At 44.4% G+C, this 71,549-nt stretch overlaps 3 protein-coding genes across 5 annotated transcripts in view; all 3 read left to right on the top strand.

The window, feature by feature from the left end:
* The window catches only part of LOC139368732 (voltage-dependent L-type calcium channel subunit alpha-1D-like), a 119,241-nt gene extending 105,162 nt beyond the window's left edge, over window positions 1–14,079 (top strand). The window contains exons 37-49 of the mRNA XM_071108028.1: window positions 2,505–2,601; window positions 2,724–2,826; window positions 3,257–3,358; window positions 6,577–6,713; window positions 7,498–7,614; window positions 8,168–8,529; window positions 9,291–9,317; window positions 9,456–9,596; window positions 12,145–12,305; window positions 12,503–12,627; window positions 12,823–12,957; window positions 13,033–13,218; window positions 13,309–14,079. Of these exons, the coding sequence (XP_070964129.1) occupies window positions 2,505–2,601; window positions 2,724–2,826; window positions 3,257–3,358; window positions 6,577–6,713; window positions 7,498–7,614; window positions 8,168–8,529; window positions 9,291–9,317; window positions 9,456–9,596; window positions 12,145–12,305; window positions 12,503–12,627; window positions 12,823–12,957; window positions 13,033–13,218; window positions 13,309–13,605 (1,990 nt within the window). The 3' untranslated portion in view covers window positions 13,606–14,079. The remainder of the gene's footprint in view (window positions 1–2,504; window positions 2,602–2,723; window positions 2,827–3,256; window positions 3,359–6,576; window positions 6,714–7,497; window positions 7,615–8,167; window positions 8,530–9,290; window positions 9,318–9,455; window positions 9,597–12,144; window positions 12,306–12,502; window positions 12,628–12,822; window positions 12,958–13,032; window positions 13,219–13,308) is intronic.
* A 15,365-nt stretch (window positions 14,080–29,444) lies between these two features.
* LOC139368731 (interleukin-17 receptor B) lies at window positions 29,445–36,537 on the top strand. Of its 3 annotated transcripts, XM_071108024.1 has the most exons (9): window positions 29,453–29,616; window positions 29,694–29,721; window positions 30,045–30,173; window positions 30,273–30,379; window positions 30,532–30,649; window positions 34,196–34,216; window positions 34,308–34,355; window positions 35,251–35,355; window positions 35,449–36,537. In XM_071108024.1, the coding sequence occupies exons 1-9, from the start codon at window positions 29,527–29,529 to the stop codon at window positions 36,123–36,125; spliced, it is 1,323 nt and encodes a 440-aa protein (XP_070964125.1). In that variant the 5' UTR covers window positions 29,453–29,526; the 3' UTR covers window positions 36,126–36,537. The 3 variants fall into 3 exon arrangements, with proteins under 3 accessions (XP_070964128.1, XP_070964125.1, XP_070964126.1); XM_071108027.1 differs by lacking the exon at window positions 29,694–29,721 and having other exon boundaries at window positions 29,445–29,616; window positions 35,449–36,406; XM_071108025.1 differs by lacking the exon at window positions 34,196–34,216 and having other exon boundaries at window positions 29,462–29,616; window positions 35,449–36,259.
* Window positions 36,538–43,451: 6,914 nt separating this feature from the next.
* LOC139368730 (actin related protein 8) lies at window positions 43,452–64,520 on the top strand. The gene is made up of 13 exons (XM_071108023.1): window positions 43,452–43,700; window positions 44,050–44,220; window positions 50,714–50,824; window positions 51,827–51,931; window positions 52,091–52,264; window positions 56,792–56,885; window positions 58,024–58,156; window positions 59,805–59,958; window positions 62,695–62,790; window positions 62,923–63,063; window positions 63,191–63,464; window positions 63,707–63,870; window positions 64,039–64,520. Exons 1-13 carry the CDS (start codon window positions 43,557–43,559, stop codon window positions 64,180–64,182), a joined length of 1,905 nt encoding a protein of 634 aa, XP_070964124.1. The 5' UTR covers window positions 43,452–43,556; the 3' UTR covers window positions 64,183–64,520.
* The last annotated feature ends 7,029 nt before the right edge of the window (window positions 64,521–71,549 follow it).

Below are 71,549 nucleotides of genomic sequence, written 5' to 3'. Positions count from 1 at the left end.
GTGTCTCTTTCAGTAGTGTGTTGGTTTCAGTGTCTGTGTGACTGTGTCTCTTTCAGTAGTGTTTTGGTTTCAGTGTCTGTGTGACTGTGTCTCTTTCAGTAGTGTGTTGGTTTCAGTGTCTGTGTGACTGTGTCTCTTTCAGTAGTGTTTTGGTTTCAGTGTCTGTGTGACTGTGTCTCTTTCAGTAGTGTGTTGGTTTCAGTGTCTGTGTGACTGTCTCTTTCAGTAGTGTGTTGGTTTCAGTGTCTGTGTGACTGTGTTGCTTTCAGTAGTGTGTTGGTTTCAGTGTCTGTGTGACTGTGTCTCTTTCAGTAGTGTGTTGGTTTCAGTGTCTGTGTGACTGTGTCTCTTTCAGTAGTGTGTTGCTTTCAGTGTCTGTGTGACTGTGTTGCTTTCAGTGTCTGTGTGACTGTGTTGCTTTAAGTGTCTGTGTGACTGTGTTGCTTTCAGTGTCTGTGTGACTGTGTCTCTTTCAGTAGTGTGTTGCTTTCAGTAGTGTGTTGCTTTCAGTGTCTGTGTGACTGTGTTGCTTTCAGTAGTGTGTTGGTTTCAGTGTCTGTGTGACTGTGTCTCTTTCAGTAGTGTGTTGCTTTCAGTGTCTATGTGACTGTGTCTCTTTCAGTAGTGTGTTGGTTTCAGTGTCTGTGTGACTGTGTTGCTTTCAGTAGTGTGTTGGTTTCAGTGTTTGTGTGACTGTGTTGCTTTCAGTAGTGTGTTGGTTTCAGTGTCTGTGTGACGGTGTCTCTTTCAGTAGTGTGTTGGTTTCAGTGTCTGTGTGACGGTGTCTCTTTCAGTAGTGTGTTGGTTTCAGTGTCTGTGTGACGGTGTCTCTTTCAGTAGTGTGTTGGTTTCAGTGTCTGTGTGACGGTGTCTCTTTCAGTAGTGTGTTGGTTTCAGTGTCTGTGTGACTGTGTCTCTTTCAGTAGTGTGTTGGTTTCAGTGTCTGTGTGACTGTGTCTCTTTCAGTAGTGTGTTGGTTTCAGTGTCTGTGTGACTGTGTCTCTTTCAGTAGTGTTTTGGTTTCAGTGTCTGTGTGACTGTGTCTCTTTCAGTAGTGTGTTGGTTTCAGTGTCTGTGTGACTGTCTCTTTCAGTAGTGTGTTGGTTTCAGTGTCTGTGTGACTGTGTCTCTTTCAGTAGTGTGTTGGTTTCAGTGCCTGTGTGACTGTGTCTCTTTCAGTAGTGTGTTGGTTTCAGTGTCTGTGTGACTGTGTCTCTTTCAGTAGTGTGTTGGTTTCAGTGTCTGTGTGACTGTGTTGCTTTCAGTAGTGTGTTGGTTTCAGTGTCTGTGTGACTGTGTCTCTTTCAGTAGTGTGTTGGTTTCAGTGTCTGTGTGACTGTGTCTCTTTCAGTAGTGTGTTGCTTTCAGTGTCTGTGTGACTGTGTTGCTTTCAGTGTCTGTGTGACTGTGTTGCTTTCAGTGTCTGTGTGACTGTGTCTCTTTCAGTAGTGTGTTGCTTTCAGTAGTGTGTTGCTTTCAGTGTCTGTGTGACTGTGTTGCTTTCAGTAGTGTGTTGGTTTCAGTGTCTGTGTGACTGTGTCTCTTTCAGTAGTGTGTTGCTTTCAGTGTCTATGTGACTGTGTCTCTTTCAGTAGTGTGTTGGTTTCAGTGTCTGTGTGACTGTGTTGCTTTCAGTAGTGTGTTGGTTTCAGTGTTTGTGTGACTGTGTTGCTTTCAGTAGTGTGTTGGTTTCAGTGTCTGTGTGACTGTGTCTCTTTCAGTAGTGTGTTGGTTTCAGTGTCTGTGTGACTGTGTCTCTTTCAGTAGTGTGTTTGTTTCAGTGTCTGTGTGACTGTGTTGCTTTCAGTAGTGTGTTGGTTTCAGTGTCTGTGTGACTGTGTCTCTTTTAGTAGTGTGTTGGTTTCAGTGTCTGTGTGACTGTGTCTCTTTCAGTAGTGTGTTGCTTTCAGTGTCTGTGTGACTGTGTTGCTTTCAGTGTCTGTGTGACTGTGTTGCTTTAAGTGTCTGTGTGACTGTGTTGCTTTCAGTGTCTGTGTGACTGTGTCTCTTTCAGTAGTGTGTTGCTTTCAGTAGTGTGTTGCTTTCAGTGTCTGTGTGACTGTGTTGCTTTCAGTAGTGTGTTGGTTTCAGTGTCTGTGTGACTGTGTCTCTTTCAGTAGTGTGTTGCTTTCAGTGTCTATGTGACTGTGTCTCTTTCAGTAGTGTGTTGGTTTCAGTGTCTGTGTGACTGTGTTGCTTTCAGTAGTGTGTTGGTTTCAGTGTTTGTGTGACTGTGTTGCTTTCAGTAGTGTGTTGGTTTCAGTGTCTGTGTGACGGTGTCTCTTTCAGTAGTGTGTTGGTTTCAGTGTCTGTGTGACGGTGTCTCTTTCAGTAGTGTGTTGGTTTCAGTGTCTGTGTGACGGTGTCTCTTTCAGTAGTGTGTTGGTTTCAGTGTCTGTGTGACTGTGTCTCTTTCAGTAGTGTGTTGGTTTCAGTGTCTGTGTGACGGTGTCTCTTTCAGTAGTGTGTTGGTTTCAGTGTCTGTGTGACTGTGTCTCTTTCAGGGGCAGGATAAAGCATCTGGATGTGGTGACCTTGCTGAGACGTATCCAGCCCCCTCTAGGCTTCGGCAAGCTGTGTCCACACAGAGTGGCCTGCAAGGTGTGTCTGAACACGCAAACAGCATGAACACACATCACACACATATTACATAACGTGTTCATATTGTGAGCTCAATCTTGCCCTGGTTAACTCATATGTTGCATGACCGTAACTCCTTTTAGAGACTGGTTGCAATGAACATGCCCCTGAACAGTGATGGCACGGTCATGTTCAATGCCACTCTGTTTGCCTTGGTGAGGACCGCTCTGAAGATCAAAACTGAAGGTGAGCACTGGGAGAAAACACAGTGATGTCTGAATGAGGACATACTATGAAGTCCATCGGACAGAATCATCCCACAGTATTTCTGATGGCGTATTTCCACTAAGGACTTACCCCAGTGTTTTACCCAAACCGCTCAGATTTTTGTGTTTCCACCGCCACGGCCCGGCTCCAGTTTCTCACTGGCCCATGTCCTCAGTAGACCTGCTCTGACTTAAAGCCAAGCTTCACAAGTCCTCAGTGTCAGACTTAGCTATGTGGAAACACAGTTCCCAAAGAATAACATTAGAGCCCATATTACCATAATCACTGTCGACATACTGGTGCTGTAATGGAAACACCCAATGAATGTACTCAAAATACTCTTATACAGTGGCCTGCTCGATAGCTGTCTTGATTGGTCCAAATCATTTACCAAGTGTTGGTTTCCTAGGCAACTTGGAACAGGCCAATGAGGAGTTGCGAGCGGTCATCAAGAAGATCTGGAAGAGGACCAGCATGAAGCTGCTGGACCAAGTGGTGCCCCCTGCAGGCGGTCAGTAGAATGGCTCCCGCCTCCATGTGTCTGTGGTGTCTGTCAACAGTAACTGTACAGTAGATTCTATGTCATGGCTAGCGCGGCTAAAGAGAGACTTCCTCATGTCAGACTGCCCTCTATACCCGCACATGCTCAATTGTTATGTACACTTTAAACATACAAATGCGCTGTGCAAAACTACATAGCTAAGCAGTGTTATTACTTATGTACTGTGTGTGTAATCACATTGGCAATCCTACACTCCAGGCTAACCTTCAACAAAGTTTTCCCTCAGCAGGTGTACACAGGATATATACATGGAACTCAAAGCATATACTCAGCAGTCACCCCTTGAAAATAAACAAATCCATTGACATTAGTGATCCATGGCCTTACTAACCTTGTGAAACAGATTGCTTCGACAAGTTATTGACAGACAGTTGAGTCTTCACTTCCTGTTTTGTGTGTGAATAGCTGTAAAAGTCCCAGTTGTTATTTCAGTTAGAGCAGGATCAGATAGCGGATGAGACAGAAAGTACAGACTGTCACTTAAGTTCGGCGAAACTCACCTTATCTCACTCTCTATTTCCCTCCACAGTGTGGTCACATGCTCATTACAGCCCGACTCTGGGGCATCCTAGTGATACTCAGGCCAGGCTCAATCTTATATGGCTCCCTATTCACTTCATTGTGCACCAAGCAGTGTACTCTATAGGAAGGGGATATCGCAGCACCCATGTGTTTCTGTCAAATGTCATGCTGAACTGTTGTTTTGTATACTGTTTGGTTGACCTGAGCCATGCTGACCTATACAGTCTGTGGTGCTGTGCTGTGTTGTACTATGCTGATGATGACCAACCTGTGGTGTTCTTCACTGTGCCATAGTTTGCTGAAACCATTATTTGTGGTATTTTATTTTCATTGTTATCCTTTGCTGCACAATATTTTCTGATTTAACTCCGATGCTTGGCTTGTTCTAGCATTGCATGCTCTGCTATAGTTGACTAACTCCTCTTGATCTCTCTCGCTCTCTCTCTTTCTGGCCAAGCTTCTCTCCTCCACAGCTTTCCCTCCTCTTTCCCCTCTTCCATAGTCTCTTCTGCTCTCTCCCTCTCTCTGCCGTCCGGAATTTCCTGCAGCAGTTCTGTTTTTGGCCGGTGGCATGGAACTAGAGTTGCCTCTCTCCTGTGCCCTAGTTGTCCCCAGTCTGCTTACTAACTAGCTGAGTGACACAGATCTCTGCTTCCCTGTTCTGCACTGCTTCCCTGGCCTGCACGTCTCTTGACAGTTTAGATATTCTTCTCTTTCTGCTGTAGTCTTCTTGCTAGGTGCTTCTAACTGTGGCAGTATCCCTGTACTGTAGCTAAGCCTTAGATACTGTAGGTGGATGTGTAGCTGTTTGATAGACTCGTATGTTTAGTAAGATGTGGTTGTGTTGGTTTGAAAGAAAACAAGCGTTGCGCCGCATCATATCATGATTTTGTGGTATGATGACAGTATTGAGTTGAGGTTAGTGTCTGTTTGGCTGTTTACAGTTCTATGTTTCAGAACTGTTCATATTTTGATAATACCAGATACTCTAGTGCAAGGATGGGCAACTTTGATCGGGTGGGGTCCACAAAAATCTGAACTCATCATGAGGAGCCGCAGTGGCTGGTCAGCTTACATCCATCCATACATACATACATACATACATACATACATACATACATACATACATACATACATATAGTGTATACAGTACCAGTCAAACGTTTGGACACACCTACTCATTCAAGGGTTTTTCTTAAATTGTTTTACTATTTTCTACATTGTAGCATAATAGTGAAGACGTCACAACTATGAAATAACACATCATGTAGTAACCAAAAATATTTGTATATTTGAGATTCTTCAAAGTAGCCACCCTTTGCCTTGCTGACAGCTTTGCACACTCTTGGCATTCTCTCAAACAGCTTCACCTGAAATGCTTTTCCAACAGTCTTGAAGGAGTTCCCACATATGCTGAGCACTTGTTGGCTGCTTTTTCTTCACTCTGCGGTCCAACTCATCCCAAACCATCTCAATTGTGTTGAGGTCCGGTGGTTGTGGAGGCCAGGTCATCTGATGCAGCACTCCATCATACTCCTACTTGGTCAAATAGCTCTTACACAACCTGGAGGTGTGTTGCGTCATTGTCCTGTTGAAAAACAAATGATAGTCCCACTAAGAGCAAACCAGATGGGATGGCGTATCGCTGCAGAATGCTGTGGTAGCCATGCTGGTTACTGCCTTGAACAGACAGTGTCACCAGCAAAGCACCCCTACACCATCACCCCCCCCCCCCCCCCCTCCATGTTTCACGTTGGGAACCACACATGCAGAAATCATCCGTTCACCTACTCTGCATTTCACAAAGACACGGCGGTTGGAACCAAAAATCTCAAACTTGGACTCATCAGACCAAACGACAGATTTCTACCGGTCTAATGTCCATTGCTCATGTTTCTTAGCTCAAGCAAGTCTCTTCTTCTTATTGGTGTCCTTTGGTAGTGGTTTCTTTCCAGCAGTTCGACCATGAAGAAACTTTCAAAGTTTTTGACTGGCATTCATGTCTTAAAATAATGATGGACTGTCGTTTCTCTTTGCTTATTTGAGCTGGTCTTGCCATAATATGGACTTGGTCTTTTACCAAATAGGGCTATCTTCTGTATACCACTCCTACCTTGTCACAACACAACTGATTGGCTCAAATCCAGGTGACTACCTCATGAAGCTGGTTGAGAGAATGCCAAGAGTGTGCAAAGCTGTCATGAAGGCAAAGGGTGGCTACTTTGAAGAATCTCAAATGTAAAATATATTTAGATTTTTTTAACACTTTTTTGGTTACTACATGATTCCATATGTGTTATTTCATAGTTTTGATGTCTTCTCTATTATTTTACAATGTAGAAAATAGTAAAAAATTAAGAAAGACCCTTGAATGAGTAGGTGTGTACAAACTTCTGACTAGTCCTGTATACTGTATATGACATTTTTTGGGGGGTTTCTGCGGAATATCAGTTATTCAAAATAGACTCATGATAAAGACAGCACACATGTATATGATATTCAGCCAATTGTTGGAGTGCTCTGAAGAGTTCCTATAGGAGAGGTAGAGGACCATTGTGTCTTCGGGCCTAGTGTTATTTCCCAGGATGCTGTGCGGCGTGGTGAGGTGCTGACAGTGGAGGCGTTTGTGTGGTCTGTTCACTCAGATGACGAGGTAACCGTGGGGAAGTTCTATGCTACCTTCCTGATACAGGACTACTTCAGGAAATTCAAGAAACGCAAAGAGCAAGGCCTGGTGGGAAGACACTCATTCTCCAGCCTGAACTCCACCATCGCCCTCCAGGTGAGTCTCAACTGCTGTACTGTTCTGTATTGGACTGTACCATTCCACCTCCTCTAGAGTTGTCAATAGTTACCAAACTGGGCCTCCCGGTGGTGCAGTGGTCTAAGGCAGCTGTGCCACCAGAGATTCTGGGTTCGAGCCCAGGCTCTGTCGCAGCCGGCCGCGACCGGGAGGTCCATGGGGCGACGCACAATTTAAAAAAAAAATAGTTACCAAACTCAAACTATTATGGCCAATCTGTGTACACTCTACACAACAAGTCAATGTATTTGAACTGCAGATACCTGTACAATTTAAAATATAATAATCTTTGAAACTAACTGATAGGACTTACTAACCAAAATATGTGGCTAATTTAGTAAGATAATAATACATTAATATGGGTAAACAATATGTAACTGCTAGTTAGCGATTGGTTGAATCACACTAGTGCTGCTTTGTCCAATCACCTCTGGACATCTGCAAAGCAGCAGGCCACTACACCTGAACACAATGTTGCTTCCCTGGCCTGCACTGTGCTATGTCACCTCTAGCCACGCTTACATCTGCAGACTATATCCTTTCTTACCTGCTTCTGGAAACAATCAGAGATAAAGAGAATGTTGTTCCTCAGAAATGATTTAGTCTTGTATCAACTCTGGATTAGCAGTGCTGTGCACACTCACCCTGATTAACAAAGCACCTCCTCAGTCTGATTTGTCTGTGTGTACTGTATGTGTCTGACCTTATGCTTCAGTTCATGTGTTCCTGCCAGCTCTCAGCTGCTCTCTTGTCGTCGTTGCAGGCTGGCCTCCGCACACTGCATGATATTGGGCCCGAAATTCGCCGAGTCATATCATGTGACCTGCAAGACGAGGGCCTTGTAGACATGAATGCAGAAGAAGATGACGAGGTGTCTAGGGTAAATCACTGTCCCAGTTAATTCAATAGATGCGCTTGATTTAACTCACCCGACACTTAGAATTTGTCTTTTACAGCCAATGGAATGGTCCCAAACTCAGTTCACGTGGTTGCTAGCTGAGCTAAATCAAGTGCCGCAATGAAAACAGTTACTTTGTTGGCCCACTCTTTGGCCAGTGGAAGAGCTTGCCTATTGACTCAGTCACAACATCACTCTGAGATGTTGACAATAATGTCATTTCCATTGTCGTTGAGACTAGTTTAAAGATGATAACACTCATATTGCCTGATAACCCAGAACACACAGTAGATGATACTTATTCAACCCAGTGGTTTTAAAGTTACTCCACTTACATAAAATGTTTCACACAAACCTTCACTAAATGCACTGTTCATTTAATACCCTCATTACCTGTTGAACATCATTTAGTGAAGATCGTAATTAAAACCTCAATGGCCGTTCCTTACCACCAGGACAGACCCAAAGCCAGTGGTTAAGTTTGGTCACTGTGTTTTTATGGTCGCCTGTACTGACCCGAGTGTTGTCTCTACAGAGGAACGGCGTGCTGTTCGCCAACCACACCAATCACGTTAACGGGGACCACCGGGGTTCTGTCACCCAGCGGCCCCTCCAGGTCCCGCCTCCTTCCTGCCACGCATTCGTGGAGCCCTCTCAGGTTGGCTCTGAGGAAGGGGCTGGTGACCCCCACCCCTACAACCACTACTACCCCAAATCCCCCATGTCCTCCAACGCCAACCTCAACAACGCCAACATCCCCACCCTGCCCTCCCTGCCCAAAGAGGGGCAGCGGTGCTGTCTCCGCCGCGAGCACTCGTCCGCTAATGGGGCACCCTCCTCCAGCTCGCACCGCAAGAGTGTTGACTTCGACACCCTCACCACGGTCCAGTCTGCAAGGTAACTTAGGATGCTGCTTTCTTGGCTAGGTCTCCCTAGTAAATGAGCTCTCTTAAACTCAAAGGGACTTCCTGGTTAAAGGTTACATAATATTATGGTTCTCTTCATTTTTAATGCAGTAGTCAATGAATGTATGCACTGTCAAAAAAAAGATGTTGAATCAATGTACAATTGTAAGGCAACAAGGTGCAAGAAGATAGTGAGTTCACTCAACATTTTCACACAAAAATAGTGTTTTCTCAACCAATATTTTTGGAGTAAGTTACCAATCCTATTGCAGCTGGTTGCCTTACAATTGTACGTTGAATCAACATCTTTTTTTTACATTGTGGTAATGAACTAGGGGATTATTGTAGGTTTGAATTCATGTGTGATGAGAACAGTGGTTTTTTGCTTGCGTAAGGTCTAGGAGCTGTGGAGCTCAATGAGATCAACCCCATGACAACAGATGTGGATCTGAATAGGGCGTTTGGGTTTTGAAGTTGTTGTCCCCATCACATCCTTACCACAGCTATGTCTTTCACATATCCTGGCCTTTCATAGAATGGATCTTTTCAGCACCGTTCATTCTTGCACCACTAAGAGCTCTTTATGTTGAAATCCTGGAATTGTGTGTATCTGTCAGTGACACACACACTCCAGACCCATTCATTTTATGACCAGGATTATTATTTATGTTTGTCTCACATTGTCTTTGTCATTGCATGCCCTGCCTGTCCCAAATCCACATTTCCTTCACCACAACGTGCTTGCTTGGACAGGAGGCTCTACTATGAGACCTACATTAGGTATGTGTGTGAAACTACTGTTTCACCCTTTAATGACCCCGATCTCGCATTGGTTTATATGATCTGCTTTACTGAGATACTATACCTCAATCACCCCTTAAAAAGGCGTCTGGTTGAACTTTGACCCTTTGACCCCAGGTCAGAATCAGGGGGTGTTCTGTACCCAACCATCCGTAGAGAGAAGCCAGGGGGAGCGGACAGTGATGATGACAAGGGCTCAGGGGAATACTTCAGTGGAGAGGAGTACCAGGAGGACGACCTCATGTTGCACAAGGACAGGTATCACCTGGAAACCACTTCTCCTCTGCTCTCTGTCCTCTACTGTCCTCTACTGTACTGTCCTCTATTGTCCTCTACTGTCCCCTACTGTACTGTCCTCTACTGTCCTCTACTGTACTCCACTGTCCTCCACTGTCCTCCACTGTCCTCTACTGTCCTCTACTCTACTATCCTCTACTGTCCTCTACTGTCCTCCACTGTCCTCTACTGTCCTCTACTCTACTATCCTCTACTGTCCTCTACTCCACTGTCCTCTACTGTCCTCCACTGTCTTCCACTGTCCTCTACTGTCCTCTACTCTACTGTCCTCTACTGTCCTCCACTGTCCTCTACTCTACTGTCCTCTACTGTCCTCTACTCTACTCTACTCTACTACACTGTCTTCCACTGTCCTCTACTGTCCTCTACTCTACTGTCCTCTACTGTCCTCCACTGTCCTCTACTCTACTGTCCTCTACTGTCCTCTACTCTACTCTACTACACTGTCCTCTCCTCTACTCTACTGTCCTCTACTCTACTCTCCTCCCCTCTACTGCACTGTCCTCTACTCTTCTCTACTGTCCTCTACTCTACTGTCCTCTACTCTACTCTCCTCTACTGCACTGTGCTCTACTTTGCTCTCCTCTACTCTGCTCTCCTCTACTCTACTGTCCTCTCCTCTACTGCACTCTACTCTGCGCTACTCTACTGTCCTCTACTCTACTGTCCTCTACTCTACTGTCCTCTCCTCTACTGCACTCTCCTCTGCGCTACTCTACTGTCCTCTACTCTACTGTCCTCTCCTCTACTGCACTCTCCTCTGCTCTACTCTACTGTCCTCTACTCTACTGTCCTCTACTCTGCTCTCTTCTACTCTGCTCTGCTCTCCTCTACTCTACTGTCCTTTACTCTACTGTCCTCTACTCTGCTCTCTTCTACTCTGCTCTGCTCTCCTCTACTCTACTGTCCTCTCCTCTACTGCACTCTCCTCTGCTCTACTCTACTGTCCTTTACTCTACTGTCCTCTACTCTACTGCACTCTACTCTGCGCTACTCTACTGTCCTCTACTCTACTGTCCTCTACTCTACTGTCCTCTCCTCTACTGCACTATCCTCTACTCTGCTCTACTGTCCTCTACTCTACTGTCCTCTACTCTGCTCTCTTCTACTCTGCTCTGCTCTCCTCTACTCTACTGTCCTCTCCTCTACTGCACTCTCCTCTGCTCTCTTCTCCTCTACTGTACTCTCCTCTACTCTACTGTCCTCTACTCTACTGTCCTCTACTCTACTCTACTGTCCTCTCCTCTACTCTACGTTCCTCTTCTCTACTCTAATCTACTCTCCTCTCCGGTCCTCTCCTCTGCTCTCCTCTACTCTACTGTATTCTCCTCTACTCTACTCTCCTCTACTCTACTCTCTTCTCCTCTCCTCTTCTCTACTCTCCTCTACTGTACTCTCCTCTACTGTCCTCTACTCTACTGTCCTCTACTCTACTGTCCTCTACTCTACTGTCCTCTAGTCTATTCTACTGTCCTCTTCTCTACTCTAATCTACTCTCCTCTCCTCTACGGTCCTCTCCTCTGCTCTCCTCTACTCTATTGTATTCTCCTCTACTCTATTCTCCTCTACTCTACTCTACTCTACTCTACTCTCTTCTCCTCTCCTCTTCTCTCCTCTGCTGTACTCTCCTCTACTCTACTGTCCTCTACTATACTGTCCTCTACTCTCTTCTCCTATCCTCTACTGTCCTCTACTGTCCTCTACTCTACTGTCCTCTCCTCTACTCTGCGCTCCTTTAATCTGCTCTCCTCTACTCTCCTCTACTGCACTGTCCTCTACTCTACTCTCCTCTCCTCTCCTCTCCTCTCCTCTACTGCACTGTCCTCTCCTCTCCTCTCCTCTCCTCTCCTCTCCTCTCCTCTCCTCTCCTCTACTGCACTGTCCTCTACTCTCCTCTACTCTCCTGCACTGTCCTCTACTCTCTTCTCCTCTCCTCTACTATCCTCTACTGTACTCTACTCTACTCTCCTCTACTGTCCTCTACTCTACTCTCCTCTATTCTCCTCTTCTGTTCTCTCCTCTCCTCTACTGTACTCTCATCTACTGTTCTCTTCTCTCTTCTATTCTCCTTTCCTGTTCTCTCCTCTATTCTACTGTACTCTCCTCTATTCTCCTCTCCTCTATTCACCTTTCCTTTCCTCTATTCTCCTCTCTTGTACTCTCCTCTACTGTACTATCCTATATTCTCCCCTATTCTCCTCTACTGTGCTCTCCTCTATTCTCCTCTGTTCTCCTCTACTGTGCTCTCCTCTGTTCTCCTCTACCGTGCTCTCCTCTATTCTCCTCTGTTCTCCTCTACTGTGCTCTCCTCTATTCTCCTCTCCTGTACTCTCCTCTTTTCTACTGTAACTCTCCTTTATTCTCTTATATTCTCCTCTCCTCTCCTCTATCTGTGCTCTCCTCTCTTCTCTTCTACTCTACTGTACTCTACTCTATCAGTACCTGTCCAGATTTTGCTGCTGTTGACAAGGTGGTTGTTTACTGATGTTGTTGTCTGGTTGTTGCTCAGGATGCCCCATAGGGAGTTTCAAGACCTTCAAACTGACTTGGACACAAATGCATCGAGGGGTTACCATCAACCGGATAGTCTCTATGACGACGACCAACAACCCATTTACCAAGATGGTGGGCGGTCGCCAAAGCGACGGTTGTTCCCCTCCACACCCCAGGGTGAGGTCCCTTGGTTACCATAGTGATTCAATCAGGGGTGTCACTGATTGGCTGATAAAGATGATGATGGAACACTCAAAGGGCTTTACATTGTAATGAGATCCATAAATGTAAATGATAGGTGTCTCTCCTGTGTTTAAACCTCCAGCACCCCACAGACCCTCCTTCAACTGTCTCTCCTGTGTTTAAACCTCCAGCACCCCACAGACCCTCCTTCAACTTTGAGTGTCTGCGGAGACATAGCAGTCAGGATGATGACATCCCCTTGACCACTTCCATTCCCCATCGAACAGCTCTACCCCTGCATCTGATGCAGCAACAGGTGGGTACCACTGAACCAAACTGATGGCTACCATATGCACTGAAAGACTTACTCTCACACAATTAGCTTACAAAATATTGACACAACTCACTGCACATACACACAAACATGTGTGAGTCTTAATTTAGGCAATGAATTAAAGGTATGTCTATGTGGTTTGACCTCCATGACCCCTCCTCTTCTCCTGTTCCCTAGGTGATGGCAGTGGCTGGCCTGGACTCCAGCAGAGTCCAGCGTCTCTCTCCATCACGCTCTCTACGTTCCTGGGCCACACCCCCCACCTCCCCCATTAGCAGGGACCACTCCCCATACTACACCCCCCTCATCCAGGTACGTGTGTGTGTGTGCATTTCTGAATGTAAATGTGTTGATACATTTTGTGTGTGTGCGTTTGTGTGTATCCAGGTGGACTGGCGTGGTCCCGGCAGTGTGAGCAGCACCCCCGGCTCTGTGAGAAGAAGCTCCTGGTACACTGACGCCCCGGAAGCCCCTTTGAGCCTCACCTACTCCCCCTCTCAGCTCCAGATCCCCCCAGAGTACCGCAGGCAGTACCACCAGAAGATAGGCAGTGCCAACAGCCTAGTAGAGGCCGTGAGTAGCCCTGACACACACACACACACACACAACGCACGCACACACACTATGAATGATTTAATGATTTCCCCCTTTTTCCTGTTTCAGGTGTTGATTTCAGAAGGACTGGGGAAATACGCCAAGGACCCCAAATTTGTGGCGGCGACAAAGCATGAGATCGCGGACGCCTGCGAGATGACCATCGATGAGATGGAGAGTGCCGCCAGCAACCTGCTGAATGGCAGTATGGGTAATGGAGCGGGGGCAACCGGGGCCACGGACAAAGTGACGGCCACGAGCCTCAGGGACCGTAATCTCCATGACTACAGTGATGAGGAGCCGGACACGACTGTGAAATGTGAAGAAGATCTGACTGATGAGATGATATGCATCAGCACCCTATAGCAGTCAGTCACATAGGCTGACATGGCACGCTATAGCATTCAGTCACATAGGCTGACATGGCACCCTATAGCATTCAGTCACATAGGCTGACATGGCACCCTATAGCATTCAGTTACATAGGCTGACATGGCACCCTATAGCATTCAGTCACATAGGCTGACATGGCACCCTATAGCATTCAGTCACATAGGCTGCATTTGACATGGCTATACCATATGAAGTGCACTATATAGGGAGAGATGTGCCTTTTGGAGTGCCTTTCTTTCTGTGGAATGAATAGGTAGATGGAAACACTGCCAGCTGGAGAGAACTGTAGGGATGGAGGGACATGCTAAGGCTCCAACTATAGAGGAGTGGAGGGATACGCTAAGGATCCAACTACAGAGGAGTGGAGGGATGGAGGGACACGCTAAGGATCCAACTACAGAGGAGTGGAGGGATGGAGGGACACGCTAAGGCTCCAACTACAGAGGAGTGGAGGGATGGAGGGACACGCTAAGGATGCAACTACAGTGGAGTGGAGGGATGGAGGGACACGCTAAGGCTCCAACTACAGAGGAGTGGAGGGATGGAGGGACACGCTAAGGCTCCAACTACAGAGGAGTGGAGGGACACGCTAAGGCTCCAACTACAGTGGAGTGGAGGGATGGAGGGACACGCTAAGGATCCAACTACAGTGGGATGGAGTGACACGCTAAGGATCCAACTACAGTGGAGTGGAGGGATGGAGGGACACGCTAAGGATCCAACTACAGTGGGATGGAGTGACACGCTAAGGATCCAACTACAGTGGAGTGGAGGGATGGAGGGACACGCTAAGGCTCCAACTACAGTGGAGTGGAGGGATGGAGGGACATGCTAAGGATCCAACTACAGTGGAGTGGAGGGATGGAGGGACACGCTAAGGAATCAACTACAGAATGGAGAGATGGAGGGACACGCTAAGGATCCAACTACAGAGGATTGGAGGGATGGAGGGACACGCTAAGGATCCAACTACAGAGGAGTGGAGGGATAGAGGGACACGCTAAGGATCCAACTACAGAGGAGTGGAGGGATGGAGGGACACGCTAAGGATCCAACTACAGAGGAGTGGAGGGATGGAGGGACAGGCTAAGTATCCAACTACAGTGGAGTGGAGGGATGGAGGGACACGCTAAGGATCCAACTACAGAGGAGTGGAGGGATGGAGGGACACGCTAAGTATCCAACTACAGTGGAGTGGAGGGATGGAGGAACACGCTAAGAATCCAACTACAGAATGGAGAGATGGAGGGACACGCTAAGGATCCAACTACAGAGGAGTGGAGGGATAGAGGGACACGCTAAGGATCCAACTACAGAGGAGTGGAGGGATGGAGGGACACGCTAAGGATCCAACTACAGAGGAGTGGAGGGATGGAGGGACACGCTAAGTATCCAACTACAGAGGAGTGGAGGGATAGAGGGACACGCTAAGGATCCAACTACAGAGGAGTGGAGGGATGGAGGGACACGCTAAGGATCCAACTACAGAGGAGTGGAGGGATGGAGGGACACGCTAAGTATCCAACTACAGTGGAGTGGAGGGATGGGGGGACACGCTAAGGATCCAACTACAGAGGAGTGGAGGGATGGAGGGACACGCTAAGGATCCAACTACAGAGGAGTGGAGGGATGGGGGGACACGCTAAGGATCCAACTACAGTGGAGTGGAGGGATGGAGGGACATGCTAAGGATCCAACTACAGAGGAGTTTCACCCAACTTTCTTTCTCTCTGTCTGGCAACACCCAGTGAATGGAGAGATATAGGTAGGGGTTGTCCCTTAGGGGATGCAGTAATGCTAGGTTTGCAGTGCACTCAGGATGAGTAGGATTAGTGTCACCGCCTCAATGACTTCATACAGAAATCACATATCAGTGACATCACGTTCCAATCCTCAGGCATATCCCCCCTGCCTCCCATTTGCCTTACCCTCTGCACAGAGATACTGAGAATAGTGAGTCATAGGTGTAGTGGTGGCCATTTTACAGACCACTTTTTGAAACTGTGAACAACCAACACACAAGAAAACAGTGTACTCAAATATCACACACTCATTCCTGCCCAACCAATCAATCTTCAGGGATGACAGGGTTCCGATCGATAGACACATGTACAGGTACAGACACTAGAAGCCATGTTGTTTTAGTGAAAGGAAAAAGCTATTAAGTTGTAGATATTTTTTAAACCCTGTAAGAAAAATAAACTATAGAAAAGAGATGCTTTATATTTGGTTAATTATGAATCGTTACAGGTACAGCAATATCGTCCCCATGCCTATGTTTTATTTGTGAATTAATATGAAATTATATTTTATAATCTTGTCGCCTTTTTTTCCGCTAGAATGCATTATGTTTAAGCATAGCAGTTTAAGGAGGATAATATTGATGTAGAATGACTATGATGTCAAAAAGAGCTGCTTTCACTGAAGTGTACGTACAGTATGGCTGTACAGAAGGAGGGTTTACCATTTACCATTTACCAGCTTAGCTCACTGCCAACAGAAATAAATAGTTTCAGGTTACATTGAGGACAACTGTTTTTCATTGTGTATTGTACAGCACTGGAGCAGTTTAACTGTTTACTGTGTTACTGTGCTTCTTCTTCAACTGGTTACTGTCATGGAAATGGGTTCATTTCCTGTCAACCTTTACAGTATTTGCAATGAAAGGGCTCCTTAAAAAAAAACACCAAAAGGGAAAATCTATGCTTTGAAGACACATAGCTGTGGCCAATAAGGCTGTATGACTAATATGCATTTTCCAAACGCGTAAAGTCAAGTTCAATATAACTGCATGTCATGTCAGGGATCTTTGTGAAATGGCGTCACGAAATGTAAATTCCTTAACAATGGAATATAGTGTAGTAGTGAATAAACTACTAGGTTTTCCTCAGCATAACTACCATCTTTCTCTCGGCACCAAACAATGCTCTCAGTTCAACACATGAATGATGGCATGGTGATGGCATAGTGATGGCATAGTGATGGCATGGTGATGGCATGGTGATGGCATGGTGATGGCATAGTGATGGCATGGTGATGGCATAGTGATGGCATAGTGATGGCATGGTGATGGCATGGTGATGGCATGGTGATGGCATAGTGATGGCATGGTGATGGCATGGTGATGGCATAGTGATGGCATGGTGATGGCATGGTGATTGCATAGTGATGGCATGGTGATGGCATGGTGATGGCATAGTGATGGCATGGTGATGGCATGGTGATGGCATGGTGATGGCATACTGATGGCATAGTGATGGCATGGTGATGGCATGGTGATGGCATAGTGATGGCATGGTGATGGCATGGTGATGGCATGGTGATGGCATGGTGATGGCATAGTGATGGCATGGTGATGGCATGGTGATGGCATAGTGATGGCATGGTGATGGCATGGTGATGGCATAGTGATGGCCACTTAGTGGGGTTTTGTCTAGAAGGGATAATACAGCTTTGGTACTTTTCATATAGCAGGTTAGGAGAAATAGGTTAAGGTTAGGAAAAGCGTTAAGGTTAGCTAAAAATAATTTAAAAAATAACTTTTGACGTCAATTTGACAAAAGTTGTATCCCATCTAGAAATGACCACTCAGTGAGTGTTTCGAGAGTGGGGTTCAAATCCTGACATAATGGTATGCATGCATGCCTTCCAGGACTGGTAATGATAACTATTGCACCAGAGGTTATATCACTAGCTCAAATTGTCTTTGAGATGGTGAGACTATACTTTTCCTGGGGCTATCTATGTACAGTTGAACTCGGAAGTTTATATACACTTAGGTTGGAGTCATTAAAACTCATTTTTCAACCACTCCACAAATTTCTTGTTAACAAACTATAGTTTTGGCAAGTCGGTTATGCATGACACAAGTAATTTTTCCAAAAATTGTTTATAATTGTTTACAAACTTAATTCACTGTATCACAATTGCAGTGGGTCAGAAGTTTACAAACACTAAGTTGACTGTGCCTTTAAACAGCTTGAAAAATTCCAGAAAATGATGTCATGGCTTTAGAAGCTTCTGATAGGCTAATTGACATAATTTGAGTCAATTGGAGGTGTACTTGTGGATGTATTTCAAGGCCTACCTTCAAACTCAGTGCCTCTTTGCTTGACATCGTGGGAAAATCAAAAGAAATCAGCCAAGACCTCTGAAAAATAATTGTAGACCTCCACAATTCTGGTTCATTCTTGGGAGCAATTTCCAAATGCCTGAAGGTACCACGTTCATCTGTACAAACAATAGTACACAAGTATAAACACCATGGGACCAAGCAGCTGTCATACCGCTCAAGAAGGAGACACGTTCTGTCTCCTAGAGATTAACATGCTTTGGTGCGAAAAGTGCAAATCAATCCCAGAACAACAGCAAAGGACTTTGTGAAGATGCAGGTACAAAAGTATCTATATCCACAGTAAAACGAGTCCTATATCGACATAACCTGAAAGGCCGCTCAGCAAGGAAGAAGCCACTGCTCCAAAACCACCATAAAAAAGCCAGACTACGGTTTGCAACTGCACACGGGGACAAAGATCGTAATTTTTGGAGAAATGTCCTCTGGTCTGATGAAACAAAAATAGAACTGTTTGGCCATAATGACCATTGTTATGTTTGGAGGGAAAAGGGGGAGGTTTGCAAGCCGAAGATCACTATCCCAACCGTGAAGCACAGGGGTGGCAGCATCATGTTGTGGGGGTGCTTTGCTACAGGAGGGACTGGTGCACTTCACAATATAGATCAAATGAAGAAGGAAAAGTATGTGGATATATTGAAGCAACATCTCAAGACATCAGTCAGGAAGTTAAAGCTTGGTCGCAAATGGGTCTTCCATATGGACAATGACACCAAGCATACTTCCAAAGTTGTGGCAAAATGGCTTAAGGACAACAAAGTCAAGGTATTGGAGTGGCCATCATAAAGCCCTGATCTCAATCCTATAGAAAACATGTGGGCAGAACTGAATAAGTGTGTGCGAGCAAGGAAGCCTACAAACCTGACTCAGTTACACCAGCTCTGTCAGGAGAAATGGGCCAAAATTCACCCAATTTATTTGTGTGAAGCTTGTGGAAGGCTACCCGAAATGTTTGACCCAAGTTAAACAATTTAAAGGCAATGCTACCAAATACTAATTGAGTGTATGTAAACTTCTGACCCACTGGGAATGTAATGAAAGAAATAAATAAATATCTCTACTATTATTCTGGCATTTCACATTCTTAAAATAAAGTGCCGATCCTAACTGACCTAAGACAGGGAAATTTTACTCTGATTAAATGTCAGGAATTGTGAAAAACTAAGTTTAAATGTATTTGGCGAAGGTGTATGTAAACTTCCGACTTCAACTGTATGTGATTACAGAGACCTTTGAGTCAGAGATCTGCCAAGTGATATGTGAAGGTAACTCCCACTAATTGAATCATCTTTATTTATACTGTTTGTAAGTGATAAAAACAAAAACTACTTTGAGAAACAAAAGGTTTGATATGCAGCTTGTGCAATTCACAGCTTAATTGTTTGTACTGCTTCTGTTGTGTAAGAAACTGTACAGAATGTGAAGGTTAAAGTGATTCACTGTACTTGAAGAATCCTGCTTTCTACCCGCTAACATTACAGATGATTCCACTTTGTAGCAGATTAGTTTTACCTTCAGATTTTATACTGTTGAAACCCCTTTTTTTTGTACAGTTCCTTTATTCTTTTGAACATTTGCCTGGAATGCTGATGATTTTGTAACGATCACAACTGAATAAACTCTCTCCAAGTCACTCAATGACTCCAGATGACAGTATCTGTGTTATATGTACTCGGCGGCAGGAATTTGCCAAACAAAACATATGGACTCTACATATGATTAAAACAATTACCATCACAGCTGTTGGTGAGTGTGTAAAACGCAGGATGCAAAGTGATAATGTAATATTCTTAATTTAAAACGTAGTCAGAAGCACTAACATGGTGGTTAATAATGCTGTACACGTGACTGTGAACGTGTAGAAACTAGAGGGTACGTTTGTGTGGGATCATTATGTCTTATCTAGGCTCAGCTGTACAGCTACAGGGAATTTCTTTAGAAATGTCATAAATGTGACTGGAACATTGCCCATTGCGACGGTTGGCTAGCTGGCAGCTGTTGATTAAGTACCAACATTTCCATAGAAATCAAGGAGCTATAGATCCCGAGGAATTGAGATAGGCAAACAATGTGTTACCCCGATTCAAAACAATGGATTGGATTAGGAACAAAGACAGATAGAAAAGATTCAGTAAAATGTAAGTGCTGGTGATATGCAGTACCAGTCAAAAGTTTGGACACACCTACTCATTCAAGGGTTTTTCTTTATTTTTACTATTTTTACCCTAAAACACTTCTGCGAGCAGGCCTTTCTAATCGACCTGGCCCGGGTATCCTGGAAGGATATTGACCTCATCCCGTCAGGAGAGGATGCCTGGTCTTTCTTTAAAAGTGCCTTCCACACCATCTTAAATAAGCATGCCCCTTTCAAAAAATGGAGAACCAGGAATAGATATAGCCCTTGGTTCTCTCCAGACCTAACTGCCCTTGACCAGCACAAAAACATCCTGTGGCGTTCTGCATTAGCATCGAATAGCCCCCGTGATATGCAGCTTTTCAGGGAAGTTAGGAACCAATATACACAGGCACAGGCAGTAAGGAAAGCTAAGGCTAGCTTTTTCAAACAGAAATTTGCATCCTGTAGTACTAACTCAAAAAAGTTCTGGGACACTGTAAAGTCCATGGAGAATAAGAGCATCTCCTCCCAGCTGCCCACTGCACTGAGGCTAGGAAACATTGTCACCACCGATAAATCCACAATAATTGAGAATTTCAATAATAATTTTTCTGCGGCTGGCCATGCTTTCCACCTAGCTACCCCTACCCCGGTCAACAGCCCTGCACTCCCCACAACAACTCGCCCAACCCTCCCCCATTTCTCATTCACCCAAATCCAGATAGCTGATGTTCTGAAAGAGCTGCAAAATGTGGACCCCTACAAATCAGCCGGGCTAGACAATCTAGACCCTCTCTTTCTAAAATGATCTGCCGAAATTGTTGCAACCTCTATCACTCACTCGTCTGAGATTCCCAAAGATTGGAAAGTTGCCGCAATCATCCCCCTCTACAAGGGGGAGACACTCTAGACCCAAACTGCTACAGACCTATCTATCCTACCCTGCCTCTCTAAGGTCTTCGAAAGCCAAGTTAACAAACAGATTACTGACCATTTACAATCCCACCGTACCTTCTCCGATATGCAATCTGGTTTCCGAGCTGGTCATGGGTGCACCTCAGCCACTCTCAAGGTCCTAAATGATATCATAACCGCCATCGATAAGAGACATTACTGTGCAGCCGTATTCATCGACCTGGCCAAGGCTTTTGACTCTGTCAATCACCACATTCTTATTGGCAGCCTCAACGGCCTTGGTTTCTCAAATGATTGCCTCGCCTGGTTATCCAACTACTTCTATGATAGAGTTCAGTGTGTTAAATCGGAGGGCCTGTTGTCCGGACCTCTGGCAGTCTCTATGGGGGTGCCACAGGGTTCAATTCTCGGGCCGACTCTTCTCTGTATACACCAAGGATGTCGCTCTTGCTGCTGGGGATTCTCTGATCCACCTCTACGCAGACGACACCATTCTGTATACTTCTGACCCTTCTTTCGACACTGTGTTAACTAACTACAACTCTCCTTCCGTGGCCTCCAACTGCTCTTAAACGCAAGTAAAACTAAATGCATGCTCTTCAACCGATCACTGCCCGCACCTGCCCACCCGTCCAGCATCACTACTCTGGACGGTTCTGACTTAGAATACGTGGACAACTACAAATACCTAGGTGTCTGGTTAGACTGTAAACTCTCCTTCCAGACTCACATTAAGCATCTCCAATCCAAAATTAAATCTAGAATCGGTTTCCTATTTCGCAACAAAGCATCCTTCCCTCATGCTGCCAAACATACCCTCGTAAAACTGACCATCCTACCGATCCTCGACTTCTGCAGTCATTTATAAAATAGCCTCCAACACTCTACTCAACAAATTGGATGCAGTCTATCACAGTGCCATCCGTTTTGTCACCAAAGCCCCATATACTACCCACCGCTGTGACCTGCACGCTCTTGTTGGCTGGCCCTCGCTTCATACTTGTCGCCAAACCCACTGGCTCCAGGTAATCTACAAGTCTCTGCTAGGTAAAGCCCCACCTTATCTCAGCTCACTGGTCACCATAGCAGCACCCACTCGTAGAACGTGCTCCAGCAGGTATATTTCACTGGTTACCCCCAAAGCCAATTCCTCCTTTGGCCGCCTTTCCTTTCCTACCAATGACTGGAACGAACTGCAAAAATCACTGAAGCTGGAGACTCATATCTCCCTCACTACCTTTAAGCACCAGCTGTCTGAGCAGCTCACAGATCACTGCACCTGTACATAGCCCATCTGTAAACAGCCCATCCAACTACCTCATCCCCATACTGTATTTATTTATCTTGCTCCTTTGCACCCCAGTCTCTACTTGCACAATCATCTTCTGCACATCTACATTTCAATGTTTAATTGCTATATTGTAATTTACTTCGCCACCATGGCCTATTTATTGCCTAGACTTTTTGTTTTCTTTTTTTCTACTGTATTATTGACTGTATGTTGTGTTTATTCCATGTGTAACTCTGTGTTGTTGTATGTGTCGAAATGCTATGCTTTATCTTGGCCAGGTCGCAGTTGTAAATGATAACTTGTTCTCAGCTAGCCTCCCTGGTTAAATAAAGGTGAAATAAAAAATCTCTGCTTGAAGCGTCACTACAGCCACCCTGGTTCAAATCCAGGCTGTATCACAACCGGCCGTTGGAAGTCCCATAGTGTGGAGCACAATTGGCCCACCGTCGTCCAGTTTGGGCCGGTGTATGCCGTCATTGTAAATAAAAATGTGTTCTTAACTCAACTTGAACACTATATTTAATTATTAGTTTTGTGTGTCCTTGAGCTTTGCTACAGCTGCTTTAATTTGTTTCACTGGCTCACCTTTGTCGGCAGGTTTTATTTGTGAGCTTTTTTTATAGCTTGCCCTTTATATTCCTTTTCTACTGAATAGTAAACTAGTGTTTGGGTTAAACTCGTAGCCCTTTACACTCCAGCCCGTATACGGTTGCGAATAGCAGATTTTGACACTGATAAGCACCTAAATTTGAACGCAGTGGCTGTACAGTAAAATGCTATACATGACATCAGAGCGTAGGGTCTCTGCTTTACAGCGCTGTATGGGATGGGATTCAACTGACAGTAGTTCTAAATGTGAGGACCAACCGCCAAAGGAAGCCTTATGTTTGTCATATTGTGAAGAAAATGTGCTGCAGAACATGCACCTGAATGCACTAATGACTATGTTCTCTGCGCTCCAAAAGTACAGTACAATCTGTTTTTCTGAAGTGCCTTGTGAAACTCTAACACTGTAAGATTGTATTTCAAACTTAGCTAGTCATGTTGGCAATAGAATATGCTTTCAAATGATGCCTTTCTGACCCAGATTGCGATTTGTAATGGACCGTTTGGGGGTTTTGTAAACAGCAACAGTAATTGTGTGATGGTGGGGGCGGAGGGCTGTGTCCAAACAAAACAACTACAAGTGCGGGTGCTTCATTTCCTCAGCAGCACAGCTACAAGCTCAAACAAGCACCTAATAGTTGAAGGCTCTTTCCTTAAGTCCTCAAAGTGCATTAAAATGACATACGAACTGTGCACAATTTGGAGAGGTGTGTTGTCACTTGGAGACACCAGTTAGACCTCTCAGTCAAACACTTGTCATTGTTTGGTCTGTGCACCTACACCAAATGTTCCATTAATATTCTTATTATGACACTGAATGTATCCAGAGTATTTTCAGATATCGTTGTCAACACATGCTGTGAAAAGTACAGAAAATATAAAATGCACATAAAATCAATGTTGGGTTCAGTCTTGTGTTAGGTGAACTGTTGTGTCCTCACCTTTGGTCTAATAATTTCCTGACAATCTCCAAACTGTTCCCTTTCAATTGTTACCATGGTTATGCACGTCATCACATCATTCAAGTGCAAGTTTGCTTTTTTTTTGCTTTTTTTCAAGTAAAAGTGAATGTCACACAGTAAAATACTATTTGAGTAAAAGTCTAATAAAAGTATTTGGTTTTAAATATACTTATCAAAAGTAAATGTAATTGCAAAAATATACTTAAGTATCAAAAGTCAAATTAAAAGTGTAAATAATTTCAAATTGCTCATATTAAGCAAACCAGGTGGCATAATTTTCATGTTTTTTATTTATTTATGGTTAGCCAGGGGCACACTCCAACACTCAGACATCATTTACAAACAAAGCATGTGTGTTTCATGGATCCGAGGGAGTAGGGTTGACCAGGGATGTTCTGTTGTGTGAATTGGACCATTTTCCAGTCCTGCTCAGTATTCAAAATTGAACGAGTACTTTTGGGTGTCAGGGAAAATGTATGGAGTAAAAAGTACCTTATTTTCTTTAGGAATGTAGTGAAAAAATATAAATAGTAAAGTAAAGTAAAAAATTCCCAAACAACTACTTGAAAGTATTTTTTACTTAAGTACTTTACACCACTGGTCGTTGTCTTGTTGGAACCTTCACCCCAGTCTGAGGTCCTGAGTGCTCTGGAGCAGGTTTTGGAGCATGCTGGGCCAATTGTGCACCACCCTATGGGACTCCCAATCATGGCCAGTTGTGATACAGCCTGGAATCAAACCAGGGTCTGCAGTGACGCATCTAGCACTGAGATGCAGTGCCTTAGACCGCTGCGCCACTTGGGAGCCCAGGTTCCTTCCAGACATGACACTTGGCATTCAGGCCAAAGAATTCAAGTTTGGTTTCATCAGACCAGAGAATCTTGTTTCTCATGGTCTGAAAGTCCTTTAGGTGCCTTTTGGCAAACTATTATGTGCCTTTTACTGAGGGGTGGCTTCCATCTGGCCACTCTACCATAAAGGCCTGATTGGTGGAGTGCTGCAGAGATGATTGTTCTTCTTGAAGTTTCTCCCATCTACACAGAGGAACTCTGGAGCTCTGTCAGAGTGACCATTGGGTTCTTGGTCACCTCCCTGACCAAGGCCCTTCTCCTCCGATTGATCATTTTGGACGGGTGGCCAGCTGTAGAAAGAGTCTTGGTGGTTCCAAACGTCTTCAATATATTCATGATGGAGGCCACTGTGTTCTTGGCAACCTTCAATGCTACAGAAATGTTTTGGTACCCTTCCCCAAATCTGTGCCTCGACACAATCCTGTCTCGGAGCTCTACGGACAATTCCTTCGACCTCATGGCTTGGTTTTTGCTCTGACATCCACTATCAATTGTGGGAATTTTTTTATGCAGATTTTTGAATATCCACATGAAAATCTGTCCCCAATTGGATGGAAACCTAGCTATTGATGTATTTAATCATACTTTTATTTCAGCGGGTTATCTTTTTGAAAGAGCGTCTAATGACCGATGTCCACCAGATGCATATGTGTTTTGTTTTGCCGGATGTCTAGTCCGCATTTTCTGTACTTGACACACGTGCTTAGCTTTTCAACTAGCTAAAAGCTAGCTATTGGAGTCTGTGTGTACCTTCCTTTGTACCACAGCACGTTAAAGCAACTCACAAGTTGGAAATATTGAACACATGCAGTACACAGAACACACTGCAGCCTAGTGTGGCACCCCCAACGTAGCATTGCGGACATCTCCATTGACAATAAATGACTTTTGACGGAACGCAAAGAGTTTAATGCATCTACTATCTTTAAGAGTGGGCTAAACACTGATTCTGGAATTTTGGAGATTGACTCTGAAAATGTTAGTCAAGTTTTTGCATTTCGGCAATTCACCAAAAAATATGTCATTGATGTCTTACTTGCTATAGATACCAAGATATCTACAGGGGCTGACCAATTGTAACCGGGTACGCTTGTCTTCGATACCTGGAGGTGGTCTTGTGAAGAGCCGTCCGGGCTCTCTTCCAGGTACAATGACAGCAACGGACAAACATCTGGGCCGAGGGTATGCTGACCTCTTCCTCTTGCTCTGGGAAGAGCGGGGGCTGATAACCCAGGGAAAACTCAAAGGGCAAGAGACCCGTGGCAGAGCAAGGAAGGGTGTTGCGGGAAATATTCGACCCACGCTAGTTGCTGGCTCCAGGTGGTGGGGTTGGCGGAGACCAGGCATCGAAGAGTCATGTCCAGGTCTTGGTTGGCTTGCTCCGACTGGCCATTGGACTGGGGGTGGCTGGCCAACGACCCAATATGTGTGCAGAACGCCTTTCAGAATCGGGACGAGAATTGAGGACCCCGGTTGGAGACCATGTCCACTGGGAGTCCATGGATCCAGAAGACATGCTGCACCATGAGCTGGGCTGTCTCTTTTGCAGAGGGTAGCTTGAGGAGAAGAATGAAGTGGGTGGCTTTGGAAAACCGGTCCACTTCTGTCAGGATGGCAGTGTTGCCATCAGACGGGGGCCACCAAAAGCGTTGTTGCACAAAGGCCTGGGTCCGACGGGAGCCCAGGTGGCAGGCCAGCTTAGAGGAGTGGGCCCACTCCAGCACCGAGGAGCGGACAGCGTCAGGAACAAACATCCGGTTATTTGGCTCGTCCTATACTTCCCCCGATACTCCGTGCAGGAACATGTCGGAACAGCGCTTCCGGGTTCCAGGAACTCTTAGCTGCCAACGTGCAGAAATCCACCGCATAATCTGTCACACTGCGGGAGTGTGATTTCTTCACCTCCGCCAGGAGGTAAGCGGGGTTCCCAGGAAATTGAGGTGGCCAGGGAGGCGGCGTTCCTAACAGCCGGGTTACTGAGGGGCTGGGAAGTTATCGTCATGGTAGGCTGCCAAACAGACAACCTGTGGAATTGCTCCAGCAATGTGTTCAACGCTCTGTCATGGCATTCGGCCAAGGTCTGGAACCCTTCCATAAGACCACGAAGCAAGACCTCGTGCCTTCCAATGGTGGCTCTTTGGGAGGAGATGGCGTTGCGGAACTGGTCCGAGTCTGCTGGGTCAGTCAGGAGAAGACACAGATGCAGATAGTGTCGAAGTAACAAACTTTTATTACTAGAACAGAGGGCAGGCAAAACGACAGTTCAAGGGCAGGCAGAGGTCAGAAAATCCATATCAGAGTCAATCAATCAATCAAATGTATTTATAAAGCCCTTTTTACATCCGCTGATGTCACAAAGTGCTGTACAGAAACCCAGCCTAAAACACCAAACAGCAAGCAATGCAGATGTAGAAGCACAGGAGCCCATAAGGTATAGAACGGCAGGCAGTCTCGGTTCAGGGCAGGCAGAAGTCAATACTCCAGGGTGGTGTGATAAGGTACATAATGGCAGGCAGGCTCAGGGCAGACAGAATGGTTAAAACCGGGAAAACTAGTAAACAGGAACTAGAAAAAGACAGGAGCAAGGGGAAAAACTCTGGTAGTCTTGATGAACAAAACAAACTGGTAATAAACAAACAGAGAACACAGGTATAAATACACTGGGGATAATAGGGAATATGGGCAACACCTGGAGGGGGGTGGAGACAAGCACAAAGACAGGTAAAACAGATCAGGGTGTGACAGTAATAAGCAACTTTGCTCTTTTTGTGCATGGTATTTTGACATAAATCAATCTGGATTTAGGCCAGGGCAAAGCATTATCACAGCAACAACACTAGTTGTTAATTATGTTGTCAATGATTTAGATGCTATTTAGATGCTAAATGAATTGTGCTGCTTTGTTTGTGCATCTGTCAAAAGTGTTTGATACTGTTGATCATGCTATTTTTGTCACGTTCTGACCTCTATTTCCTTTGTTTTGTATGTAGTTAGTATGGTCAGGGCGTGAGTTGGGTGGGCAGTCTATGTTTGTTTTTCTATGATTTGGGTATTTCTATGTTTCGGCCTAGTATGGTTCTCAATCAGAGGCAGGTGTCATTAGTTGTCTCTGATTGAGAATCATACTTAGGTAGCCTGGGTTTCACTGTGTGTTTGTGGGTGATTGTTCCTGTCCCTGTGTTTGTTGTCACAGGATAGGCTGTATAGTTTTTTCACGTTCCGTTTGTTGTTTTGTAGATAAGTTATTTCATGTATCGTTCAGGTTTCCATTAAAGAACATGAGTAACCACCACGCTGCGCTTTGGTCCGCCTCTCGTACAGACGAACGTCGTGACAATTTTATTGAACAAGTTGTCCTCAATTGGCCTAGGTTCTGACGCCTGCTCATGGTTTCATGGTTATTTTAGTGACAGAACTCAGGCCATTGTGATTGAAGGGGTTAAGTACGAATTTCTTGAAGTACATAAAAGTGTTCCGCAGGGGTTGATACTAGGACCTGCTCTTTTCACTATTCATATAAATGCTATTGGTTAATCTGTTAACATTTTTTACAGTATGTACACAATTTCCCCTGGATGTGACAAGGCTACAGTCCGATTTTGCAGCTGTGCAGGAAGCTCTTAGTGATTTATAACTTGTGCGTAATACGGGCAAAACGAAATACATGTTATTTTCAAGTTCTCGTAAGATTGTCTCACATGGATTACATCTTCACTCATCGGATGGTTCTATAATTGAACGAATCCCTGCATACAAATGCCTTGGTATTTGGATTGACAATGATTTAACATTTAAAAAACATACGAATGAGCTTGTTAAGTAGCTAAGATTTAAAGCAGCCTTTTTTTTTTTTACATAAACAGATTGCCTCTTTCTAATTAGCATGTAGATCACATCATTACACTATTTTGTTTACAAAGCCCTGCTCCACAAGCTTCCAATTTACCTAACTCCACTGTTAAAATGACGAGGGTTGGTTAACTCTGGAAACCAGAGTTACTTGCACCCAATGTTGGAAATAATCTCCAAAAGATGCTTTGGTATCCCTAGGGCAATTCAGACAGAGGACAGGATTTTTATAATGAAGAATGTGTTTGTTTTAATTGACAGTGTTTGTATCTAAATGTGTATTTCATGTGTATATGTTGTGTATATTTTGTATTTAGTTTATTTAACCTTTATTTAACTAGGCAAGTTTATACTTGTGTTTGTTTTCGTATTGTGCAGGACTCATTTGCAAGAGACTAGCCTCAATATGACCTCTGTTTAAATTAAGGTAAATAAATATATTAGCCTATCATACATTTCTAGTCAAGGAGAATCATGTAGCCTATATGGACTATACTGGGAGGCGGCTATAAGGGGAGTCAACCGTCAACGCTTTCATTCTCGAGTTTCAGTTTCAACATATCAAACAATTTCAACTTTTTTTAAAAGTGAGAAATGTTTGCGACATCATCTATATTTTCTGTGATATTTAATTTTTTACTTTTAAATTCGCCTGTCTATGAAAACACAGATAATGTGTCTGTTATGATTTTTTTAAATGCAGGCATTAACACGATGTAAAACTGGAGTGGGGTCACAGCAGGCAATGCAGAAAATGGCATAGGTCTTCGAACTGTGGTTCAAATTTCGAAACAATCAACTTCGATCCGATTATGTGGTTTTAAATAGAAATGACATCTTAAAAAACGGGTTTGCTTATCGCTATTCTTGATCGCATTGACCGATCTTTGAATTCTGTCACACACTGCAGAGACGAGGATGGCTTGCCACCCGGCGCTGGATTTAGTTTGCAGTGCGCGCCGGGAGCAGCAGAGTGGGAGGAGTCCTACAATGATCTGTCCCACCATGACACCCTACAATCCAGCGCGCGGGGTGCCACGCGCACGTAGCCTATCCAACCTATATAACCAAGGGGTTCACAGAGTGATCGTCAGTAGGCGGACGGATTTGGTGTTCTCAATAGTTTATTATATAACCCTTTCACGGGATATTTAGCCATTTTGCAACTACAGATGAATATGTTATCATTGTTTTCAGTCATGAGGACCTTGCTGTTGATTATATTCTCTAAATTACTTACTGCTCAGCCGTCACCCACAATTGTAAGTTTTTATTTATCCTATAAAAATTGTTTAGTTGGGAGATGAATCCTTTTAATTGTTCATTATGTTATCCACAGAGTGTTACATGTGAGGAATCAGAAGATGGTGAGTTAGCCCAGGGATGGTTCACTCAGATTACAATATTATTTATTTGTGTTCTTACCTTGAATTATGGTGACAAGGATAGACTGTAATCCACAAGCTGTCAAATCAGTCTACTAATCCATAGACTGCTTTCAGGGTGAGGAAATAATATTTTAATGACCTGTGCAAAGGTATGCTCAATGCAATCTTCCTTAAGAGGGTTTACCTTATTCCTATTAAAGCAGTGGTTAGCAAGTCTGTGTTTTGTAGACCTGCTGCTGTTCGCTACATTGGTGTCAGGAGTGGGATGCTGTCATGTATTGATGGGGTATTTTTTCCCCAAGTGACACCACCGGAATGGATGGAGATTCCTCACGCCTGTCCTTCTTTTCTGGTCGCACTCAAAGTTGCTGTTCTGCCGGAAGACTTTGGGGCTATTCGGCTGAACATAAGTTGGGCCATCAACATCGACAGTAAGGGAAGCCTTATCGGAATTAATTGCATGTTAATAGAAATAGATTTGAAAAAATAACAGTGATGCATATAATACCAACACTTCATATATTTTGCAGAAAGCATTTACTATCTCACAGGAACTTGGATCGATATAGATAGTGATACATACCGCTGTCGGTATGAACCACCTTTCGAAGAAGTTGACCTCAGGGGTCTCGAACAGGTGGGCCTACTGTAGCCTATTCCTTTACAACAAACTTCAAATCCCAATCAGTGGCTATATTGCTGATAATTGCCATAGTTAAAAAAGGTAATGTATAACTCTTTTTGTATTATTCAGGTAAGGCTCATTGAGATAATGTCTTTTTCATACAGCTGTGGTTCTATTACCTTGCACCTGCAAAACCAGGTGATCTGATCATCTCTGCTTACAATCTTCCGAATCCGGCAGATGGCGACTATTCCAAGTTTACGACATGTTATGTACCGTATGGTAAGTACGTTTTTTTTAATGAATTGATATGTTTTTATAGGGATATTAGTTAAATAAAAAAGAAGAAGAATACTAATAATTAGCATATCTTACTGAAATTTATACTCTAGTATATAAGACTATACCTACAGTGGCGTAGCACAGATTTGTTGGGCCCCGCAAGGTCAGAGCAAGGCCCCCCAACCCTTGGGGCAGAGAGAGTTGTATAGCTAAAGTCATGCTATTTTACACATTTTGACATTAGGCTTAGAGAAAATGTTGCTGTTTTAGAGAACAGTCGTACCTTATTTTTCATAAATATTTATCTTAATATAAAAAATAATATATATTTTTTGATAGACCAAAGTATCAACTTTACCATGTAAAGAAACAACTTTTTTAGGTTTTGTTTTATAGCCCTATTCAATGCTCGTTTTTATCAATATTTAGCATATAAAATAACATTTATAAAGCAAACATTACCCCTTAGGTCCAGCAAATACTTCAATTGTTTCAGATTATTTTGCAAATATGATGCAAATATTTGTTCAGAATATTGACAAAACAAATCGATCATAAGGCGGCTAACATCAGTGACAGATATTACAAACCACTGACGGAGTTGACAACAGATACACAAAACACATATTTTAGCCTCTAAAAATAAAAGTTCAATACAAATATTTGGAAAATTTTGAAAATTATTCATTTGAAAATCCCCAATAAAAACATAACATTCTATCAGATCTGTCAGCACTCTTACGGAGTTGACGTTAGACACAAATCTGATGGAGTTAATGTTTAACGGAGTTGACAAAATTGGCATTTTTCTTCTTCATTCAAGTGGTATACATGGTAGCAATTGTGTTTTTCCTCATTTGCTATATGACTCTAAAATCTAATATAGCATATTCTATCTTAATTTATCAGGCTGGTGAAGTTGACAGTTTATGGTTTTGACAATTGTCTGTTCCTTCCTGCATGTTTCCGTACATCTAAGTTCCTGTAGATTGTGAAAACAGGATGTCACATACTGCAGTCGCACGGCTCTTATCTGTATGCCCAGACTTATGACTAAGTCACACAAGACAAGTCTGTACCAGCAAAATACTAACATATAATATCTAAGTAAAAACAACATAGTAGGTCTAATTAAACAGTATAGTATGTAATGAATATTACATTTCCACCACAGTGCTAATGGTCGTTGTCCTGTTGGAAGGTGAACCTTCACCCTAGTCTGATGCCCAGACTGCTCTGGAGCAGGTAATCATCAAGGATATCTCTGTACTTTGCTCCGTTCATCTTTCCCTCGATCCTGACTTGTCTCCCACTCCCTGCTGCTGAAAAAATCCCCACATCATGATGCTGCCACCACCATGCTTCACCATAGGGATGGTGCCAGGTTTCCTCCAGACGTGAACTTTGGCATTCAGGCCAAAGAGTTCAATCTTGGTTTCATCAGACCAGAAAATCTTGTTTGTCATGGTCTGAGATTTCTTTAGGTGCCTTTTGGCAAACTCAAAGTGGGATGTCACGTCCCTTTTACTGAGGAGTGGCTTCCGTCTGGCAACTCGACCATAAAGGCCTTATTGGAGTAGTGCTACAGAGATGGTCGTCCTTCTGGAAGGTTCTCTCATTTCCACAGAGGAACTCTGGAGCTCTGTCAGAGTGGGTTGGGTTCTTGGTCACCTCCCTGACCAAGGCCCTTCTCCCCCGATTGCTCAGTTTGGCCGGGCGGCCAACTCCAGGAAGAGTCTTGGTGGTTCCAAACTTCTTCCATTTAAGAATGGACAATCTTGTCTCGGAGCTCTACGGACAATTCCTTCAACCTCATGGCTTGGTTTTTGCTCTGAGATGCACTGTCAACTGTGGGACCCTATATAGACAGGTGCCTTTCCAAATCATGTTCAGTCAATTGAATTTACCACAGGTGGTCTCCAATCAAGTTGTAGAAACATCTCAAGGATGATTGATGGAAACAGGATGCACCTGAGCTCAATTTTTTCGAGTGTCATAGCAAAGTGTCTGAATACTTATTTAAGGTATTTCTGTTTTTTATTTATAATATATTTGCAAAAATAAATAAACCTGTTTTCACTTTGTCATTATGGGGTATTGATTAGGGGGAAAAAATATGAATACATTTTAGAATAAGGCTGTCACGTAACAAAATGTGGAAAAATGGAAGGGGTCTGAATACTTTCCAAATGCACTGTATAAGAAAAATAAATACATAATTTTTATAATGGAATTACTCGTATACCTTTTATGTGGAAATGGCCTATTCACTTCAATACATTTTTCAGCAGGCACCAGGTTACCTTCAGACGAGTCCCGTGAAACTTGAGGGAGTCATGGAGCAAAACAGAGAATCCCAACGTGTTCATGAGTCTAATCTTTCTGTCATATTAGTGTGTAGCAGAAACGGTTCGGACGCTACAGACTTTTTCGTGAGAACATCGATTTTCGGGATGTCTGATAAACACTGCTGTAGCTCTGCCACCTTCCACCGTTGTCACTAGTTAACACAGCCACAAAGTCATTTTTGTCTATGTCATAAAAAGTCATGAAGACTAAAATTAGCTTTTTGGTATTTTTGGTTAGGGTTAGGCATAAGGTTAGCAGTCTGGTTAAGGTTAGGGTTAAGGTCAGGGTTAGGCTTAAAATCAGATTTTAAGTAGATCAATTGTAAAAAATAAAAATACATTTTAAAAAGGCAGGGTTTAGCCATAATTATGATTTTGTGGCTGTGGTAACTATTGACGAGGGATGCAGTGGATTGAAAACTAACAAAAATAAACAGAGTGGAGCATGCAGGGGCCTCAAGCGGAGATGATTGTTTTTCATGCCCAGCTCATGAGGCCCCTTGATGATGTGAAGCCTGAGGCAATTGTCTCTCCTGCCTATTTGCCTCTTCTGCCAGTGTGTTCATGGCTTATGATGTGTGCATATGCTACATATCCAACCTCACTGAGCTCGAGCTGTTTTGCAAGGAGGAATGGGAAAAAATGTCAGTCTCTCGATGTGCAAAACTGATAGAGACATACCCCAAGCGACTTACAGCTGTAATCGCAGCAAAAGGTGGCGCTACAAAGTATTAACTTAAGGGGGCTGAATAATTTTGCACGCCCAATTTTTCAGTTTTTGATTTGTTAAAAAAGTTTGAAATATCCAATAAATGTCGTTCCACTTCATGATTGTGTCCCACTTGTTGTTGATTCTTCACAAAAAAATACAGTTTTATATCTTTATGTTTGAAGCCTGAAATGTGTCAAAAGGTCGCAAAGTTCAAGGGGGCCGAATACTTTCGCAAGGCACTGTATCTACAGGTCAACCTCAGGGGGAACCCCAATCACCCCCCCCCCCCCCCTAAAAAAAAATGGGGGGAGATTGGGTGTCCCCATTGCAGGGGCTGCGGCTGTGTGTGCCACGATAGTGTACACCTGAGATCATGGTGCTGAGATGTTTTTCTTTATAGCTAGCACCTCATGTTCAATCATTTCTATATTTGTTTATTAAAGTGACTGGGCTTTGTTTAACCATTTCCATTCTATTTTATGCCAGCGACATCAAATGACGACACAGGTGAGCAATCTGATTCATTTGACACATGTGATTTGAAGTGCAGGGATTCCTATGTATTTGATAGGTGGTATTTGTTTATTTTTCTTTTAAGCTGAGTTGGCTTGGCCTACTTCAAACCCCACTGTGATGCCCATATCTGGTAAGATCTTTAAGTCTTTTGAGTGTCTGAACATCTGTGATCTATTTGACATGCTGGTGCCTCCCACCACTCTGTGATGGCAACAATATTCCTGGTTGGACAAGCTTTGAATGTCATTCTGAATGTCCTCCCTGCCACACAGTCAGGTTCCTCACAGGCCTGCCTTGGAAGCTTTTCCTTGCTAGGTTTCTGCAACACTTTGTGACAAAGGTTATTAGCAAAATGGCTATGTCTATACAAACACAATTTCTATGATTTATCATAATATACCTCTCCAAGTAGATAAATAGGGAGATTCTGTCCATGAGATTGATTAGCATTTTGTGTTTTATTAGGATACACATTAGCTGCTGTTAAAGCAGTAGCCACTCTTCCTGGGGTCCACACAAAACTTAAAACATGACATAATACAGAACATTAATAGTCAAGAGCAACTCAAGGACAGAAAAAAGTAAATGTAAAATTCTCTGATGTGAACATAGCAGTGTCTCATGAATCATGTAGAGTTATTGAAGCTCCCTCCTGGCTCAGCTCCCCTGACGTGAACATACAGTAGCTACATATCATATGGCATATAGAGCCCCACTGAAAATCCTTTGCTCTCGCTAAATTTGCTCTCGTAAAATGTAGTCTTATTACAGTTACCACCCGTAATGGGTCTCCTGGGGTAAAATTTTGTCTTATTACAGTTTCCACCCGTAATGGGTCTCCTGGGGTACAATGTGGGGTTATTACAGTTACCATCCATAATGGGTCTCCTGGGATAAAATGTAGTCTTATTACAGTAACCACCCGAAATGGGTATCCTGGGGTAAAATGCAGTGTTATTACAGTAACCACCCATAATAGGTCTCCTGGGGTAAAATGTAATCTTCTGGAGTTTTTTGCATTACAGTTACCACCCGTAATGATGATGAGGGGAAACCAGCAAGCCTTCCAATAGTCTATCTTGGATGCTTAGCTGGGCTCGTGGTACTGGTGGCTTGCTCTCTCACTCTGTGTAAGCTAAACAGGATCTCTTTAAATTCAGGAATCAACATTGAACAAACTCTTTGTTTTGAAGTAACTATCTCCTTTCTCATTTATTTTCCAGATCAAATGTATAGAAGGTACTCAAATTCCCACTTCACTGAGCTGCCGAAGGCAACTGAGGTCACTGTGTCGGTGCTGGTAGTGTACCCTGCAGAAAACCCTGTCTTCCAGAGAGCTGTGCTAGCTTTTGCTGAGTTCCTCCAGTGGCATGGTGACTGCCAGGTGGCTATCGACATGTGGCAGCGTGGCAGGCTGGCAGAGCAGGGCCCGATGCGCTGGCTAGCAGATCAAGCCAAATCCGTAGCCAGGGTGATGGTTGTAAGCCCACAGCCCAAACACTGCCACACTGGCCCAGGGGAACACACAGTACCAGCCGCGGCTCATGACCTGTTTCCTCTGGTGCTCAACATGGTGGCAAGCTACGCTCAGTGCCCCAATGAGCTGGCCAAGTTCTGGTTGGTGCACCTAGGCAAGGCCCCGGAGAGGAGCGGCCTACCTGTGGAATTGACATCCTGTAGGGAATTTAGTCTGAACAGGGACTTGGAGAAACTGTGTAGACACTTGCATCAGCAGGGCTCCAAAAGACCAGGGTTAATGTTCAGATCAGGGTTGGCCTATGGGGAGAAGGCGACAGGGAAGCTGAAAGAGGCTGTGCAGCAGTTAGAGGCATGGCAATGCTCTCAGCCAGGAGGTGCAGGGGAGGCAGCTCCTTTGACCAAATTGATGGCTAGACTGTAAGAACCTGATGATGCTGGTGTGATGACAAATCCAGAGCTTAAATAGTAATGTGAAAATAATCTAAGTAAAAACTCTCTTTTGACCACTTGTAGAACGGTGGGACTGCAAAAATTAGGGCATGCTAACTTTTCTCACTTAGCTTTAAGATTGCTTTTTAAATAGTTTAATATGTTATTTTTCATCAAATGTTTCTGTTTTGGAAATGAAACAAATATTCTATGGTGTTGACATTTTTTATATACTTATTGAATGTTTTGTTTATGTAAATAAATACTTGAATCTAATTATTGACTAACTTTAATGAGTATACAATATTACACTTTATTTTCCTTTATAAAGCTCTGTAGTACCACATTTTGGATACGATGTGCATTTTCACACACTGAATTAAATGGAAAATCTTACTCAAAAACAACATATGGATTTCAGATGCTTATAAATTTGTGTCTAATTGTTTACTACAGAATTACTTTTCCCCTGATTTCTACTGAACAAAAATATAAATGCAACATGCAACAATTTCAAAGATTTTACTGAGTTACAGGTCATATGAGGAAATCAGTCAATTGAAATAAATGTTTTTGTCACGTCTGCTCCCGCTCCCCCTCTCTGGCGCTCGAGGTCGCCAGGCTGCTTATCACACCTGTCACCATTGTTACGCCCATCAGCGCTTCATCGGACTCACCTGGACTCCATCACGTTATTAATTACCTCCCTTATATCTGTCACTGCCTCAGTTTCTTTCCAAGACAGCATTAATGTTGATATGTGTCCCTTGTCCAGACGCTGTTCGTGTTTTGTTTCATGTCTGTTTATTCATTAAATATTCACTCCCTGTACTTGCTTTACGTCTCCCAGCGTCTGGCCTTACAGAATTCTGACTCCACAATTTGAAGCATCAGGGAGTTTTTTGTTTTTGTTGGTGATGCCGGGTCCGGGTGCTGCTGCCGAAGCAACCGGGGATGCCTCAGCTGGCTCGAGAGGCTCCCATGCCTCAGCTGGTTCGAGAGGTTCACAAGCCTGGGTTGGCTCGGCAGGCTCCCACGCCATGCCTCAGCCGACTCGTCAGGCTCCCGCGACTCAGCCGGCTCGTCATGCTCCCGAGGCTCTGTCGGCTCGTCCTGCTCCCGAGGCTCTGTCGGCTCGTCCTGCTCCCGAGGCTCAGCCGGCTCGTCCTGCTCCCGAGGCTCAGCCGGCTCGTCATGCTCCCGAGGCTCAGCCGGCTCGTCATGCTCCCGAGGCTCAGCCGGCTCGTCATGCTCCCGCGGCTCAGCCGGCTCGTCAGGCTCCCGCGCCTCAGCCGGCTCGTCAGGCTCCCGCGCCTCAGCCGGCTCGTCAGGCTCCCGCGCCTCAGCCGGCTCGTCAGGCTCTCCCAGGTGGGACGCCAGGTGGCGCCCCTGGGAGAGAGGGGTACTGTCACATCTGCTCCTGCTTCCCCTCTCTGGCACTCGAGGTCGCCAGGCTGCTGATCATTACGCACACCTGTCACCATCATTACGCGCATCAGCACTTCCTCGGACTCACCTGAACTCCATTACGTTATTAATAACCTCCCCTATATCCGTCACTGCCTCAGTTTCTTTCCCAAGCCAGCATTAATGCCGTTATGTGTCCCTTGTACAGACACTGTTTGTGTTATGTTTCCTTTCTGTTTATTCATTCAATATTGTCACAATCATTTAGAGATTGATTGGACCAAGGTGCAGCGTGGTAGGCGTACATTTTCTTTTATTTAAATGACACCGAAAAAACAACAAAATACAAAAACGAACGTAAAGCTACATGCAGTGCAGAAAGCAACTACACACAAACAAGACCCCACAATCTAAGGTGGGAAAAAGGGCTGCCTAAGTATGATCCCCAATCAGAGACAACGATAAACAGCTGCCTCTGATTGGGAACCATACTAGGCCAACAAATGGAAACATAGATTTGCCCACCCAAGTCACACCCTGACCTAACCAAATAGAGAATAAAAAAGGCTCTCTAAGGTCAGGGCGTGACAAATATTCACTCCCTGTACTTGCTTCTCATCTCCCAGCATCTATCCATACAGTATAAGGGTATAATCTATGGATTTCATGACTGGGAATGCAGATATGCATCTGTTGGTCACAGATACCTTTAAAAAAATGGGCCTCAGGATTTTGTCACTGTATTTTTGTGCATACAAACTGCCATCGATAAAATGCAATTGTGTTCATTGTCTGTAGCTTATGCCTGCCCGTACCATAACCCCACCGCCACCATGGGGCACACTGTTCACAACGTTGACATCACCAAACCGCTCGCCCACACGACGCCATACACATGGTCTGCAGTTGTGAGGCCGGTTAGACGTACTGCCAAATTCTCTAAAACAATGTTGGAGGTAGCTTATGGTAGAGAAATTAACATTGAATTCTCTGGCAACAGCTCTGATGCCAGATAATTAAATGTTAATTTCTCTATTATAAGCTGCCTCCAACATTGTTTTAGAGAATTTGGCAGTACGTCTAACCGGCCTCACAACTGCAGACCATGTGTATGGCGTCGTGTGGGCGAGCGGTTTGGTGATGTCAACGTTGTGAACAACGTTGTTGGCCTAGTATGGTTCCCAATCAGAGGCAGCTGTTTATCGTTGTCTCTGATTGGGGATCATACTTAGAAAGCATTACATGGGCTTGCTCCTACCTATCTTTACAATTTGGTCCTGGCGGAGATCTTTGTGGGCTATACTCGGCCTTGTCTCAGGATGGTAAGTTGGTGGTTGAAGATATCCCTCTTGTGGTGTGGGGGCTGTGCTTTGGCAAAGTGGGTGGGGTTATATCCTGCCTGTTTGGCCCTGTCCGGGGGTATCTTTGGATGGGGCCGCAGTGTCTCCTGACCCCTCCTGCCTCAGCCTCCAGTATTTATGCTACAGTTGTTTGTGTCGGGGGGCTAGGGTCAGTCTGTTATATCTGGAGTACTTCTCCTGTCTTATCCGGTGTCCTGTGTGAATTTAAGTATGCTCTCTCTAATTCTCTATTTCTCTCTCTCGGAGGACCTGAGCCCTAGGACCATGCCTCAGGACTACCTGGCATGATGACTCCTTGCTGTCCACCTGGCCATGCTGCTGCTCCAGTTTCAACTGTTCTGCCTGCTGCTATGGAACCCTGACCTGTTCACTGGATGTGCTACCTGTCCCAAACCTGCTGTTTTCAACTCTCTAGAGACAACAGGAGCGGTAGAGATACTCTTAATGATCGGCTATGAAAAGCCAACTGACATTTACTCCTGAGGTGCTGACTTGTTGCAGCCTCGACAACTACTGTGCTTATTATTATTTGACCATGCTGGTCATTTATTAACATTTCAACATCTTGGCCATGTTCTGTTATAATCTCCACCCGGTACAGCCAGAAGAGGACTGGCCACCCCTCATAGCCTGGTTCCTCTCTAGGTTTCTTCCTAGGGTTTGGCCTTTCTAGGGGGTTTTTCCTAGCCACCGTGCTTCTACACCTGCATTGCTTGCTGTTTGGGGTTTTAGGCTGGGTTTCTGTACAGCACTTTGAGATATCAGCTGATGTAAGAAGGGCTAGATAAATACATTTGATTTGATTTGCACTATACGTTTTCTACATGTTTTCTTTTCAGTTTTAGGGAACATATTATGGCCTAGAAACAAACGTGAGCCACTGGGAAGGGGACCTGAGTCAGAATTTACTGTAGCCTACACCAAAGTCTGATGAACCACTGTCTTTTTTATTTGGTGTAGTCAGTCTTCAACAACAAAATAATTGAAAATTAAAATACATTTGTGCTTATGTGAAATAAGAGGATTACAGTTTCCAGAATACATCTGTTGTTACCAAGCTAAGGCTGCATCTCAATGGTCCAAAGTTGTTCATCAGACCTATCTACCTACCTGGTTGGACCGAGCTATCTGGACAGTTGGCCGGACCTACCTATCTGGTGCGCCGGCCGGACCAAGCTACCTGGCCAGCTGCCTGGACCGACCTACCTACCTAGTCGGACGTATCTATCTGGCCAGTTGGCCGGACCTGGCACCCTCCTTACGGTGAGGCACGGTGGCGGCAGTATCATGCTGTGGGAATGTTTTTCAGCGGCAGGGACTGGTAGACAAGTCAGGATCGAGCAAAGTACAGAGAGATCCTTGATGAAAACCTGCTCTCAGGACCTCAGACAGGGGTGAAGGTTCACCTTCCAACAGGACAATGACCCTAAGCACACAGCCAAGACAACGCAGGAGTGGCTTCCAGACAAGACTCTGAATGTCCTTGAGTGGCCCAGCCAGAGCCCGGACTTTAACATTTCTGGAGAGGCCTGAAAATAGCTGTGCAGCGACGCTCTCCATCCAATCTGACATAGCTTGTGAAGATCTGCATAGAAGAATGGGAGAAACTCTCCAAATACAGGTATGCCGAGCTTGTAGCGTCATACCCAATAAGACAAGATGCTGTAATCGCTGCCAAAGGTGTTTTAACAAAGGAATTTATTTCCTTCTTAATGCGTTTGAGACAATCAATTCTGTTGTGACAAGGTAGTGGTGTTATACAGAAGATAGTCCTATTTGATAAAAGACCAAGTCCATATTATTCCAAGAACAGCTCAAATAAGCAAAGAGAAACGACAGTCCATCATTACTTTAAGACATGAAGGTCAGTCAATATGGAAAATCTCAAGAACTTTTAAAGTTTCTTCAAGTGCAGTCCCAAAAACTATCAAGCGCTATGATGAAACTGACTCTTATGAGGACGGCCACAGAAAAGGAAGACCCAAAGTTACCTCTGCTGCAGAGGATAAGTTCATTAGAGTTACCAGCCTCAGAAGTTGCAGCCCAAATAAATGCTTCACAGAGTTCAGGTAACATTCACATCTCAACAGCAACTGTTCAGAGGAGACTGCATGAACCAGGCCTTCGTGATCGAATTTCTGCAAAGAAACCACTAGTAAAGGACACCAATCAGAAGAAGAGACTTGCTTGGGCCAAGAAACACGAGTCCTTTGACCAGTGGAAATCTGTCATTTGGTCTGATGAGTTCAAATTTGAGATTTTTGGTACAAACCGCCTTGTCTTTGTGAGACGCAGAGAAGGTGAACGGATGATCTCTGCATGTGTTGTTCCCACCGTGAAGCATAGAGGAGGTGTGATGGTATGGGGGTGCTTTGCTGGTGACACTGTCCGTGACTTATTTAGAATTCAAGGCACACTTAATCAGCATGGCTACCACTGCATTCTGCAGCAATACGCCATCAAATCTGGTTTGCGCTTAGTGGGGCTATCATTTGTTTTTCAATGACCTAACACACCTCCAGGCTGTGTAAGGGCTATTTCACCAAGAAGGAGAGTGATGGAGGGCTGCATCAGATGACCTGGCCTCCACACGTGCTCAGCATATGTGGGAACTCCTTCAAGACTGTTGGAAAAGCATTCCATGTGAAGCTGGTTGAGAGAATGCCAAGCATCTGCAGAGCTGTCATCAAGGCAAAGGATGGCTACTTTGAAGAATCTAACATTTTTTATTTGTTTAATACTTTTTTGATTCCTAGTTATTTCATAGTTTTGATGTTTTCACTATTATTCTACAATGTAGAAAATATAAAAAATTAAGAAAATCCCTTGAATGAGTAGATGTGTCCAAACTTTTGGCTGGTAGTGTATGTAACCTTCGTGCCCGGGAAAAGGGAGACAGATCTGGCAAGCACAGTGCTTAATCGAAAGCTTGAAATATGATGGTAGCTAGTATGTTGAACCCGCTAACAACCAATTTTACTGTATAATTTAGCTTGATCAACAAGTTTAGTCTTTTTCAAATTTAAAGAGGACTTGAGTTGTATAGTTAGTCCACTAAAAGATGCTTGCTTACAACTAGTCATCATCTCTTCCACACATTTGACACCAATCAGAGTATCTCCACTGTGTGATCTCCAGAGATGGATGAAGCCCACTTGCTTGCTCTACCCCTCCAGTACTGTTACACTATGTACACCATATTTGCTTGACTCAATACATTTAAAGATACACCTTACTTCATATTGGTTCATTGATTTTTCATGAACATTTAACCATCACAGGTGATATTGTAACCCGGGAACCTGTGACAGAGACATTGTCTAAAGCTTACAAATTCATTCTTGTCCTACAATATTACTGGTGTTTAAGAAACAGGTTATAATTTACATAAGTAATGTGCAACTAGGTTTCCTTGAATATGGTTTCCAACATAAGATTGCCAGAACTTTCCTGAAGAGCAAGTACATTACTGTATTATAATTCTTTTTACAGAATACATTATTCACCTTTGACTAGTGGCTGCAAACAAAGTAGCACTGGTGATTATGACTGAACAGTTTTAGCAGTATAGCAACAGCTTCAGTACACTTAGTTTTATTTAATTGGTTCAGGGTAGTACTGCATCAGTGAGAATGCAATGAAATCAAAAGGGTTCCATTATTAGATATTTATTACACAGAGAAAACAGAAACTCCCGGAAGGGAGATAAAAGTGCATATTAGGATATACATAATATAAAAAGTACATGAATTATAAAGTTGTGGCAAATATAGTGATTAATGTGTAGGGAGACTGTCAGAATTGAGCATAGCGGTAAAATAGTGGACCCAAAGTGACCCAAAATGGGAATGAAGAGGATCGTAAATTGTAGGGAACAAATCCCTCTCTGGATGACCAACCAACGACATTGAGCCCAATGTTCAATGAAAAAGCATTGCATTGTATTTGCAGAGTCTGAACTATTTACAGTTTATTCTAGGTTTGATAGTCTGGACTTTAATACTGAGAAGGAAGAGCTGCTGTGTGAACTCATCATTAGCACAAGACGAAAATAGATTTTGTAATAGAAGAAGTATTGTTGCATTAAAGGGGCTATAAGAAGTTACAGTCATTTCAACTGGTGTTTGTAAATTCATCAGTTATCTGACACTCTCAGAGAAGAATGCTCTGAAATCAGAGTAGATAGACAAACGCACCCTAAATATTTCGATTTGTAGCGAACTTTAAAATAATTCACTGTGGGGATTGAACTTGATCATAATAAACTAATTGTGTTAATTTACATAGCTTTCTAGGGCAGACCGCAGTGCTTTTGAACTCGTGACTTCAAGCTCCAGACCTGACACCGGCGGCCTGGAACTAATAGGCAAATATCCATACTTGTAAAAAATTTAAACATTCCATCCCGAAGTCCAGCGCGCAATTGGCTCTGCGTTTATAAACCCAGGGTCATTACACTACATTGCTTCTTTCTTTGGTGTGCTAAGTGTAGATATTGGACGATATTTTTCCTGTTACGTTTTATGGTCGGCCACCCAATTAAAATCATGGGAATAGTCATGGTTGTCCAGCAAACTGATGTTATGTTAGTAGCTACTAATGTAGAAACTGTGATACAGATTTGGTTTTAGCTTTATTGCCCACGACACTCCACAATGACACAAGCGGAGAGAGAGCAAGAAAACGGCAAAGAGAAAGAAAAGGAAAAGGAGCGAGAGAAGGAGAAAGAGAAAGAAAAGGAACAGCGTGGTATCAAAAGACCAATCGCACCACCGGTTATCCCAGAGCCTCTTCAAGAAGTAAGTTGCAAAGCAGCGTTAAACGGGCCAAGGATTGATATGAGATTCAAATACGAACATATTAAATAATTATATGGGAATAATGTTTAGTTTGCACAGACTGCTATGGCAGCTACACATGGGCTAATGTTAGCTAGCTAGCAGCTTGCCGACTCAACGATTTACGAAGGCGCTACTAGCTGGCGGACTGGAACTCCGACGTCACATTTTCTAAATAAAAAAACTGAACACTGAACCCAAAGCCCACAATTACACACTACAATGTCAAGGTTACTCTGTCTTGCAGTCCCCGTAATGTTTGCTTCCTTGTTTATGAATACATATTGTGACCTTACATCTCCCTTCACAGCAAATTCAAAGCAACTTTATCGTTGTGTTACACCCTGGATCGAAAACATTGAGAATTGGAAGAGCAACCGACACGCTTCCTGCGACTGTCCCGCACGTCATAGCCCGCAGACATAAACAAACGTGCCAGCCCCGATATGAGGATGGATGGCTGGTGAGAGAAGGCCTGAATGTGAGTCAAAAATGACCAACATATATGGGGTCAATTTCACGCCATATGTATTGAATTTAAAATAGACTAAATCGTGAACATGAAAAATTTTGAGAATGTTAACATATTGTAGCGACCCGCACAGACAGCTGTGTGTTATGTGTTAGGCTATTAGTTGGTTGTGTTGCACTTACCAGTACCCAGTGTTCGCAGGGTCCGACATGCCAATCAACCTGCTATCTGTCAATCACGGGAATGCCTGGAATGTTCTGATGCCGGTCTTCCTTGCGGTTGGCGGAGTGGAGGGGGGTTGGGCAGGGGGATGGAGCATTGGAAGTTAAGACCAGGTTTAGCCATTCTTCTTCCTCTTACGTCTGTTCTTCACAAGAGAAGGTCACAGTTGGTTTGTAGGGTATCTTTCATTTATTTGGTGTGGGCTACGGCCAAACAGTAGCCTGTGTAAAGTTGGGTTAATAAACCGTCAATTCGTTAACTCAATCCTCTGTGGACAATTGTTCCTTTATGATCTAGTCTGGCCATTACATTGGTGTCAGAAGTAAGAACGTTGATAAAAGTTAGCCAGCTAGCTAGCTGACTTCTTTGGCTAGCTACCGTTGGTGAGAACAGGGTTGAAAATGCTTTGAGGGAATCCGAAAGTGAAGGTGGAGGTAGGGGACGATTATGGCCAAGGAGGTGCGTGTGCATGGACGTCGGAGATCGCCAGGGCGTCAGAGGCCGCTTGAGGGAGGACGTTAGACTGATGGCGGCTGAGGCGGACATGAGTGCCTCGTCGACTGTGCTACGTGCGGATTCTGGTGGGCGGACCGAAGGGGTGGCGGAGGAATCTGGGGCTCAGGATGTAAACAAACATGGCGGCGCCCAGTTCCCGGTTGTGTCCGTATCATTTAAGACCCTGAAGTATTCCGGTAAGGCGGATTGGGAAGCTTTTCATGCTCAATTTGAACTGTTAGCTCATTTTAGGGGGTGGTCAAATTAAGATCGGGCACTGCAGTTGGCTTTATGCCTCTCGGATGATGCTCTGGCCTGTTTGATATTGATTAGCCCCCAGACGTCATTATGGTGCTTTAGTGGGAGCACCGAGGAGGCGCTATGGACAGTGTGTACAGCCTGGGCTACTGCACTCCGAACTGAGTAATAGACGCAGGCAGCCTGGAGAGCCTCTATGGGTGCTAGCTAATGACATTGACTAACTACAACATTTTCAGACAAGATAGAACTGCCAAAGGGGGTGGTGTTGCAATCTACTCCAAAGATAGCCTGCAGAGTTCTGTCCTACTATCCAGGTCTGTACCCAAACAATTTGAACTTCTACTTTTAAAAATCCACCTCTAAAAACAAGTCTCCGTTGCCGCCTGCTATAGACCACCCTCTGCCCCCAGCTGTGCTCTGGACACCATATGTGAACTGATTGCCCCCCATCTATCTTCAGAGCTCGTGCTGCTAGCCGACCTAAACTGGAACATGCTTAACACCCCAGCCATCCTACAATCTAAGCTTGATGCCCTCAATCTCACACAAATTATCAATGAACCTACCAGGTACCTCCCCGAAGCCGTAAACACGGCACCCTCATAGATATCATGCTAACCAACTTGCCCTCTAAATACACCTCTGCTGTCTTCAACCAAGATCTCAGCGATCACTGCCTCATTGCCTGCATCAGTAATGGGTCAGCGGTCAAACGACCTCCACTCATCACTGTCAAACGCTCCCTGAAACACTTCAGCGAGCAGGCCTTTCTAATCGACCTGGTCGGGGTATCCTGGAAGGATATTGATCTCATCCCGTCAGTAGAGGATGCCTGGATATTTTTTTTAAATGCCTTCCTAACCATCTTAAATAAGCATGCCCCATTCAATAAATTTAGAACCAGGAACAGATATAGCCCTTGGTTCACCCCAGACCTGACTGCTCTTAACCAACACAAAAACATCCTATGGCGTTCTGCATTAGCATCGAACAATCCCCGTGATATGCAGCTTTTCAGGGAAGCTAGAAACCATTATACACAGTTAGAAAAGCCAAGGCTAGCTTTTTCAAGCAGAAATTTGCTTCCTGCAACACTAACTCAAAAAAGTTCTGGGACACTGTAATGTCCATGGAGAATAAGAACACCTCCTCCCAGCTGCCCACTGCACTGAAGATAGGAAACACTGTCACCACTGATAAATCCACTATAATTGAGAATTTCAAGAAGCATTTTTCTACGGCTGGCCATGCTTTCCACCTGGCTACCCCTACCCCGGTCAACAGCACTGCACCCCCCACGGCAACTCGCCCAAGCCTTCCCAATTTCTCCCAAATCCAGTTAGCTGATATTAGGAAAGAGCTGCAAAATCTGGACCCCTACAAATCAGCCGGGCTAGACAATCTGGACCCTTTCTTTCTAAAATGATCTGCCGAAATTGTTGCCACCCCTATTACTTGCCTGTTCAACCTCTCTTTCGTGTCGTCTGAGATTCCCAAAGATTGGAAATCAGCTGCGGTCATACCCCTCTTCAAAGGGGGGGGGCACTCTTGTCACAAACTGCTACAGACCTATATCTATCCTACCCTGCCTTTCTAAGGTCTTCGAAAGCCAAGTCAACAAACAGATTACCGACCATTTCGAATCTCACCATACCCTCTCTGCTATGCAATCTGGTTTCAGAGCTGGTCATGGGTGCACCTCAGCCACGCTCAAGGTCCTAAACGATATCTTAACCGCCATCGATAAGAAACATTACTGTGCAGCCGTATTCATTGATCTGGCCAAGGCTTTCGACTCTGTCAATCACCACATCCTCATCGGCAGACTCGACAGCCTTGGTTTCTCAAATTATTGCCTCGCCTGGTTCACCAACTACTTCTCCGATAGAGTTCAGTTTGTCAAATCGGAGAGTCTGTTGTCCGGACCTCTGGCAGTCTCTATGGGGGTGCCACAGCGTTCAATTCTTGGACCGACTCTCTTCTCTGTTTACATCAATGATGTCACTCTTGCTGTCTCTGATCTCTGATCCACCTCTACGCAGACGACACCATTCTGTATACTTCTGGCCCTTCTTTGGACAGTTAACAACCCTCCAGGCAAGCTTCAATGCCATACAACTCTCCTTCAGTGGCCTCCAATTGCTCTTAAATACAAGTAAAACTAAATGCATGCTCTTCAACCGATCGCTGCCCGCCTGTCCAGCATCACTACTCTGGACGGCTCTGACTTAGAATACGTGGACAACTACAAATACCTAGGGGTCTGGTTAGACTGTAAACTCTCCTTCCAGACCCACATCAAACATCTCCAATCCAAAGTTAAATCTATAATTGGCTTCCTATTTCGCAATAAAGCATCCTTCACACATGCTGCCAAACATAACCTTCTGGGGAAGCAGACGAGGGCAAGCTGGTGGAGCCTGTTGTTGTGGTGGGCCAGACCTGTGTTGGGGACTTTTGTCATGTCACTGTGGAGTGGGTGCCCTGCTCCGCCCTGGTTGTCACTGGGTCCACAGTAACCCTGGTGAGGCCAGATATTGTGCCAGGTTGGACTCAGTGTGAACCCACAACTGTGCAGCTCCGCACAGTCACAGGTGAGCTGGCACCCATGAAAGGGAAGGGAATAATGACTCTGACAGTAGGGGGCAGGTCTGTGCGTCATATTGTGTGGGTGGCGGCTGTGTAGGACCATTGTATCCTGGGGGTGGACTTTCTTAGGAGCACAGGCTGCCAGTTAGACCTAAACAGGGGCAGTCACCATGCCCCCCCCCCCCCCCCTAATGTCACATTCACTCTCAACCCAGCAAACCCGTTACTCCAACAGTTAAAGCAGCAGAGGCTCATGGCTCCCCCTCCCCCACATCTGTATGTGACTTTTCCCCAGCCCCCCTGTCACCTACGGCTGTGTGTTACATTCCCCCAGCTACCTCCACGACACAGCCCTCTGTGAGCCCGGGCCACACACCCCCAGCCCAGCTACCCCAGATGGGAGAGGAGAGGATACTGTCTGCAGTGAGGGAGATATGGGGGAGGAACTGTGTTGCTCCGAGCAGCAGGAACGATTGTGGCAGTTGCTGTTTGAATTCAGAGACAGCCTTGCGCTGAGTGAGGAAGAGGTGGGTCAGACTCATCTGGTGCAGCATGAGATCGACACAGGTGATGCTCGACCCATCAAGATGCGTCCCGCCGTATCCCACTGGCACGCCAGGAGGCAGCAGACAAGGCTGTGTGGGAGATGCAGCGGGCTGACTTCATCAGGCCCTCAGTCAGCCCCTGGGCAGCGCCAGTCGTCATGGTTACTAAGAAGGGGGACAAGCTGGCGTTCTGTGCGGACTACAGGCGGCTGAATGAGGTAACCAGGAAGGACTCATACCATGTATCGATGAGTCACTGGACCTGGTTAGGGGGTCATTCTGGTTCTCCTCACTAGACCTCCGCAGTGGCTACTGGCAGGTGCCCCTCTCCCCAGAGGCCAGGTCCAAAACTGCGTTCTCCACTAACAGAGGACACTGGCAGTTCAAGGTCCTGTGCTTCGGCCTGTGCAACGCTCCAGCCAGTTTTGAGCGTTTGATGGACAGGGTGCTGGATGGCATCTCCCGACAGCAGTGTCTGGTATACCTCGATGACATCCTGGCCCATGGCAGCTCCTTCCAGTCAGCCCTGGGGGCACTACGGCGTGTGCTGGAGAGGGTGGCTGCCGCAGGTCTGAAGCTCCACCCCGAGAAGTGCCACTTCATAAGGAGAGAGGTCTCCTTCTTGGGCCACAGAGTGGGGAAGGAGGGGATCAGCACCATGGAGGACAAGGTGGGGGCTGTCAGAGACTGACCCACCCCCACCGACCAGCGTCAGCTGAAGAGCTTCCTGGGCCTGGCCTCGATCTACAGGAGGTTTGTACGGGGCTTCTCAAGCGTTGCTGCTCCCCTGAACCGCCTGCTGCCGAAGGACAAGGCCTTCACTTGGGACAGTGGAGTGTGACGAAGCCTTCAACACCCTCAAACGTGCACTGATCGAGGCCCCCGTGCTCGCCCTCCCCTGACCTCAACATGCCCTTTATCCTGGACACAGACTCAAGCAATGTGGGCATGGGTGGGGTGCTGGCCCAGGTGGGGCCAGAGGGGAAGAGAGTGGTGGCGTACTTTGGTGGCGTACTTCCTGTCTGCTGTGAGCTGCAGACCGTCAACATGGCTGAATGGGGGCAGCAGCAGGGACGGGACACAGACCTACAGCAGCAGGGACGGGACACAGACCTACAGCAGCAGGGACGGGACACAGACCTACAGCAGCAGGGACGGGACACAGACCTACAGCAGCAGGGACGGGACACAGACCTACAGCAGCAGGGACGGGACACAGACCTACAGCAGCAGGGACGGGACACAGACCTACAGCAGCAGGGACGGGACACAGACCTACAGCAGCAGGGACGGGACACAGACCTACAGCAGCAGGGACGGGACACAGACCTACAGCAGCAGGGACGGGACACAGACCTACAGCAGCAGGGACGGGACACAGACCTACAGCAGCAGGGACGGGACACAGACCTACAGCAGCAGGGACGGGACACAGACCTACAGCAGCAGGGACGGGACACAGACCTACAGCAGCAGGGACGGGACACAGACCTACAGCAGCAGGGACGGGACACAGACCTACAGCAGCAGGGACGGGACACAGACCTACAGCAGCAGGGACGGGACACAGACCTACAGCAGCAGGGACGGGACACAGACCTACAGCAGCAGGGACGGGACACAGACCTACAGCAGCAGGGACGGGACACAGACCTACAGCAGCAGGGACGGGACACAGACCTACAGCAGCAGGGACGGGACACAGACCTACAGCAGCAGGGACGGGACACAGACCTACAGCAGCAGGGACGGGACACAGACCTACAGCAGCAGGGACGGGACACAGACCTACAGCAGCAGGGACGGGACACAGACCTACAGCTGCCCCCATTGGTAATATTTGCCAATTTATATATTTTCAGAGTTACAATGACTTGTAAAAGTGTCTCAGAACTCTGCTGAATTACCTCAATTGAAGGTCAGCTAAGTTTACCTAGGCGACTTAAGGTTACTAGGTCGGTATATGAAGTTATATTATCATTAGTAGTCTATTATCAGGTAAAAGCATATGCTTATTATTCATAATTTCGCTATTTATTTGCTAATCATTTTTTGCATTCGTTTTCAAATGTATATAAAAAACATTTGTCATAGTTTTGCTCTCGCTTTAAAATGATTTGCTTACAAGTTTTTGGGTTTTGCTTTTGATGTCTTATTTTTTTGTTTACAATTCTATACATTTTGCTTTCAAATGTTTGTTTTTTGATTTCAACATCATTATCTCACCCGTCCTCAAAAATATGTTTACATTCTCAACTTTATTTTTCATGTTCACAATTTAATTGATTTTGAATTCAATACATATGGCTTGAAATTGACCCCCTACCAACACACACATATACACACTGCCACCCCTATAATCCTCCAATGTGTACTCTCTCTCAACAAAGAAACCAGAGAGTAATGAACAGAGGCAGAATGGTCTCAAAATGGTTGACCAGGCCATCTGGTCAAAGAAGATGTCCAATGGCGTACGGAGGACGCCCGTGTCTGCTGAACAGGTGTGTGTAGTTGTATGTGCAGGGCTCTACGTATCTTTACCTATGTAGCCGATGTGTATGTCTGTTCTGCAGCACAATCAGGTGACCACATGTCTCTGATTGTGCGGGACAGTCCCAGATTTTGTTCTACAAACAATCATGTCCTGCATTTTATCAACAAATTCAAACACCACTAATTTACAAAAAATATGTAGATTTGTTCCGTATTTCAGTCTGACATTACAACCTGTCTCGTATAGTCACTGCGCTCTTTCTGCATCATTCTGCTTCAAATAGCTTGTTCGGTGTAGTGCTGCCAGAACGTTGCTCCGGCACTTTTCACAATGGTTCTCGTTTAGTAAAGTTACACCAAAGCTAAATCAATTGCCTTGGAATTTCACATACAGATGAATTAGTGTTCTACATAACCCCCCAAAATAGCATAGTGTTAACAATGTTACACCAAAACACCACCGTAGTCATTTATTTTTAGCATGGTTAGCAGAATATTCACATTGTTTTTCTTATGCGGCCAAAACTCAACAGTGCGCGGCACTCGGCAGAAATTGCTTGGATTGAAAAAAACTACAGGAAGGTGGAGTAGTTTAACACTATATGCTCTAATTGACAACAAAAAAAGTAATGGTAGAAGCTCAATGCTTATATAAACTGACTGAGATCAAATGTTTGGCATGCAGATGCAGGTTGAATGTTTCACAGGTAAAACCTGAAGAATTATCATCATTCACGATTGACTGTAGTGAAGGCCTATTTTGAAAGTATGTATGCCTAACTGGGTATTAAAAATATAACATTATTTTGAGACTATGTGTGGGCAAAAATTGCAATTGGAGGATGTATATTATGTAATGATATTCAATAAGCAACATATGTCGGTACCAACTTTGAGCATTTATTACATTTTGTATTCATGTAGGCTATACTGTCCTGCCAAAATCATCCTGTTGTCTCGCAGCTCGTGAACGACCATTTGATAGTCTGTTTGGGTATGTTGTCTTGCAGGCCAGGTCTTATAACAGACTGATTCGACCAGCAGGTCTGGACACTAGCTCCAGGATGAAGTGGACCACCACAGCACACCATCCAGAGCACCTGGTGGGAGAGGAGGTGAGGGAGTACAGCACATCTGGACACAATACATGCATGTTAAAGAGCAGGTTACTTTCAGAAATTGTTTTCAGTATATAAGTCATTTGTCATTTTGTCAATCATTGATTTCTCCCTCCTCTCTTGCTTTGTTTTCTCTCCCCTCTGTCCTAATGGCAGGCATTGTATGTAAACCCCACTGACTGTTACAACGTGCACTGGCCCATCAGCAGGGGGCAGCTCAATGTGCACGGCGGTGCAGGGGGTTCTCTGACTGCTGTCCTGGCCGATCTGGAGGCCATCTGGAGCCACGTCATCCAGAAACAACTGGAAATCCCCCTAAAAGACCTCAAGGTACAGGACAGACAATTGGCTCACTTCACACTACAGTGCCTGAATATTACCAGTCAAAAGTTTGGACACACCTACTCATTGAAGGGCTTTTCTTTATTTAGATGTTCTACATTGTAGAATGATAGTTTTGATGTCGTCACTATGAAATAACACATATGGAATCATGTAGTAACACCATAAACGTGTTACACAAATCAAAATATATGTTTTATATTTGAGATTCTTCAAAGTAGCCACCCTTTGCCTTGCTGACAGCTTTGCACACTCTTGGCATTCTCTCAACCAGCTTCACCTGGAATGATATTCCAACAGTCTTAAAGGAGTTCCCATATATGCTGAGCACTTGTTGGCTACTTTTCCTTCACTCTGTGGTCCAACTCATCCCAAACCATCTCAATTGGGTTGAGGTCGGGTGATTGTGGAGGCCAGGTCATCTGACTTACCCCATCACTCTCCTTCATGGTCAAATAGCCCTTACACAGCCCGGAGGTGTGTTGGGTCATTTTCCTGTTGTAAAATAAATGATTGTGCCACTAAGCGCAAACCAGATTGGATGGCGTATCGCTGCAGAATGCTGTGGTAGCCGTGCTGGTTAAGTGTGCCATGAATTCTAAATAAATCACTGACAGTGTCACCAGCAAAGCACCATCACACCTCCTCCATGCTTCACGTTGGGAACCACAAATGCAGAGATGCGTCTCACAAAGACACGCGCCGGTCAGAACCAAAAATCTCAAATTTGGTTTCATCAGACCAAAGGACAGATTTCCACCAGTCTGATGTCCATTGCTCGTGTTTCTGGCCCAAGCAAGTCTCTTTTTATTATTGGTGTCCTTTAGTTGTGGTTTCTTTGCCATAATTTGACCAGGAAGGCCTGATTCACACAGTGTACTCTGAACAGTTGATGTTGAGATGTCTGTTACTTGAACTCTGTGAAGCATTTATTTGGGCTGCAATCTGAGACTGGTAACTCTAATGAACTTATCCTCTGCAGCAGAGGTAACTCTGGGTCTTCCTTTCCTATGGCGGCCCTCACTTTACATTTTTTAAAAACCTTTATTTAACCAGGAAGGGCTGATCATCCTGGCCAAGATAGGCAGCACTAAGTCATTACACAATTTCAGACAGACAACAAGAAAAACTACAGGTAATCTAGTAAAATACCATATCATTCACAAGAGTATAACAAAATCATAAAACGGCAAATTAACAACAATCGGCCTCAAAATCCTTCAATAATGATTTAAAAACACCAAGCGGGACAAGTTCTTCCAGTTTAAAAGTATTTTGTAAGGCGTTCCAAGCCGTTGGCGCAGAGTACATAAAAGCCCTTTTACCAAATTCAGTTGGGACATTTGGAACAGTTATCAGGATAAAGTCCTGCGAATGAAGAGAGTACCCACCACATTTCTGAACAATAAAAATTCCCAAATATAATGGTAGTAACCCCAAAATGGCTTTGTAAATAAAAGTATACCAGAGTGAGCCTACGATTGACTAGATAAGGCCAGCCAACCTTGGTAAATAAAGTGCAGTGGTGCGTAAGGATTTTGCAGTTTAAAATACGTCTCAATGCTCCATGGTAAAGGCTGTCAATTGATCTCAAACACTGAGCGGAAGCATTCATATAAAAAATATCCCCATAGTCTAGTAAAGGCATAAATGTAGCTGATACTAGCCTCCTTCTGGCTTCAAAGGAAAAACGCCTTATTCCTAAAATAAAATCCCAGCTTCAGTAAAAAAAAAATTGTAAGTTGTTGAATATGCAATTTAAAAGAAGCCTTCATCAATTAAAATTCCAAGATGATAAAATTCCAATCTCATTGCATGAGCAGGTAGTAATAGGTGAAAGGTTCAAAGGTCTATTTCTTGCTTTAGGAAACTTAAATTGAACAGTATAAAAAGCAGTTTGCAACTTCTGGAAATCTTTTGTGAAAGACGAAGCACAACAAATTACAGTATCATCAGCATAATGGAGAAGTTGAGCATTTTGCACATTTTTGTCTAAATGATTTATATTAATAGTGAATAAGAAGGGACCAAGTACAGAGCCCTGGGGCACACCATTACAGACAGACAGTTTAACAGACATGAGCCCATCAAATTGAGTGCACTGAGTTCTATCATACAGATAGATGGCAAACCATGCAACTGCATGCGCCGAAAGACCAACGCCTGACAATCTCTGCCTCAGTATAGCATGATCAATTGTATCAAAAGCCTTAGAGACCAATAAAAAGTGAGACAGTGCTGTTTTTTGTCAAAGGCTTCAGTGATATCATTTAAAACCTTCATGGCTGCTTTAATTGTGCTATTCTTCTCCCTGAAGCCCGATTGGTACATTGATGAAATAGTTAGTATATAAAAACTCTTTTAGCTGTTCACTCACAAGGGTTTCAAGTATTTTCTCCAGGGGTGACCGCTTTGAGATAATTATAATTATTTAAGAGTTGATCTTCTCCTTTTAAAAGTGGTAGGACAAATGCTGATTTCTAGATCTTTGGAATTTCATTACATTCCAGAGTTAAATTGAACAGATATGTAAGTGGTTAAGCTATGAAATCACCTGCCAGTTTAATCAGTGATCAAGAAGATCAGGACCTGCAAGCTTTCTCTGATCTATGGATTTCAGGGCTTTTATGTACCACCTGCACTGAAAATGGCAAAAAGCTAAAAGTTTTACCAACTCTCACTGGTTCATCCACACGGGGTTGTACAAAGACCGAGGATACTCAATCAAACAGCCTACCAGATGATACAAAGTGCGCATTGAAACAATTCAGCATTTCAGTTTTGTCAAATACAGCAACAAGAGTCCTTCAATACACATGACGGTAAATCATTAACATTACCGTTACCAGACATAGACTTAATAGCCTTCTAAAACTTTCTAGGGTCATACAGGTTATCAGTGGTAACAGACATAAAATATTCAGACTTTGTCTTCCTGAGAAGAAAATAACACTTGTTTTGTAGTTGCCTAAAAATAAGCCAATCAGCATCAGAACATGATTTTCTTGTTTGGTTCCTATTTGGAAGAAAACATCATGAAAGAATTTCCAGGCAGTTTCCACAGGAATAAGCTCAATCTGGGTCCAGTCAAAATAAAACAAATCATGAAAAAAAGCCTGCTTATTAAACTCTTAAAATTAATTTATCTTACAAATAAAGCGTGGGGTTGTCTTAGGAACTTTAGTATTTCTAACAGCAACAACAGCACAATGGTCACCTCTTACTCCCACCTGAGACGCAGACGTCTCATCTAGACACCTGGAAATGCAAATGCGCTACGCTAAATGCTAAATGTACTCGTTAAAACTCAAATTTTCATTAAAACACACATGCAGGGTATTGAATTAAAGCTACACTCGTTGTGAATCTAGCCAACAAGTCCGATTTTTAAAATGCTTTTCGGCGAAAGCATGAGAAGCTATTATCTGATAGCATGCAACACCCCAAAATACCTGAAGGGGACGTAAACAAAAGAATTAGCGTAGCCGGCGCTACACAAAACGCAGAAATAAAATATAAAACATTCATTACCTTTGATGATATTCTTTGTTGGCACTCCTATATGTTCCATAAACATCACAATTGGGTCTTTTTCCCGATTAAATCCGTCCATGTATGCCCAAAATATCCATTTGTATAGCCTGTCTGGTTCAGGAAAAAGCTCCGTTCCAAAACGCAACGTCATTTTTTAAAATTATATAAGTTGCCTATATTCTTTGACAAAACACTTCAAACTACTTTTCTAACCCAACTTTAGGTATTTGTAAACGTTAATAATCGATCAAATTGATCACTGGGCGATCTGTATTCAATAGCAGCTACTCAAGAAAACGTTGTCCTTTCTCTCTCTTCCAAATATCTTTTCCTGTATGCTGGACGAAATGAAGGATCTATTTGTCATTAAACAAAGGATTTTTGTCAATGAAAATGACAAACGACATCGTGTGGAAGTTGTAGGAACTGCAAGCTCCCGGCTATATATTTTTGCTTGCAATAAACAATTCAATGATTAATACTTTTCTGTGGTTTTTGTGACCAGGTTTTTCTATTTGCTCACGTTCTGTTATAGTCACAGACATTATTTAACCAGTTTTAGATTTCAGAGTGTTTTCTATCCACACATACTAATCATATGCATATACTATATTCCTGGCATGAGTAGCAGGACGCTGAAATGTTGCGCGATTTTTAACAGAATGTTCGAAAAAGTAGTGGGCCGACTTAAGAGGTCATTTGAAGAATCTCAAATATAAATATATTTTGATTTGGTTACTACATGATTCCATATGTGTTATTTCATAGATTTGATGTCTTCACTGTTATTCTACAATGTAGAAAATAGTAAAAATTAAGAAAAACCCTTGAATGAGTAGGTGTGTCCAAACTTTTGACTGGTACTGTATATATATTTTTTTACCTGACTAAACCTAACAAATCATAACATGTAGCAGAGACAATGTTGTGGTCAGTTTTATTTTGTACTCTGATCTAATCTCTTGTTTGTTGGGTTGGCAGTATTACAGATGTATCCTTTTAGTCCCTGACATCTATAACAGGCATCACATCAAGGAACTGGTCAACATGCTGCTGCTCAACATGGGCTTTTCAGGTACAATACACACTAAATGGCTACACGGACTACCTGAGTTGACCCTTGTATTATTCATGTTTTTTTGTTGTTGCACTGTCTATGCACACTTACAGGGCCCTTCACACATACACTCACTTCATAATTTGCTCACACACATAATATGCACATTTATACTGACTTTACACACACCCACTCATACAATCATCATATACACTGCTGTTTATCATATCCTGATGCCTAGTCACCTTTCCCTTATACATATTTACTTTTGCGCTTTGTTTTACCCACATACTCATATCCGTAAGTTGACATTTAATAGTCGGATCGGATGATACTCGTGATCTGAAAAAAATGAAGTGTTAAGTAGATGTTGGCAATGTACCTCCCTGCACGTTCTCACTGCAAAAAAAGCTGTAGATTAGGAGCAGAGAGGTGTGTCTGTGTCCTCAACTTGCAACAGGCAGCCACGTTTGCTGTTACTCAGTCAGAATGCACATCAGTGTTTCATTTTTTTCTCTCCATACCCTTGCCTGCTTGTTAGATATTGTGCACATTGATAGCTTTATAGCAAATGTCCTTGCAATGTGATTATAGTAGTAGCCAGGCAGCAGCAATCTGAATGATCAGACCAAAAACATGCAAGGAAAATTGATCTGGTGAAATGATGAACCGAGTGGATGGAGAAATACAGCTTCACTCTTATCCAACCAGAGCAGCAGGATCAAAGTAGAGCCCGCCCTTCTCTTTAAAGACAGCCAGTGGAGTTATTTAGACCATGTAGAACCTCTCACATTACTGACTGACATGAGAAAGATGCGTGCTGTCACCAGAAAATATATATATCATTACAAAAAATACTTGGACCGTAATTTTATCCAGAAATTTGCCCATATCTGTTAGGATACTCGTTTTGTCTGGCTACTCGGCACAACCCTAGTAAATATGGTACTGGAACTGATCCTGTATATATAGCTTGTTTGCTTGCTTTTTTTGTAATTTTTTATTTCTATTTCTTGTGTTTGTGTTCTACATTGTTATGTTTAGTATAACATTGTTATTGATTACTGCGTTGTTGGGTTTAGAGCTGGCCAGAAATGCATTTAGCTGTACTTGTGTATATGACTTTGAAACTTGATTGTCGCTCCTTGGTCTGCAGCGATCGTAGTCCACCAGGAGTCTGTGTGTGCTACCTTCGGCAGTGGCCTGAGCAGTGCCTGTGTGGTGGACGTGGGCGACCAGAAGACCAGTCTGTGTTGTGTGGAGGACGGGGTGTCTCACCGCAACTCCAGGTGGGTATATTGCATCATGCATCTCATATGTATATATTGTACTCTATACTATGCCACTGTATCTTAGTCCAATGCCGCTCTGACACATATGTATATATATTCTTAATACATTCCTTACTTTGATTTACGTGTATTTTGCTTATATGTTGTGAAACTGTTAGATATTACTGCACTGTCGGAGCTGGAAGCACAAGCATTTCGCTACACCCGCAATAACATCTGCTAAACACGTGTATGTGACCAATAAAATTGAATTAATTCCAAAGTCCCTCTTTGCCATGCAAATGAACTGAATCCCAAAAAAACAAATTTCCACTGCATTTCAGCCCTGCCACAAAAGGACCAGCTGACATCATCACTCTCTGTCATGCTGATTGAGTTTGAATAACAGACTAGAAGCTTCAAAAGGAGGGTGGTGCTTGGAATCATTGTTCTTCCTCTGTCAACCATGGTTACCTGCAAGGAAACACGTGCCGTCATCATTGCTTTGCACAAAAAGGGCTTCACAGGCAAGGATATTGCTGCCAGTAAGATTGCACCTAAATCAACCATTTATCAGATCATCAAGAACTTCAAGGAGAGCGGTTCAATTGTTGTGAAGAAGGCTTCAGGGCGCCCAAGAAAGTCCAGCAAGGTCCAGAACCGTCTCCTAAAGTTGATTCAGCTGCGGGATCAGGGCACCACCAGTACAGAGCTTGCTCAGGAATGGCAGCAGGCAGGTGTGAGTGCATCTGCCCACACAGTGAGGTGAAGACTTTTGGATGATGGCCTGGTGTCAAGAAGGGCAGCAAAGAAGCCACTTCTCTCCAGGCAAAAGACTGATATTCTGCAAAAGGTACAGGGATTGGACTGCTGAGGACTGGGGTAAAGTCATTTTTTCTGATGAATCCCCTTTCTGATTGTTTGAGGCATCTGGAAAAAAGCTTGTCTGGAGAAGACAAGGTGAGCGCTACCATCAGTCCTGTCATGCCAACAGGAAAAAGCATCCTGAGACCATTCATGTGTGGAGTTGCTTCTCAGCCAAGGGAGTGGGCTCACTCACAATTTTGCCTAAGAACACAGCCATGAATAAAGAATGGTACCAACACATCCTCCGAGAGCAACTTCTCCCAACCATCCATCCAGGAACAGTTTGGTGACGAACAATGCCTTTTCCAGCATGATGGAGCACCTTGGCAAAAGTAATAACTAAGTGGCTCTGGGAACAAAACATCAATATTTTGGGTCCATGGCCAGGAAACTCCCCAGACCTTAATCCCATTGAGAACTTGTGGTCAAACCTCAAGAGGCGGTTGGACAAACAAAAACCCACAAATTCTGACAAACTCCAAGCATCGATTATTCAAGAATGGGCTGCCATCAGTCAGGATGTTGCCCAGAAGTTAATTGACAGCATGCCAGTGTGGATTGCAGAGGTCTTGAAAAAGGGGTCAACACTGCAAATATTGACTCTTTGCATCAACTTCATGTAATTGTCTATAAAAGCCTTTTGTAACTTATGAAATGCTTGTAATTATTACTTCAGTATTCCATAGTAACATCTGACAAAAATATCTAAAGACACTGACGCAGCAGACTTTGTGAAAATGTATATTTGTGTCATTCTCAAAACTTTTGGCAACGACTGTACATGTCTGTCCTCCTGCAGGCTGTGTCTGGCATACGGGGGTGCTGATGTCACCCGCTGTTTCTTCTGGCTCCTGCAGAGGGCAGGCTTCCCCTACAGGGAGTGTCAGCTCTCCAACAGGGTGGACTGCATCCTGCTGCAACAGCTCAAAGAGACCTTCTGCCACCTTGACCAGGTACTTAAACATCAAAGTCATAAGGCATCAATCGGAAGCCTGAAATAGGGAGGAGCTTCTTTAACTTGTCCATTTTAAGAAACAGTTATTTTTACAGAATTTCTATCAACATGTTAAATATGCAACCAGAGGTTAAAAAAATACCACTTCCACACACAGAGACGTGTACAAAGCTCTCCCTCGCCCTCCATTTGGTAAATCTGACCTCTATCCTCCTGATTCCTGCTTACAAGAAAAATGTAAAGCAGGAAGCACCAGTGAATCAGTCTATAAAAAAAGTGGTCAGATGAAGCAGATGCTAAACTACTGTTTTGCTAGCACAGACTGGAATATGTTCCGGGATTCTTCCAATGGCATTGAGGAGTACACCATATCAGTCACTGGTTTTATCAATAAGTGCATCGAGGACATCGTCCCCACAGTGACTGTACTTACATACCCCAACCAGTAGCCATGGATTACAGGCAACATTCGCACTGAGCTAAAGGGTAGAGCTGCCACTTTCAAGGAGTGGGACTCTAACCCGGAAGCTATAAGTTTATGCCCTCCGACGAACTATCAAACAGGCAAAGTGTCAATACAGGACTAAGATCGAGTCGTACTACACCGACTCTGATGCTCGTCGGATGTGGCAGGGCCTGCAAACTATTGCAGACGAGAAACGGAAGTACAGCCGAGAGCTGCCCAGTGACACGAGCCTACCAGATTAGCTAAATAACTTCTATGCTCGCTTTGAGGCAAACAACACTGAAATATGCATGAGAGCATCAACTTTTACGGATGACTGTGTGATCACGCTCTCTGCAGTCGATGTGAGTAAGACCTTTAAACAGGTCAACATTCACAAGGCTGCTGGGCCAGACGGATTACCAGGACGTGTACTCCGAGCATGCACTGACCAACTGGCAAGTATCTTCACTGACATTTTCAACCTGTCCCTGTCTGAGTCTGTAATACCTAAATATTTCAAGCAGACCACCATTGTCCAAGAACAGTAAGGTAACCTGCCTAAATGACTACCGACCCGTAGCACTCACGTCTGTAGCCAAGAAATGCTTTGAAAGGCTGGTCATGGCTCACATCAACACCATTATACCAGAAACCCTATACCCACTCCAGTTTGCATACCGCAACAACAGATCCACAGATGATGCCATCTCTATTGCACTCCACACTGCCTTTTCCCACCTGGACAAAAGGAACACCTATGTGTGAATGCTATTCATTGACTAAAGCTCAGCGTTCAACACCATAGTGCCCTCAAAGCTCATCACTAAGCTAAGGACCCTGGGACTAAACATCTCCCTCTGCAACTGGATCCTGACTTCCTGACGGGCCCCCCCCCAGGTAGTAAGGGTAGGTAACAACACATCCGCCATGCTGACCCTCAACACAGGGGCCCCTCAGGGGTGCGTGCTCATTCCCCTGCAGTACTCCCTGTTGACTCATGACTGCACGGCCAGGCACAACTCCAACACCACCATTAAGTTTGCTGATGACACAACGGTGGTTGGCCTGATCACCAACAACGATGAGACAGCCTATAGGGAGGAGGCCAGAGACCTGATCATGTGGTGCAAGACAAAATAATTGATTGTGGACTACAGGAAAAAGACGACAGAGCATGCCCCCATTCTCATCGACGGGGCTGTAGTGGAGCAGGAGTGTTTCAAGTTCCTTGGTGTCCACATCACAAACAAACTAACATGGTCCAAGCACACCAAGACAGTCGTGAAGAGGGCACAACAAAACCTATTCCCCCTCAGGAGACTGAAAATATTTGGAATGGGTCCTCAGATCCCCAAAAGGTTCTACAGCTGCACCATCGAAAGCATCCTGACGGGTTACATCACTGCCTGGTATGGAAACTGCTCGGCCTCCGACAACAAGGCACTACAGAGGGTAGTGCTTACGGCCCAGTACATCACCGGGGCCAAGCTTCCTGCCATCTAGGACCTCTATACCAGGCGGTGTCAGAGGAAAGGCCCTAAATATCATCGGACTCCAGCCACCCTAGTCATAGACTGTTCTCTACTACCGCACGGCAAGGGGTACCAGAGCGCCAAGTCTAGGTCCAAAAGGCTTCTAAACAGCTTCTACTGCCAAGCCATAAGACTCCCGAACAGCTAATCAAATGGCTACCCAGACTATTTGCACCCCCCCCCCCCCCCCCCTGCTACTACTACTCTATTTATTTTCTTAAACAAACCTACCTGCATGTACATATTATCTCAATTACCTTGACATCGGTGCCCCCGCACAATGACACTGACTCTGTACCAGTGCACCCCGTATATAGCCGCACTGTTGTTATTTACTGCTGCTCTTTAATTACTTGTTTTTCTTATCGCTTATTTTTTAGGTATTTTTTTCAACTGCATCTTTGGTTAAGGGCTTGTACTTAAGCATTTCACTGTAAGCTGTTGTATTCTGCGCATGTGACATTCAAATTTGATTTAGTTTCTTCTATGGTGTGCCCTAATAACTAAGTCCCTGGTGCACTTTTCAATGTAAGGACTCTCCAACCCTGGTCTTGAAGTGCGAACTCTATGGTTATGGCTTTTATTTCATTACATCACAACATGCCAGTTTCAAATGGCCAACTAATGAATCATGGTCTTCCGTCTGGGCTATAAGGCCATAGCTGAAATAAGGTGCCTTACTGAAGAACGGGGCGTAGGAATAAAAGGTGATACCCCTTTTCTACATGCTCAGCTCTTTTCCCTTTTTCTCCAGGACATCTCTGGGCTTCAAGACCACGAGTTCCGCACCCGTTTCCCAGAGTCCCCTGCACTTCTTTACCAGGTTCGACTTGGCGATGAGAAACTGCAGGTATGTATACACAAGGGCTGTCAGTGGTAAAGCGGATTATTGTGGTTTTGAAGCCCAATTTTGATATTGAAGATGACTATAATAAATATGACATAATAAATGCTGTCACAATGTATCGTTTGTGTACCTCAGGCTCCTATGGCCTTGTTCTACCCCACCACGTTTGGAATAGTGGGCCAGAAGATGACCTCCTTGCAGCACAGATCTCAGGGTGACCCAGAGGACCCACATGATGAACACTACCTACTGGGAACCCAGAGCAAGCAGGACCAGGTAGTCTAGGAACACCTGACTCGATCCTATTAGAACTATCTGATTGGCTGATACTTCCTCTCTCTGTTTCCACCTTTCCCTTCCTCCTCTCTCCATCTCATCCTCCCTCTCCCATTATTATGCTCAGTCCTCTAAAGCCTCAGCAGAGCGTAAATCCCTTCCCAAGCCGCCTGGGTTCGAGGGGGAGTTGAGCAGCCAGGGTGGGGACCCCTCAGAACGTGGAGGTGGTGCCCATGGCCAGGATGTGGAGCTGGGACACTCCCAGAACGACTGCCTGATGGGAGGAGCAGAGATGGAGGAGCCTCCCTCAGCACTCCTCTCCAGGAAGACTGCCATGACCCAGTTTGAGGGCAAAGCGCTAGGCTTGGACAAAGCCATCCTACACAGCATCGATTGCTGTGGTAAGAAAAATATCCTGCTTCAAAACTCTGTCCTCTAATACAGTATCTTATTTTGTTCTACCATAAACACGAGGTAACACACTAAATAATAAACATAAGATATAGATAAAACATTATTGGACATGATATTCATTATTCTGTTATGAAGTGAGGGTAAATTGTGAATTCTAAGCAGTGGTTTCCAATGTTGGATGTTTTGATAGGGGAATGTTAGGTTTTGTGTGTATTTTGTTTGTGCCCAGCATCTGACGAGACCAAGAGGAAGATGTACAGCTCCATCCTGGTGGTGGGGGGAGGCCTGCTGTTTCACAGGGCCCAGGAGTTCCTGCAGCACCGCATCCTCAACAAGATGCCCCCCTCCTTCCGCAGGGTGGTGGAGAGCGTGGAGGTCATCACACGACCCAAGGTACACTGGCTTCTACGTACACTGGCTTTACAGTGGACTAACATGGTCTTGAGGCATGCAGAAGACCAGGTGTTTATATCTAGTCTAACACAGTGGGTATAAAATGCAATCTTGCAGGAGTTTGTGTGTCGCTCCAAGCAGAGGTGTTTTAATGGCTGTGTTTTCCAGGATATGGACCCTCGCCTGATCTCGTGGAAGGGGGGAGCGGTGCTGGCCTGCCTGGACACCACCCAGGAGATGTGGATCCACCAGAGGGAGTGGCAGCGCTTTGGTGTGCGCATGCTGAGGGAGAGGGCTGCGTTTGTCTGGTGAACCACCCCAGACTACATCCCACTGGAACAAGGGAGCACAGAGGGAGAAGCCCATTACTTTAGACAGTAAAACATTGGCACAGGTACTACTCACAGAGAAAGACTGCCGGACACACAATATAAGGCAAATACTTAACCTGGGCACTGTCCCTCGTAGGCTTCAACATCTCTCTCTTAGTACCTTATATTGTGTAGTGTAACGTGTACTGCATGTCTTTCTGACAGTTTAACTGGTGCCTGTGTGGTAGATCGTTTAAATAGCTGTTTTGTTCACAGTTTCTTTCTTCTGGCATTGTGGATGTTAAATTTGATTAAAAACATACTTATTTCTTGAAGGACTTACTGTTTTGACATTTCTTATAGACCTTATGTAGGTTGGAAGAAATTTGATTTGAGGCATATTTAACGGTAAAATGTTATGAACGTGGCCTCCCGGGTGCTAGCTGTGCCACCAGAGACTCTGGGTTCGAGCCCAGGCTCTGTCGCAGCCGGCCGCGACCGGGAGGTCCGTGGGGTGACGCACATTTGGCCTAGCGTCGTCCGGATTAGGGAGGGTTTGGCCGGTAGGGATATCCTTGTCTCATCACGCACTAGTGACTCCTGTGGCGGGCCGGGCGCATGCACGCTGACCAGGCCGCTAGGTGTACGGTGTTTCCTCCGACACATTGGTGTGGTCGGCTTCCGGGTTGGATGCGCGCTGTGTTAAGAACCATTGCGGCTTGGTTGGGTTGTGTATCGGAGGACGCATGACTTTCAACCTTCGTCTCTCCCGAGCCCGTACGGGAGTTGTAGCGATGAGACAAGACAGTGACTACTAACAATTGGATACCATGAAATCAGGGAGAAAAAGGGTCAAATAACAAAACCATTTTTTTTTTATGAACGTGTACCTATTCTACTTCACAATTAGCTAAGACGCCACATGTGTTTGCGACGCAGAGGATCTGAGATCGAGCACCAGTAAGGACGCTATACTTAAACGATCAGTGATGCTTGTCACAGTAAAATGCTATGACTAACTCCTGTAGTGTCATTCATCATACCCCTAGTAAATCAAATTTGATTTAAACATGCACTACATGACCAAAAGTATTTAGACACCTGCTTGTCGAACATCTCATTACAAAATCATGGGCATTAATATGGAGTTTGTCCCCTCTTCGCTGCTATAACAGCATCCACTCTTCTGGGAAGGCTTTCCCCTAGATGTTGTAACATTGCTGCGGAACTTGCTTCCATTCAGCCACAAGATTATTAGTGAGGTTGGGTGATTTAGGCCTGACTCGCAGTCTGCGTTCCAATTCATCCCACCAATCTTGACAAACCATTTCTGTATGGACCTCGCTTTGTGCACGGGGGCATTGTCATGCTGAAACTGTTGCCACAAAGTTGTAAGCACAGAATCGTCTAGAATGTCATTGTATGCTGTTAAGATTTCCCGTCACTGGAACTAAGGAGCCTCGTCTGAACTATGAAAAACAGCCCCAGACCATTATTCTTCCTCCACCAAACATTACAGTTGACACTATGCATTGGGGCTGTTAACATTCTCCTGGCATCTTCCAAACCCAGATTCGTACGTTGGACTGCCAGATGGTGAAGCGGGATTCATCACTCCAGAGTCCAATGGCGGCGAGCTTTACACCACTCCAGCCGACGCTTGGCATTGTGCATGGTGATCTTAGCCTTTGTGCATGGTGCATGGTGATCTTAGCCATGGAAACCAATTTTATGATGCTCCAGACGAACCGTTGTGCTGATGTTGCTTCCCGAGTCAGTTTGGAACACAGTAGTGAGTGTTGCCACCGAGGACAGAAGCTTTTTACTCGCTTCAGCAGTCCCGTTCTGTGAGCTTGTGTGGCCTACCACTTTGCTTTCCCCTTCACAATAACAGCACTGTGGAAAAAAAAGTGGACAAATTGTGTGGCCTACCCATGTTGAAAGTCTTTGCACATTTTTGTCTATGGAAATTGCATGGCTGTGTGCTACATTTTACACATATGTCAGCAATGGGTGGGGCTGAAATAGCCCAATCCACTCATTTGAAGGTGTCCACTTACTCTTGTATATACAGTGTAACATTGCACTGAAGTCTTTTAAAGGGACATGTATACAACACAGGAGTTTATTGAACAGTGGGATACAAAAAACAACAGATTTTGAGAGGAGGCAGGAGAGTGATGTGAAATGATTTACAATGGGAAAGGAAGAGAGGTCAGAAACGGAAAGCTGACGTATCGGCCACCCTGGCCCCTACGTGTAAGAATTCCCAGAGCAGCGTCAGGAGTCTGGTGAGCAGAGGCATGCAGAGAGGAGGGGGTTGCCCCACATGAATATCGTTGTAGCCTAAATTAGGCTACACGTCTGCAGTCAGTTTGCCACACCCCATGCCTATTCAAAAGGTGTAGGCGTTTACCTATGGAGAGGAACAGAAGACGAGACAATGTAGTTATGTTCTACACCACCACAGATGAACATGTAGAATTATATTACCTAACTGTGCCCTGGAATCAGAAGTCTGGTGCACCTCACCTTCATCATCCTCCTCCCATGGGAGGGGCCCCCACCAACGTTTATCCTCCACATCTGCCAGGGGGGCTGGTGGGAGACAGACAGCCTTGGGAGTGTTGGAACACTGGAACATTTGTCCACTGTTATGATGAAATCAGTAAACCCTTGCTCTGTATCAACATGACAAGTCTAGCCCCAACCCCTAGCTTGCACCTACCCTTAGCCCAAAGATGGCAAGATGGCGCTGATGGAGATGGCAGCTTCGATTTTGTCCTTAGGAAACTGTGCAGTATTTTGTTTTTTTATGTATTATTTCTTACATTGTTAGCCCAGAAAACCTTAAGTGTTATTACATACAACCGAGAAGAAATATTGGCTATCAGAGAGACGTCAACTTACCAGAACAACCAGTGCTACGACCAGGAATATGACTTTCCCAAAGCAGATGCTTTGTCTGCACCTCCCATGGCATTTGAACTGATTCCAGAGTCCAACCCAAAACAACGCCGCCGGAGATCAGGGCAAGAGTTGCTTTCCAAATAGATATCCGGGATTGTAACATACTATGTCTCAAGGAAACATGGCTAGCTGGGAACATGCTGTCGGAGTCCATACAGCCAACGGGATTTTCAGTGCATTGCGCCAACAGGAATAAACATCTCTCTTGTATGAAGAAGGGCGGGGGTGTATGTTTCATGATTAATGACTCATGGTGTAATTGTAACAACATACAGGAATTCAAGTCCTTTTGTTCCCTTCCTCATAATCAAATGCCTCCCAAGAGAACTCGTCTTGGTTATTGTCGGTTATCGTCACAGCCGTGTATATCCCCACGCAAGTGGATACCAAGACGGCCATCAAGGAACTTTACGCAAACTGGAAACCATATACAGTTGATGTCAGACATTTACATAGACTTAGGTAGGAGTCATTAAAACTTGTTTTTCAACCACTCCACAAATTTCTTGTTAACAAACTGTATTTTTGGCAAGTCGGTTGCCAATTGTTTCCAACAATTGTTTACAGACAGATTATTTCACTTATAATTCACTGTATCACAATTCCAGTGGGTCAAAAGTTTACATACACTAAGTTGACTGTGCCTATTAAACAGCTTGGAAAATTCCATAAAATGATGTTATGGCCTTATAAGCTTCTGATAGGCTAATTGACATCATTTGAGTCAATTGTAGGTGTACCTGTGGATGTATTTCAAGGCCTACCTTCAAACTCAGTGCCTCTTTGCTTGACATCATGGGAATATCAAAAGAAATCATCCAAGATCTCAGAAAAAAATTGTAGACCTCCACAAGTCTGGCTCATCCTTGGGAGCAATTTCCAAATGTCTGAAGGTACCACCACGTTCATCTGTAGAAACAATAGTACGCAAGTGTAAACACCATGGGACCACGCAGCTGTCATACCGCTCAGGAAGGAGACGTGTTCTGTCTCCTAGAGATGAACGTCCTTTGGTGCGAAAAATGCAAATCAATACCAGAACAACAGCAAAGGACCCTGTGAAGATGCTGGAGGAAACGGGTACAAAAATATCTATATCCACAGTAAAACGAGTCCTATATCAACATAACCTGAAAGGCCGCTCAGCAAGGAAGAAACCACTGCTCCAAAACCGGCATTAAAAAAGCCAGGCTACGGTTTGCAATTGCACATGGGGACAAATATTGTTCTGTTTGGAAAAATGTCCTCTGGTCCGATGAAACAAAAATTGAACTGTTTGGCCACAATGATCATCATTATGTTTGGAGGAAAAAGGGGGAGGCTTGAACACCATCCCAACCATGATGCACGGGGGTGGCAGCATCATGTTGTGGAGTTTCTTTGCTGCAGGAGGGACTGGTGCACTTCACAAAATAGATGGCATCATGAGGTAGGAAAATCATGTGGATATATTGAAGCAACATCTCAAGTTAAAGCTTGGTCGGAAATGGGTCTTCCAAATGGACAATGACACCAAGCATACTTCCAAAGTTGTGGCAAAATTGCTTAAGGGCAACAAAGTCAAGGTATTGGAGTGGCCATCACAAAGCCCTGATCTCAATACCTTAGAAAATCTGTGGGCAGAACTGAAAAAGCGTGTGCGAGCAAGGAGGCCTACACACCTGACTCAGTTACACCAGCTCTGTCAGGAGGAATGGGCCAAAATTCACACAACTTACTGTTGGGAAGCTTGTGGAAGGCTACCCAAAACGTTTGACCCAAGTTGAAAATGTTTAAAGGCAATGCTACCAAATACTAATTGAGTGCATGTACACTTCTGACCCACTGGGAATGTGATGAAAGAAATAAAAGCTGAAATAAATCATTCCCTACTATAATTTACTCTGACATTTCACATTATTAAAATAAAGTGGTGATCCTAACTGACCTAAAACAGGGAATTTTTACTAGGATTTAATGTCAGCAATTGTGAAAACTGAGTTAAATGTATTTGTCTAAGGGGTGTAATCTTCTGACTTGAACTGTATCCTGAGGCTGCATTTATTGCAGCTGGGGATTTTAACAAAGCTAATTTGAGAACAAGGCTACCTAAATTCTATCAGCATATCGATTGCTGTACATGAGTGAGTAACACGCTTGACTATTGCTTCTCTAACTTCCGCGATGCGTTCAAGGCCCTGCCCCACTCTCCTTTTGGCAAATATAACAATGACTCCATCTTGTTGCTCCCGTCCTATAGGCAGAAACTAAAACCGGAAGCGCCCGTGCTTCGGTCTATCCAACGCTGGTCTGACCAATCGTATTCCACGCTTCATGATTGCTTTGATCATGTGGACTGGGATATGTTCCGGGTAGCCTCAGATAATAACATTAACATATGTGCTGACTCGTGAGCGAGTTAACCTCTTGAAACTAGGGGGCACTATTTTTATTTTTGGAAAAATAGCGGTCACGACAACGGCGGAAAAAAAATCAGAATTATATCCATAATATCGACAGAAACATGGCAAGCGTTTTTTATAATCAATCCTCAAGGTGTTTTTCAAATATCTATTTGATAATATATCAACCGGGACAATTGGCTTTTCAGTAGGAGCGAGGGGAAAAATGACTACCTCTGTCTTTTACGCAAGAATCACTGAGAGCCCTCAGCTGGCCACTTACGCAATGTAGTCGTTTACGCTCATTCTTCAACATAAAGGCGTCTAAAGGAAACTACGTCTAAAGGCTGTAGGCACCTTAGACAATACGTAGAAAAAGGAATCTGGTTGATATCCCTTTCAATGGCCAATAGGGATGCATAGGAACACAAAGGTTTCAAAATAGAAGCAACTTCCTGGCTTGATTTTCCTCAGGTTTTCGCCTGCAATATCAGTTTTGTTATACTCACAGAAAATATTTTGACCGTTTTGGAAACTTTAGAGTGTTTTCTATCCTAATCTATATATGCGTATTCTATTTTCTGGACCTGAGAAATAGGCAGTTTCAAATGGGTACGTTTTTCATCCAAAAAAATCTAAATACTGCCCCCTACACTCAACAAGTTAACCCTAACCCTAGGACCCAGCTGCGTCCTCAGGGCATGCATGGGCCAGCTGGCTGGTGTGTTTCCGGACATATTCAATCAATCCCAGTCTGCTGTCCCCACATGCTTCAAGATGGCCACCATTGTTCCTGTTCCAAAGAAAGCTAAGGTAACTGAACTAAATTACTATCACCACATAGCACTTACTTCTGTCATCATGAAGTGCTTTGAGAGACTAGTCAAGGATCATATCACCTCCACCCTACCGGTCACCCTAGACCCACTTCAATTTGCTTTCCGCCCCAATAGGTCCACAGACGATGTAATCGCCATCACACTGCGCTATCCCATCTGGACAAGAGGAATACCTATGTATGAATGCTGTTCATTGACTACAGCTCAGCATTCAACACCATAGTACCCTCCAAACTCATCATTAAGCTTGAGACCCTGGGTCTCGACCCGCCCTGTGCAACTGGGTCTTGGAAAACAACATCTCCACTCCTCTGATCCTCAATACTGGGGCCCCTGTGAGAGCAAAACTGCAAGATTATGTTATAATACTTTTATTGCATCAAATGGTTGTTTTATGCAACAGAATAGAGGGTTCTTATAACTCTATGTGAACTGAAAGTGGGCATCTGGGAGATTGACAGGAGATTTACAATGTCTTTTGGGTGATAAAACCTAAAGAGACCGCATTCCAGAGCATGAGATAATGTTTCTGTTCTATAAGATACCAGGGAGAGATGACCCCCAGGGCCAGTCCTTGGTCTCTACACGAAGAGAACAGTTTTCACAGCAGATACTTATAATTCACAGCAGACAGTATCTTTCATACAAATCTTAACCTTGTGATCCATTCCATACATCTGTTGACGGAAGGGGGTGTATCTTGGCTATAAAATACCTCTTGTACTTTTGTCTCGGGGCTCTCAACGAATCATCTGTGGGTGATTTGTCGACCAGCCATCATTATTGTAGAGCATTTGATCGATTCACTTTATGTGTGTGTTGTATTGACCTGTTCCCTTATTAAAAAGTGAATAAAGATTTAGTGTAAGTCTATGATTTGTGTGATTAGTATCTCTCATTTGATAGTAAAGAAATTAACCACAACACCCCACAAGGGTTTAGTTCTCAGGACTCTCCTGTACTCCCTGTTTACCCACGACTGCGTGGCCATGCACGCCTCCAACTCAATCATCAAGTTTGCAGACAACACAACAGTGGTAGGCTTGATTACCAACAACAACGAGACGGTCTACAATGAGGAGGTGAGGGCCCTCGGAGTGTGGTGTCAGGAAAATAACCTCTCACTCAATGTCAGCAAAACAAAAGAGTGCATCTTAGCTGCTCTGTAATTGCTCATC

Source organism: Oncorhynchus clarkii, chromosome 16 (genome assembly GCF_045791955.1).
Source record: "Oncorhynchus clarkii lewisi isolate Uvic-CL-2024 chromosome 16, UVic_Ocla_1.0, whole genome shotgun sequence".
Taxonomy (NCBI): Eukaryota; Metazoa; Chordata; class Actinopteri; order Salmoniformes; family Salmonidae; genus Oncorhynchus; species Oncorhynchus clarkii.
This window is presented reverse-complemented; position numbering and strand designations above follow the sequence as displayed.

Excerpts from the sequence above, each read along its gene's own strand:
- LOC139368731 (XM_071108024.1), top strand. The coding sequence starts at position 29,527 with ATGAATATGTTATCATTGTTTTCAGTCATGAGGACCTTGCTGTTGATT. Across the intron at positions 34,217-34,307 it reads GACATCAAATGACGACACAG|CTGAGTTGGCTTGGCCTACT; the intron begins GTGAGCAATCTG and ends TTTTCTTTTAAG. Across the intron at positions 35,356-35,448 it reads GGCTTGCTCTCTCACTCTGT|ATCAAATGTATAGAAGGTAC; the intron begins GTAAGCTAAACA and ends TTTATTTTCCAG.
- LOC139368730 (XM_071108023.1), top strand. The coding sequence starts at position 43,557 with ATGACACAAGCGGAGAGAGAGCAAGAAAACGGCAAAGAGAAAGAAAAG. Across the intron at positions 59,959-62,694 it reads CCTTCTGCCACCTTGACCAG|GACATCTCTGGGCTTCAAGA; the intron begins GTACTTAAACAT and ends CTTTTTCTCCAG. Across the intron at positions 63,064-63,190 it reads CCCAGAGCAAGCAGGACCAG|TCCTCTAAAGCCTCAGCAGA; the intron begins GTAGTCTAGGAA and ends TATTATGCTCAG.